This window comes from Cavia porcellus, unplaced genomic scaffold (assembly GCF_034190915.1).
Source record: "Cavia porcellus strain 051 isolate PalLab524CR breed Dunkin Hartley unplaced genomic scaffold, mCavPor4.1 scaffold_1, whole genome shotgun sequence".
Classification (NCBI taxonomy): Eukaryota; Metazoa; Chordata; class Mammalia; order Rodentia; family Caviidae; genus Cavia; species Cavia porcellus.
Window position 1 is genome coordinate 194,084,004 of NW_026947484.1, and position 64,666 is coordinate 194,148,669.

At 43.0% G+C, this 64,666-nt stretch overlaps 1 protein-coding gene, 2 non-coding genes and 1 pseudogene across 4 annotated transcripts; 2 read left to right on the top strand and 2 right to left on the bottom strand.

Annotated features, from left to right (window-relative positions):
• The first annotated feature begins 11,824 nt into the window (after positions 1–11,824).
• Dcaf12 (DDB1 and CUL4 associated factor 12) lies at positions 11,825–50,423 on the top strand. Of its 2 annotated transcripts, XM_063226411.1 has the most exons (9): positions 11,828–12,137; positions 13,160–13,414; positions 30,094–30,300; positions 31,795–31,855; positions 38,513–38,706; positions 40,143–40,208; positions 43,869–44,031; positions 47,212–47,390; positions 48,257–50,423. In XM_063226411.1, exons 1-9 carry the CDS (start codon positions 12,060–12,062, stop codon positions 48,413–48,415), a joined length of 1,362 nt encoding a protein of 453 aa, XP_063082481.1. In that variant the 5' UTR covers positions 11,828–12,059; the 3' UTR covers positions 48,416–50,423. The 2 variants fall into 2 exon arrangements, with proteins under 2 accessions (XP_063082485.1, XP_063082481.1); XM_063226415.1 differs by lacking the exon at positions 13,160–13,414 and having other exon boundaries at positions 11,825–12,137.
• On the bottom strand, positions 20,855–20,956 carry LOC111757129 (small nucleolar RNA U13). The gene has a single exon (XR_002791508.1). It is a non-coding gene; the product is annotated as a small nucleolar RNA U13 (small nucleolar RNA).
• Positions 50,424–51,905: 1,482 nt separating the features above from the next.
• Positions 51,906–52,024, bottom strand: LOC111757086 (5S ribosomal RNA). The gene has a single exon (XR_002791471.1). It is a non-coding gene; the product is annotated as a 5S ribosomal RNA (ribosomal RNA).
• Positions 52,025–55,439: 3,415 nt separating this feature from the next.
• LOC111757118 (small nucleolar RNA SNORA2/SNORA34 family) lies at positions 55,440–55,568 on the top strand (annotated as a pseudogene).
• The last annotated feature ends 9,098 nt before the right edge of the window (positions 55,569–64,666 follow it).

Consider the following 64,666-nt stretch of genomic DNA (forward strand, 5'->3'; position numbering starts at 1 on the left):
CTGTTTTCCTCAGATTGGCTTCATTCTGAGATAGCACTCAGAATGCCACCCCCTGTGGCTAGTAAACTGACCCCCGGCCCCTCCAGTCTTCCAGTCGCCTAGTGTAGTGACCACAGGGGACAAAAGTTTTCCCAGTAAGTCCAGCTTTGGCCAGAATGAGGTCGCAGATCCAGTCATAGAGTAACGGCTGGGTCAGACCACGCAAACTGTACCAGCTGAAATTAATAAAAACAAGATTATTTTTACCAAAAGAGGGTTCTATGAATTCTGGAAAGGCCAAAACAATAGTTGTCTACTCTACACGTAAGGGAATATGGAAGGGTTAGAAATTTTGGTGGAACTAGTCTTTGGGATTCTCACATTGAAGACCTCCTCAAAATGCCCTTTCATGGCATGATGAAGAGGTCCCTAAGAACAATTCAGCTCCTGCACTGTCAAAATTTGTACAAAGACAGCAACACCCTCTTCTCCACTGTGACCAAGGTGTATCTGTGCTGGCCAGCTGCCCACTGTTTGTGCTCTGGAATGAGCCGAGGCAGGAAAGTTTCCTGGTTTAGGGTTGATTCCCTGAGGGTGGATTACCAGTAAGACCAAAAAGACATAAATTCTTGGGTGTATCTGGAGCCACAAACCTGGAACCAGATCTGTAGGAGCAAGTTTATACATGGGTAGAGGGGTGAATGTGCCTTTATGTACGACAACAAGAAAAAGAGGGTTAAAAGAGGAAGAAGAATAAAGGAAAAGCAGGAGACAGTTTGGCCTTTTCTCTTTGCTTTTTATTTGTTTGTTGAGACAGAGTCTTTCAATGGAGTACAGGCTGGCTTTGAACTCACTGTGTAGCCCATGCTGGTCTCAAACTCAAGGAGATCCTCCTGCTTCAACCTTCAGAGTGTTAGGATTACAGGCACGCACACCTGGCTCTCTCTCTTTTCTCTCTCTCTCCCTTCATTCCTTCCTTCTGCCCTCCCTTTTTCCCTCCTCCTTTTCTTTAGTTTCTTTTTTCCTGTTTAGTACTGAGGCTGAAACACAGGGCCCTGAGGATGCTAGGCAAGCACTATACCCTGAGCTTCTCATTCCTTTCCTGCTAGTCCATTTTCATTAGTCCAGATATTCACAAGGTAAAATTCCATTTCTTTCCTGGTAAAAACCTGGCAGACTGTGTGAGACCCTGGAGGGTCTTCCTCAAGGCCCTCCTAAGACTCATTTCTGCTGTGGCAGAGGAAGAGAGAGTCATACACAGTGAAGCTCACTCGCCTCTACATCCCCATAGGATGAGGCAAAGAGTAACCACTTCCTACTAAGGCAATGATCCGAGACTTGCCAGGGTGATCTCTGTTCACTTCCTTTTGGCCAACATGTGGTCAAAATCAAAACAAAACAAAACCCAGCCCCGCAATGTTAAAAAAAAGTCACAAGGAATGTAAACATTTGTCAGCCTGCCCAGGGGGAGCCAAAGGGAAGTTTTTGTGGGTAGGGTCCCAGGTTTAAGAATGCACATGTGCAACACATCATCGACAGCAGCAGGCAACCTGGAGGAGAGCAGAGCACCAGAGCACACGCCTAATAGGCCAGGCATTGAGTTCAGTGGCTCAAGCACTTCCCTGGTAAGTACAAGGTCCTGAGTTCAATCCTCATACTCATATACACACACTCACACACACACAAAAGAAAAAGAATGCAAGAGTACGAGAGATGCTTGTGTTCTTATTGTATGGCTGTCAAAAAGGTTGGTATCTCATATTACATTCTTACATGGTGTCATGGCCAGAGCGTGCATGTTAACCTGTTTTAAGTCATGGTTACGTAGCTGTGTCCCATGACACGTGTTCAGGTGTCCTTAGATGCTCCTGAGCTTTGAATCAGTCTGACTGGTTCCCCACAACATTATATATTACAAACTTTTACTAATAAAAAGAGGTGACAAGGTTAGGGGCATACACATAAACACAAAAAGAAACAAAGAAAAGAAAAATAGCCTGGGCATGGTGTGCATGCCTGTAATTCTTTCACTTGGGAAGCTGAGACAGGAGCATGCCACAAGTTCAAGACCAGATGGGGTACATAGCAAGACCCTGTCTCAAAAAAAAAAAGAAAAGAAAAAAGAAAAAGAAAGAAAAAAAGGAGAGAGAAAAATAAAAGGGAGAAAGATGCATAAATAACACCAAGAAATTCTCATATGTTAATAAGAATAATTTATGATTTTATTTAAAATACACATATAGATGAATACACATACAGAAGGAAAATCACAACATTTATTATATGTATTATATTTCTTTTGGGGCAATAGTTTTAAAAATATTTCCTGGTGCCATGGCTCAAGCGAGCGGCAGGCAACCCAGGGAGAGAACCAGCCAGCGTCTCCCAGGATCCTGCCATGTTGGAACTTGGGGCACTGGGCAAGAAAGCAACCTGCTAGCCTCCCTGGTAAGCAGCCAAAAGCCTACGGCATGGGCTGAGAATCAAACATCCCACCCCCGTTAGCAAATGGGAGCCAGAGTGCTGAGCATCTCTTGGGAGGTTCACTGTATACAATATAGCAAATATGGGGGATTTCCTTCTACCATCTTTTTGAAGGAAAATATTGTTATCACTGTTTTGCTTTGTTCTGATTACTTGTATTGCTCTATCCACTATTCTGTTTTGATAGGTTTTATGATGTTCTGTATTTGGTTTAATTTTGCTACACCTGATTGAATGGACAACTATTGTGAAGATAACGGGATACACTGTGGTACCTATTACTGTTATCCCGGTATCCTGCTGTGAAGTTCTGTACCAATTTCACTGCATTGTCTAGATTGGCTTTGCTCTGTCTGGTTCTGTTGTATTTTACTACCTTCAAAATAATAAAAAAAATTTCCTGAAATTTGTTATTTATGCTACCTGAGCAAAAACTTGTCTAACAGTAAGAAGTATTCCATTTTGTAAGCCACTTTATTTTTCTATTATTAGTAAAGGAACACATTTGTTTTTATGCCAAGATTGTCTCACATTTGAGTCAAAAGATACAGTTGACAAAAGATCCCTCATCAGAATTGGTAATATTCTTTTTTAAAATTCTGATATTTATATTTAACACTCAACCAATTGGGAAAAGTGAAAAGGAGGCAGAATCACACAATTATATTTAACACATGTATTTATGTTTAATATATAGTGCATATTTAAAAATTTTTTTTATTTTTTTTCCCCCGGTACCAGGGATCAAACTCACGGCCACGCACTTCCAAGGCAGGCTCTTATGCTGCTGAGCTAAACCCCCAGCCCCTTATAGTGCATATTTATTGTTTGTTTGTTTGTTGTCTTTTTGAGACAGGATTTTGCTATTCGGTTCAAGCTGGGCTTGTGTTCACTTTGTAGTTTAGGCCACTCTCGAACTCACAGCAATCCTCCTACCTCAGCCTCCTGAGTGCTGAAATTACAGGCATGTACCACCACACCTGGATTATGGTATATATTTAATTATTTTTTTCTAATTTTTATGAAATCACTTGAGTTTATAAGTAGAAAAGTAGTAGGAAAGTTTTATCTCTTCTTTTGGTTTGTCTTCTTATACAGGTTACAAAAGTGGGATTTTCTTTTTTGAAACAAGGTCTCACTATCTAGTTCAGGCTGACCTCGAACTTGTGGTGATTCTCTTGCCTCAGGCTTCTGACCACCGTGATTATGGGCATGTGGCACCATACCCAGCAAAAGTGGATTGTTTAACAGGCAGGGGAAAGAGAAAACAAAGAAACTTAATAGTACAAACTCTGAGCTATAAGTGTAGTTCAGTGATAAAGCACTTGCCTAGCAAGTGTGAGGCCCTGAGTTGAATCCCCAGCACAACAGAAAAATAAATTTACAATCATGGTGCCTCACACCGCTATAATTCCAGCACTGTGGGAGGCCGGGTCAGGAGGATCACAGGCTGAGAGCCCAGTCTGAACAATTTAGCAACTTGGTAAGATGCTGTTTCAAAAATAAAAAATAGAACCAGACATGGTAGCAACATGCCTGTCATCCCAGTACTCAGGAGGCTGGGGCAGCAGAATCACTGTCAGGTCAAGACCAGTCTGGACTACATGATGAGCTCAATACCAGCCTGAGCTACATGACAAGACTCTGTCTCAAAAATATTACAAGCTCTGTCATAAATTCTGAATGATTAGAAATTGTCTGTAGAGGGCCAGGAATTTAGCTCAGTGATATAAATGCTGCCTGGCAAGCACGAGATTGTGAGTTTGATCCCTGGTACCAAAAGAGAAAGAAAGAAAGAAAGAAAGAAATTGTCTGTACTTACAAATTCTACCAGTGTGTGTCTCAAATTATGCACAAATAGAATTTCTGCTCTCCAAGTAATTAATATCCTGGATAAAAACATTTCAGGCTCTTAATAAAGAGAATACATGAGCATACTATGAAAATGCTAAACTAAAGCCACCTGCAACTTCAGCTGGATCCAGATACTTAAAATGCACAGCTTGGGCCAGGGATTTAACTCAGCAGCATAAGCACCTGACTGGTAAGTGTGAGGTCATGAGTTTGATCTCCAGTATCCCCGCCACCCCTCAAAAATGGAATTTTAAAATGGCACAGGTGAAAATTATGCAGCCTGGAGTTCTTGGATTCCAGTACTGGCTCACTTGCAGTATGCGCACCATATGCTGTTTTCTGGCCTTAGTTCTCTATAAAACAGTGCAGCGAAGAGATGAGGTGTTTTCATAATATTTCCACCTTTAATGTGCCATGCTCCAAAATCTCAGAACAACTTCTCAGCAGTAGTTATTGTTCCGTGCCTTGGAGACTTCTAACATGGCTCTGTCCTCAGAGAGTAGTTGTTGAGCCCTTTCCATCTGTGCCACTCACGTTCCTCTATCCTTCATTCTCTTTTCTTGCCGTGTTTTTGTTATGTTTGTATAAATTAAAACCCCAAACGCTTTTTCCTATCGCAGATGGTTTCCTCTTGAGTGCTCACTTGCCCTGTGTTTCAAGGGTAGTTAGTTTTGCCTCAGAAAGGGTAGAATCCTACAAGGAATTATGGTAGCATCTGCTTTGTTTGTTCCAGGAAACCAACACAAGTAAACAAGAGGGATCGCTGCTACTAAGCAAATATAATACAATTCAATTTGCTCAAACCATTTTAGAGAAGGTCTTATGGTTTATTTTTCCTGGCAAGATCAAGCCAAAGATAACAGCTTTGGTCCTTGTCTCCATCCAATCTGTTGATGGCTCTCTAGCAGACACTGTTACAATCAGCTGTGACAAGACTGAACTAGAGGGGCAGAAGTGGATAAAACCATTTTTTGCAGTTTTAATTGAAAGCCACAGGCCAGATGTGGTGACCTATGTTTCAGCTACTTGGGAGGCAGAAGAGGATTATTTGAGTGCAGCAATTCACAACTACCCTAAGAACCATAATGAGATGGTTAAAAAAAGATCTACAAATACTTTTTAGAATCATCTTTAATGCCTGCAATCCCAGCCCTTGGGAGACTGAGACAGTAGGATCCAGTTCAAGGCCAGCCTTGGCTAAAATATGGGTTCAAGAGCAAGTGCAGAGCAAGACCCTGTCTCAAAAAAAAAAAAAAAGTCTTTAAAAGGTACTTAATAACTGACAGTGTGGTACATGCCTGTCAAAAAAGGTACTTAGCAGACACAGATACAAGTGCTTATAAGAGAATCAGAATGCTGGGCATGATGATGTATACCTGCAAGCTCAGCATTCAGGAAGCTGAGGTAAGAGGATGAATTTCAGGTCAGCCTGGGCTACATAATGAACTCAAGGCCAGACTGGATTTTATAGTGAGACTCTGTCCAAAGCACAAAGAAACAAACGAGCTGGAGTATGTAAATTATTGTTATTTTTGAACATTGGATATTGGTAATTTTTTATGTCTTTCTCTTCATTCCTTATCTTTTATAGTTTTTGCCTTTTAAATTTTTACTGTGAATACACACTATCTAGTAAATATTTTTTTAAAAACTATTTTAAATAAATAAATAGAGGCACCCAAGATTCTGGAAGATTATTGCAGTATTGGTCCTGTCATACAGGCAACTTTTCTGAATAGTTTATTGGGGTTTGTTTTTTTTGGTTCTTGAGACAGGGTCTTGGGATTTGGTTCTTGCTATATAGCCTTGCCAGCCTGGCCTTGATCTCATTCCATGGCCCAGGATGGCCTGAAACTCCTAGCAATCCTCTTGTTTCAGCCTCTCAAGTATTACAGGTATAAGGTGTCACGGCCAGCTATGGTTTTGGTTTTTTCCTGGATTCATATAAAGACATTTCTTTTATTATTTTATTTTTCTTACTTATTTAGAAACAAGGCCTTACTATGTAGTTCAGGATAATTTTGAATTCACTGTATAGCCCAGGGTGGGCTCAAACTCACAGTAATCTTCTAGCCTCAGCCTCCTGAGTATAGAGATTACAGGTATACGCCACCATGCCAGTCTGGTTTTGGTTTTTTGAGACAACGTAAGTGCTCAGGCTGGCCTTGAACTCACTAGCCCAAGCCGGTCTCTACTTCATGGTGATCCTCCTGCCTCAGTCTCCCAAGTGCTGGGATTATAGGCAGTCTCCACCACGCATGAAACAATGGTTTAATGTTAACCTTATTTGTTGTGTGTATGGTACTGGGGGTTGAACCCAGACTTACAGAGTCTTCACCCTGAAATACACCCCCAGTACTTTTAAAACACGTGTCATTTTTTAAACAGGCAGTACCTGGGCTGGGGATTTAGCTCAGTGGCATAAGTATCTGCTTTGCAAGTAGGCGGTCATGAGTTCGATCCCCGGTACCCATAAAAAAAAAAAAACAGCTTTACTGGCTTACTGGTCGTTTGGGGCTAGGGATTTAGCTCAGCGGCATAAGCGCCTGCCTTGCAAGCAGGCAGTGGTGAGTTCGATCCCCGGTACCGATGAAAAGGAAAAAGACAAAAACAAACAAACAAACAAAAAAAACCAGGCAGTACCCAAACTTGTGATCTTCCTGCTTTGGCTTCCCAGAGTGCTGGGATTACAAATGTGCCATTCTGCCCAGGTGAATCTTCCTGTTAACATATTTAAAACAGGTTGTGGTGGCTCTCCACTATCATCCTAGCACTCCCTGAGCCAAGAGGATCACTGTGAGTTCGAGGCCAGCCTGGGCTACATAAGCAAGACTGTCTCAAAAAATAAAAAATAAATACTGACAGAACTTTGTAAAACGTACATTGATCTCAATCCCCAGCCATTCTACATTTAGGGAATTGTTGGGATCCTTGAGGCTGGAAATCCACCACAACTGTGGGAGCCAACCAGCCAGATCAGAGAATAAAGACCGTCTGGGGCAAGCTGCAGAAACAAGGGACTCTGGGCCCCAAAATTTAGACGCTTTGGTTGCCGTACATGTGTGTTACTTCCTTGGCAATGGGTGTCCTATGACCTTGAGTTGTTAAATGTAAACATAAAAGGTGGGGGCAGGTCCTTACCTGCAGAAACAAGGGACTCTGGGCCCCAAAATTTAGACGCTTTGGTTGCCGTACATGTGTGTTACTTCCTTGGCAATGGGTGTCCTATGACCTTGAGTTGTTAAATGTAAACATAAAAGGTGGGGGCAGGTCCTTACCTTCCACCAGGAGAATAAGACCTTCCTAGGGGCTGGGGATTTAGCTCAACGGCAAAAGCGCCTGCCTTGCAAGCAGGCAGTCGTGAGTTCGATCCCTCGTACCGATAAAAAATGAAAAAGACTAAAAAAAAAAAAAAGACCTTCCTCCACCTGACGCCAGCTTTCATCTCTTCATTTTTCTCACCCTCTCACCACCGCCCCCCCCCCGAAACACCTGTAGCTGCACAGGTTGCGACGGGGAATGTGTAAAATAAAGTAGGTACCTTCCCAGACACAGGGATTTGGGGATTTTCTTTTTCTTTTTTTTTTTTTTTTTTTTGTCTTTTTCCTTTTTATCGGTACCAGGGATCGAACTCACGATTTGGGGATTTTATTCAATGATTTAGTTGATTAGACACTAAAGATACAATGGGAACATAAATAGCCATGTATCTATTTTCAAAGGATTTACATTCTAGAAGGGAAGGTAAGTGTTAATTAAATAATCATACAAATTTAGTGTAAAATTCTAATCATGAAAGGTGCCACTAAGGAGAAAAATACAGTTCTATGAAAACAAATATTATAGGAGAATTAGAGAGGTTAGGGATCACTTTTCTGAGTACACAGTATTCACCTTGAGCTAAAGGATAACAGGATATTGCAAGAGCACAGGGTCAGAAAGACAGTACCATGCTAAAGCAATGGTATGGCAGGAAGGAGCGTTTGGGTCAGGATGGACTGAAAGACAGCTATGGGAGCCAAAGCTGACAAGGAAGAAAAATTATATAAGCCATGGATGAAATCAAAGTAGGAAGCAGACAACCCAGGCTCATAAAGGCCAGGCCTAAGAATTTGTGTATTTGTGTATGTGTGTGTGCATGTGTTACTAGGGATTGAACCTAAAGCCTCATATATATCAGGCAGGCAATTTACCATGGGATTATCTTCCCAGTTCCCTACATTTATTAAAAAATTATTGCTTTGTGTTTGAGTTTTTTAACTAACACTATAAAATTCATAGTATTCATGAATGGCACTGCTATGTAATATTCCATTGTGCAAATATACCACAATTGATCTTTCTTCCTATTGATTAACATGACTATTTTCAATTTGGAGCTATTATGAATAAACTTTCTGTAACTATTCTTGTCCAGGTCTTTTGTGGATGTAAACCCTTATTTCTTTTAGATGATAATGCAGAAGTGGAAATGCTATTATCAAAGGGTGTACATATTTAAGGTCAGAGGTGTTGCTCAGTGGAAGAGTTCAATAGTTGAGCCAGGTGTGGTGGCACATGCCTGTAAGCCCAGCATTTGGGAGGCTAAGGCAGGAGGATGGTTGCAAGTTTGAGAGTAGCCTGGGCTACAAAGTGAGCTCAAGGCCAGCCTCTGCTGCATAGAAAGACCCCATCTCAAAGAGACAAAAAAAAAAAAAAAAAAATGGGGCTGGGGATTTGGCTCAGTGGCACAGGCACCTGCCTGGCAAGCGTGAGTTCGATTCCCGGTACCAAAAAAAAAAAAAGCCAAGAGTTCAATAGTAGACCATCAGATCTATCCCCAATATTGAAAAAAAAAAAAAAAAGTACACGTTTAGCTTTAATAGGTAAATGTCAAGATTTTTCTAAGTTTGTTGTACTAAATTGCATGCCATTAGCAAAGTATGAGAGTTCTAGTCTTTTTTGTCTGCTCACCAATTTTTTTTTTGTCTTTTTCCTTTTTATTGGTACCGGGGATCAAACTCATGACTGCCGGCTTGCAAGGCAGGTGCTTATGCTGCTGAGCTCAATCCCCAGCCCCCTTCTCACCAACTCTTAATATTATCAGTCTTTTAAAAACAATCCTGGGGCTGGGGATTTAGTTCAGTGGCATAAGCACCTGCCTGGTGAGCTGGTCATGAGTTCAATTCCCAGCACCAAAATAAATAAATAAATAAAAACAATCCTGGTGCCACCGATGGTAGCACTCACCTGTAATCCAGCTAACCAGAAGACTTAGGCAAGAGCATCACAAGTGGGAGCCCAGCCTGAGCTCAATCTCCAGTATCTTAAAAAAAAAAAAAATCACAAATCTGAGTCTAATTTGGGCAATTTAGGGACGTTGGTGGTGAGTTCCATCCCCAGTCCCCCCCTCCAAAAAAAAGAAATGGTGAGCTCTGCTGTGAGGTATTTGGGGATGATTACTAGTATGTCAGGATGAAATAAAACCAAATTTGAGAATGGGCCTCTAAATTAGGTATGATAGTACATGCCTGGAATCCAAGCTAAGGCTGGAGGATTGAAAACTGCTTTTTTTTTTTGTTTTTGTGTTCGTTTTTTGGTACCAAGAATTGAACTTGGGATCTCAAGCTTGCCAGACAGATGCTGGCCACTGAGCTGTATCTCTAGCCCAAAAGTTTCAGGCCAGCTTGAGTAACATGGTAAGGAGATGGGGGAAGCCTACAAGTGTCCAGTGTGGTCTTCTGATATGGCAGAAGAGAGCAGGAGTCAAGATCAGCCCATTCTAAACCTAGAGATTCTCAAAGGATCTCAGGCTCTTCTTCCCCAATGAGTTTGTGGGTCATCCAAACCATTGTGAGGCAAGACAATCAGAACAGACTCAAAAAAAGAAATTTACTTACTCCTAACCCATTCACTGTACATGTCTCTGAAGAGACAGGCCTGTTACTACTGCCCACTTACGTTCAGGTTTGTTTGCTTGCTGCTGACCAAGTCAAAGAAGGCCACGCATTTTGGTAAAAAGAAAAAACAAATTATTTTAAGTTAGTTCTGTAGCCAAGCATGCTAGTGCTTGCCTGTAATCCTAGCACTCAGAAGGCTGAGGCAGGAGGGTCAACATGAATTCAAGGGCAGCCTGGGCTACATAGTGAGTTCAAGGCCAGCATGTACATAGTGAGATCCTGTCTCAAAAAACAACAAAAAATAAAAACCAACACAGAAGCTAGCTCTGAGATGAAAGGAACCACTTGCCTCAAATCAGCATCTCTTGGTATACAATGTATTGGGGTCTTTTATAGCAAGGAATGGTGGGGATAGGCAGCACAATGAAACAATAGATCTATTCACCCTTGTTTCATTCCTTCTTAGATCCTGGACCTCTCCATCCCTTGCCCAAGGGAATGAAATTGGACTGTCCTCCTGTTGCCAGATCTGCATATTCTGTCCATAAATCTGGGCTGAGGAGACCTGGCGACAGCCATTTCTACCTTAAATCTGGGGAAGTGTGGAGAAACCACTTGCCTCTAAAGGAAAAAAACCCAAAACCTAAAAGTTCCATTTTGCCTTACTAATTTACATAACCAAGAAAGATGGGGCTGCCTTTCTCAAGGTGTCATTAGGGGTTAATGGCAGCTAAACCGGAATGGTGGAGGACCCTGTCTTAAGGTGGTCTTTGGTGACTGGAAAACAAATTCAAATATCCACGTAAGCACAATTTCAGATGGGCCAGCGGAACTCCCTGGAGGTATGAGGCTTGAGGCCCGAAGCCTGAAGGAACCAGCAGGTAACTGGGGACCACAGTCCCAAGCAAGCGCACCCGGCTTCCTTTGACTATGGGTAACCAGGTGAAGCTTAGAGATAAAGCACTTCGCTAGGATGCATTAAGTGTCACGGTAAGGGGAAAAAAGACTGAGGGACCGTCCTGGTTCCTAGCGACAGGAACAAGGAAGGGGCGACGGAGTGTGGGCAAAGACAGGGCAGAACGGAGCCTAAGTGCTTCCCTGGGGTCCGGGTCGGCTTGTTTCTTGTGTCTGCCCAGTTCTCCGTATGGGAAAAGTCTGACTATGCTGCTGTGGTTTCTGAGCCAGATCCCATCTTGGTAACGGTCAGGCGGCTACCCTAGGTCCCAGGACACAGTTTGTGATAGGTCCGGGAAGAAGTAAGGCGCTGGATGCTTCACGGGAGGTACCAGTCTAAGGTAAGAACGAGCACAATACTAGAGGGACTTCTCCCAGCAGGGCCGGCGGCAGGGAGCATCCGGGTCCAGGGTCCGCAGCCACTCGCCAGAATTCCTTTTTTGCTCCAGATCGTTCAACATCAGCGGCCGTCAAAGGATCGTTGGAAGAAGGGAGGTTGGGCGGTTGAGCAACAGTCACGAATTCTCTTTGGAGCCCGATATCCCGCCCCTGTGGCTCCCTTCTTCGTCTCCAGGGCGACGCGCTACGGAGTGCGACTGCGCAACGCTGACGTCACGCGGACCGAGTGGGCAGCGGTGTTTTGGTTCACGCCGCTCGCCGTCCTTCCCGGAGTCAGTAGTAGGAAAGCTTGTTCCTGTCTCCTCTTATCCTTTTTCGTCCCCTTCCTGGTTCTCTCTCCCTCCTTCCCCTCTGCTTCTCTTTTTCCTACTGCTGTCCCAGATACGGGCCATTTTCCGGGCCGGGCGCATTGAAGCGCGCGGCCCCGGGCCCAGTATATGACCCGCTGTCCTACTACCCCTCGCTTCCCGCGCCCCATGAGGCTGCGGGGTCGCGGCGGCGCTGCCCACTATGGCCCGGAAAGCAGTTAGCAGGAAGCGGAAAGCGCCTGCCTCGCCAGGAACTGGGAGCGACGGTCAGGGTCAGCAGGTGAGAGCTGAGAGGCCAGGTCCTGGTGCTGACGCCGAGCCACTAGGTGGGGGTTAGGGTTCGCCGATCCGGGAAGGAATCAGGGTCCAGTGTCTTCAGGGGCGGGATGAAAGCGGGAGTCGGGCCTATGGAGTAATTTTAGTTCCTCAAGAGTTCATTGCAGAGCAGATAGGCTGGAGGGTGGAAACTCAGAAGGGGAACTCAGAAATGGGACCTTCCCCCGGAAGCCTTCAGCCAGGGATACGACTGGAGGAAAAGCCAGAATCTTGGCTCTGGAGAAAAGGCAAGCCGGAGTCGAGGGGAATGGGAGGCAGGAGTTACTTGGAGGGAGCGGGAAGTCTGCCTCCCAAAGGCACTGGGAAGCCGGGCAGAATAAGACACAGCGATGATGGCGCCTGAGGTAAATTACCCAACGCCATCAGCTGGATCTTCTGGCATCTGGACACCAAGAAGAAACAACAATCAGTGTCATTCCTACCACCTCCTTTGGAGGGAAAGGCCTTGACTTGATTCAGACTCTGATTTCCTGTGCCTCCTGTTGGTGTATCAGTTTTTGAATTCTACAACTGGCAAAATAACAGAGGAACAGTGCATCACAGTACTAATAGGTACATCCGTGGAGGAGCTGAGACCCCTGTTTGGCACCCAGGGCCACAGCCTGTAAGCTCTGCAGGCAATACAGGCTGAGGGAAAGAGGCAGCCTAAGTGGGTATGGAACCCACAAGCCTCTCATTCACCCCCTTCCCAATCAAGGTATAAATATGTGAATCCATCACTCCTAAGAGATCTGGTAAGCCTTTAGTCCTATTCTTTTCTGTTTCTGTTCCCAGTGTGGGTTTCACTAGGAGTAACATCATTTCAATGCTGGAAGAGTTCAACAGGACTTCCTGAATTGCGATTTTTATTGTGTTGTTTTTTTGTTGTATGTAAATCCTGCAGGATGAATTCTTGCTTTTTTCCCCATAATACACTATAGTCTCTCACTCAGCCAAAGCTCTGATTTCTAATATTGCTTTTAACAGTTTGCCTGGGATCATTCACTTCACAAAAAGAAAAGACTCCCCACAGTGAAGAGATCCTTAGTGTATTACCTGAAGAATCGGGAAGTCAGACTACAGAATGAGACCAACTACTGTCGAGTGTTGCATGGTTACGCAGCACAGCAGCTTCCCAGTCTCCTGAAGGAAAGAGAGTTTCAGCTTGGGACCCTTAATAAAGTATTTGCATCGCAGTGGTTGAATCATAGGCAAGTGGTGTGTGGAACAAAGTGCAACACAGTAAGTGTCTAGGGGGTTTAGAACTTTGTCCTATGTAGCTTTACGTACTGCGGTCTAGAACCTCTCTCTGCACGATTTCTCCGTCTTGTTTCAATTTCTTTCTTTGTTTTTTTAAGGTAGGGTCTCACTGTGTAGGTCAGGTTAGCCGTTGACATAGTCCTCTCTACGTAGTCCACGCTGCCTTAAATTTGTGGTGATCTTCCTGCTTCAGCCTCTTGAGTGCTGGAATTACTGGTATGTACCACCATGTCTGGCAGCATCTTGTTTCTTTTGGGAGAGAATTTCCCCTCCTTCCCGTTGATGGCCTCTTTTCTCTTTTGGTGCCTCTTTTTTCAATTCTGCATCTTCTGATGGCTTCAAAAGAGTATGTTGCTTTCATCCTCTTAATTTTCTCTGTGTGCTAGGGCTGCTTCTGTTTGTTGGAATTTTCTTTTTCTTTTTTTTGATACAGGGTCTCACTGTGCATCCTGGTTGGCCTCAAATTTGTGGCAATCCTCCTACCTCAGCCTCCTGAGTGCTGAGATTACAGGCATGTGTCACTATGTACAGCCTGGAATTTTCTTAACTTCATCATTGTATATTGTTTTTTAAAGACAGTTTTGTTTTAGCTTGGCATAACTGATGCCATGTTAAACTCTGCATTTAACTAGTGCCCTGTATTTGATCCAGGAAAATGGAAAATTATGGAAAATCCCATAAGAAAAGCAGAATGAGCTGTATCTACAGGAGAAAAATTAACCTGCTCAACAAAAGAAGCAGGATGCAGGTGTCAACCGAAAATTAAATTGTTTCCAACAGGAAAGCTAAATTGTTTCCAATAAGATGTCTTTCTGATTCTTTCTTTTAAAATCTCTGTAACTTTCAAGTTGGGGCCACTTGTTTGGACCCTGAAGAGGGATAGTCTGTATTGTAGTGGTTCTGAGCTCAGTTAATTAAATTCCAAATGTATCAGTTTAGCTGCTTGGATTCCTATATCATTGTTCAGGAACCCACCTCAATTTTAAAGAAAAAAGATTAGGTAGTAATGATCCAATTTAGTGGCACAGCTCTCACAAGGTCCTAAGTTCAATTTCCAGTAAACCACCACCTCCACCATGTAATGGTCCTAAGGGCATCATCATTCAGCACTCATGATAGTGAAAATGTCAGTTCCATCTGCCAGCCTACACACATGAGCTGTTTACTATTTGACTAAAGATGAAATAAGCCTTTCTGTCTTTTTTTTTTTTTTTTTTTTGGTGACACCAAAGATTGAATCCAAGACCTTGCACTGGGCTGCATCCCCAGCCCTTTTTATTTTTTTTATTTTGAGACAGGATCTCAGTAAGTTGCTCAGACTGGCCTTGAATTTGTGATCTTCCTACCTCAGCCTCCCAAGTAGTTGGGATTACAGGTGTGAGTCACCATGCTTGTCTTGTAATTTTTTTTTCCCACTTGTAATTTGCTTTGAATTGTAATTTTTTTTAGTGTAATAGAATCCAAAGATGTATGGGACATGTACCATTACCTATAAAGAAGGCAGAAAATGTGTGTCTAGTGGTATATAGTTGGTATATGTTAGGTGCAAACATTTACTCTTTGGAAAGTAGCCTTCTGAAAAGGATGCGAGCAAAATTTAGTGTGGTACAAGAGTAGGGAGTAATTTTAAGAGAGTGACAGTTAAAAATAATGAAGTGAAAATTTATTTTTGTTTTTGTTTTGGTGGTACCGGGGATGGAACTCGCAACCTTGCACTTGCCAGGCAAATGCTTATGATCCCCAGCCCCCTGTGAAGTGAAAATTTAATCAACATGCTGTCTAACATAATTGTAGCCAAAGATATAAATGAGTTAAATAGTACAAATGGTTGGAACAGAAGGGTACAAAGAAGATGTCAGAGGAATGATAAGTGACAAGACCAGAAGGTGGGAAGTGATTAGGTTTAGGTGCTGCATTTTTAACTTACCCTGGTCTGAATCACAACTGCGATCAACTGAAAGAAGGTTGCTTTAAGATCAAGAGAAATCTTAACACTACTTGATGCATTATGATGCATTTGGTACTTGACACACAAGCTAGAAGTTGTTGGTGTTGATTTCCTTGTGACTTGCAACCCTTTCCAGCCAAAACACTTAATTTGGTACATGTAGTTTTGGGTACTTGCGGCCCCTCTGAGAAATAATTAACAAGTTACTGAGGAACCATTGTACTAGGAGAAATGTCTGTTAATAAAGGACATAGGAAAAAATTCAGTTTTGAGGAAGGAAGTACCATGGTGTTTGTGGCCAAGTTTTCATTTCCTTTTTTTTTGTTTGTTTTATTGGGGGGTTTTGTTTTGTTTTCATTTTTGGTGGTACTGAGGACTGAACTCAGAGCCTCTGCACCAAGCTACATCACTGGCCTTTTTTTATTGTTTTTAGAGACGAGACCTCACTATGTAGGTCTTGTTCAGACTGGCCTCCAACTCACAGCTGCACTCCTGCCTTCGCTTCCTGAGTGCTAGAATTATAGGCATGCACTGTTACACCCAGTTTTAGCTTTGCAAAATTGTACAGCTTGAACTTGGGTCCTCTTACCTCAGCCTCCCAGAGTGTTGGGGTTACAGGCGTATGCCACCACTCCCAGCTTTCATTTCTTGTGTTGAAGGTGGCTTGGCTTATATTGAAGCTTTTCAAAGCTAAGTAGTTGTAAGCCTTCACAAAACTTCCTTTTCCCAGTCACTCAGCCTATCTACTCATTGTTTAAGAGAACTGTCGTTGTTGCTAGAGTAGAAAGAAGTGTCTTCTGTTTGGGAGGGTTCATTCTGTTTCCCATATTTGCCCCATGGTGTTTAGCCTAGCAAACATTGCTGAATTATAATCTGAATTAATCATCAGAGTTTCCTGCTATTTGAGTTTATTAAGGTAAACATGTCATAAGTCAGCGTCTTTGTGTGTGTGTGTGTGTGTGGTACTAGAGATTGAATCAAAGGCCTGGTGTATGCCAGGCAAGGGTTCTTTCAGTAAATTATATCCCCAGCGCCTCACTCCATTCTTTTTAAGATGTCATCTCACTGTGTTGCCCAAGCTGGCCTCAAATTCACAGTTCTGTCTGAGCTTCCTGAGTACCAGGGTTATAGGTATATGCCACTGTAACCTACTGACTTACTCATAATACCCACCTCTGTATTCCTGCATCCTGGTGACATAAAATGTTTGGAGGTTAGGGGAAAAGTTGTTTTCTTTTTGTAGTTAGTTCTCTTTGCTTAGCTGGGGAAGCAAAGCAAGGAAGCTTTTCTCTGAGCTTTGTGATATTTGGCAAATGTTCCCTTGTCTGTGCCTTAGGATTAAATGGGAATAGTGGTATTTTGTGTGTCTAGTAAAAAGTATGGACCGTTTGTGAAGAATGATGAGATTCTACTATGACAAGCTTCTGAAAGAGTTAGAAGGGCACAGATTGTGGAAGCCTTGAAAGTGTAGCTGACTTTTACACTGTGAGGGATCAGGGGACAGTAACTCAAGGGTTTTTATTGCTCAATGAGCAAAAGAACATTTGTAGGAGGCTAGTGTCATGGACACGAGAGGTAATGAAGATCTGAATCTGGAAAGTTGCAGGGAGGGGATGAGTAGGAGACAGATGTAAGACATCTTAGAGGCGGATTCTGGATGTGATTGAAATGTTCAGATTTTCCATTCTCACAAGTTGAGGTTAAAAAAGAAATGTTCAGATTTATATGTCACCACAGGATGAAGAGTTCGTCAAAACTGATTCTCAGGGCTGGGGATTTAGTTCAGCGGTATAAGTGCCTGCCTTGCAAGTAGGCAGTCGTGAGTTCGATCCCCGGTACCAATAAAAAGGAAAAAAAGACAAAAAAAACCCCCACTGATTCTCATGTGCCGGGCATGGTAGCACCTGCCTGTAATCCCAGCACTTCGAAGGCTGAGGCAGGAGGATCACAGTGAGTTTGAAGCCAGTCTGGTCTACATAGCAAGTTCAAGGCCAATTTGAGCTACATAGTGAGTCCCTGTCTCAAAAAATACTAAGAGTATTAGAACCTAGAAGACTGGGGTTTGTGTCAGGAGTGGGGTAATCTGAGAGGAATAGGGCTGTTTGCTCTGGAGGACACTATGAGGAGGTGAAGAGAAATTCACCATTTGTGTATTTAATCTTGTCTAGAAGGAGGTTAAAACTCTTAATTGATAGTGACGTAGCCTAGTTAAGAGGATGCTTGGTGTTTTGCATTTTAGAAAATGTGCCTTTGTTTGTTTGTTTAGTTGATTGGTTTTTTTGAGGCAGAATTTCACAGTGTAGTTCAGGCTGGCCTAGAACTCACTGTGTAGCCCAGGATGGCCTCAGCCTCCCAGGTGTTAGGGTTACAGGCATGCACCAACACACCTGGGTTAATGTTCCTGTTTTGGTCTCTGCTTAGATATGATTATAGAGTGGCTTGGTGTGGGGGTTGGAGTGTACCTCAGTGGTAGAGCACTCGCCTAGCCTGCATAAATCTGGGTTCAGTTTCCTCATCGCAGAAAGCAAAAGAAGAGACAGGAGAGTGGCCTTGTCTGAGGGTGATGTTTAGTGAACCTATGTATTTTTACAAGGACACCAAGGCCTACCTGATAGTATAAGACCCAACTGCCTGGTATCACGGGTGCTTTTGTCTTTTTCACTGACTCTCAAAATGACGGTCAGAAGAACACTGCTGAATTCACAGATAGACTTAGGGGATCATAGTGAAGCAGATAAATCAGTTGGCTACCATTTGCCATGAGATAGGAGGAAAAATTTTGAGGAAGCCTAAATTCAGAGGTCGGGTAGAACGGTGAAGTGCCAAGATTGAGAAAATTGGCTACCTTATATCCCTGAGTTTACATATTCAGATTCCTGAAATCCTAAGTGCAGAAAATGAAACTTACTCGATATGCAGGGAAGCAAAATGTGATTATGTGTAGGAGTTTTACTCAGTTCCCCTTATCTTGGTATTTTATTGTACCAAACGGATATAGCTTCTTAGAAAATGATTTTAAGCTAGGCATGGTACTGCTACCTATAGTCTCAACATGTCGAGAGGCTAAGCAGGAAGATTGCAGTTTCAAGCCCAGCCTGGGCAGCTTTAGTGACTTCATAAGATTCTTGTCTCAAAAATTTAAAACAAAAAAACAACTAAGGGGCGGTGGCACATACCTGTAATCTTAGCACCGAGAAGGCTGAGGCAGGAAGATTGCCATGAGTTTCATAAGTGTGAAAACAGCCTTGGCCACATAGTGAGTTCAAGGCTAGGTTGGAATACTTAGTGATATCCAGTACAAAAAAAAACAAAAAACAAAAAGCAAGAAACTTGCAGAATTCTTGAGCCAAGCCAAATGTACATTTTTTTCATTTCTCCACATGTAATGACAGGTTAGCAGCATTTTTAACTGAATGATCCATCTATATTTTTTTTAGACTAGAAACCTTCTAGCTAGCCATTTTTTATTTATTTATTTATTTATTTATTTTTGTCTTTTTCCTTTTTACTGGTACCGGAGATCGAACTCACAACTGCCTGCTTGCAAGGCAGGCGCTTATGCCGCTGAGCTAAATCCCCAGCCCCTAGCTAGCCATTTTAAAAGCTGACACCTGGTTGGGTGTGGTAGCACATAACTGTAATCCTAGCCACTTGGGAGGCTGAGGTGGGAAGATCACAAGTTTGAGGCCAAATTGGGGAATAAGAGATTGTCTGAAAGTGAAAAGGGTGATGTAAGTGCTTGTCTACCATACTCCAGGATCTGAGTTTGATCCCCAACAATCAAATTTTAAAAAAAAATTAAAATTAAAAAATAAATAGAACCCTGGGTACGATGGTGCATGTGTGCAATTCCAGCATTCGGGAGGCTAAGCAAGAGGATCACTGTGAGTTCAAGCCTGGCCGGGGCTATGTAGTGAGTCTAGGCCAGCCTGAATACATAGTGAGACACTGTCTCAAAAAAATAAAATAAATGGGAGCCCAGGATATAGCTCAGTGGCACAGCACCTGCATGGCAAGTGCAAAGTCCTAAGTTTGGTTCCTGTACCAAAAATAAATAGGAAGAATATGGTGGCATATGCCTGTAATCTTAGCAATGTGGAGGCTGAAATCAGTAGGATTGCAAAAGTAAAGTCCAGCTTGAGAAATGTAGTGACTTAGCAAGACCCTGTCTCCAAAAAGGGGGAACCTGGAGATGTAGGTCCATGTACAGGGGCTGACTGAATCCCCAGTATTGCACATACACATACCCCAAAAAAAGGCCAGGCATGGTGTCTAACGCTGAGGCAAGGGGATTGCCATGAGTTCAGGCTCAGCCTGTACTACAGTAATGGCAAGACCCTACTTCAATAAAAAAGGCAACTTGTCTCAACAAGAACGCTGTCTGAGTGGTGGTGCTGCAGGCCTATAGTCCCAGTCCTTGGGAGGTTGGTCAGGGGGATTGGTTAAAGTTCAGGATAAGCCTGGTCTATATAGTGAGACTCTGCAAAAAAAAAAAAGCAAAAATCAAGGATGTTGATTTTAGGGGAGGTTTAGTTTCTTTGCTGTTTGTGACTTTGCCTCATTGCAGGATATATCACATACCTGACTTCTGCTCTGTAAATGTCTGATGTGTTCACCCGCCCTGTCCCATACTCCCAAATTCTGCAACAATCAGACACGTGAATACATACACTCAAGTACCTGTCTATGAATTTGAAATATACACTCCTCTAGTTGACAACCACTGCAGAATTTGAAGTGATTTCATGGATCAGGTTTTAAGTGATTTAGTCCTTTATTTCAGGTACAATCGGTTTGAGGTTTTCAACACTGGACAGTGAATAGAAGATGAACATATTGACCTATTCTTGTGCTTTTTCTTCATATCTATGTCTTTGATAGATATTGCAGTCACAGAAATAGGGTTATTCTATAAGCTTGTATATGAGCAGTTTTCTCTTGGAATAGGATCTGTAGGTGGATCTGGTTAAAGAACTGTGGGTATAGGTCATTGGCAGAGCACGTGATTAGCACGTGCAAGCAAGGTACTTGGTTCAATTGCAAGCACCACCAAAAAAAAAAAAAGCAACAGCAGTTAGATGTAGTGGCACACGCTAGTAATCCCAGCACTCAGAAGATTGAGTCAGGAGATCATTATGAGTTCAAGGCCAATTTGGGCTGCTTAGTGTGTTCAAGTCCAGCCTGAAAAGCATAGTGAAACCCTGTCTCAAAAAGATTAAAAAAAAACAACAACAACAAAAAACGGAATCCTGGAATACATAGTGAGACCCTTTCTCAAAACCAAAAGGAAAAAAAAAAAATTTAAGGGCTGGAGATGTAACTTAGTGCAAAGGCTATGGTTCCATTCCTAGCACTGGGGGAAGATGAGAGGTTAGGCAAATAGGAGTTTTTCTTGTATATAAGTGTTTCTTTCCTGCTTGTACCTTAAGGATGAGTTTATTCATACTTTCTTCTTTTTTTTTTTTTTTTTTTCATATCAGATGGGTAATGTGCCGAGGTCGTAACAAGGTTCAAAAGAGGCACATGTCATGCATGGAGCATGAACACCCAATCATCACACTTATGAACCTGAGGATCTATTCACACTTTCTTTATATCTTGTTCTAGGAGATAAAAGAAACTGACCTCAAATTGAGAAGCTATGTTCAATCCAGTAAACTGCATTTGGCTTCTTAAGCCGATGATTCTTCTTCTTTTTTTTTTTTTTTCTTTTTTTTTTCTTTTTGAGACAGGGTCTCACAAGTAGTTCAGACTAGCCTTGAATTCACTTTGTAGCCCAGGCTGGTTTTGAACTTGCAATGGTCCTCCTGCCTCAGCTTCCTGAGTGCTGGGATTACATAAGTGCATCACTATGCCTGGCTAACTGATGATTCCTCTTGAATGGATTAATTTGCCTTTGGATCTGTAGAAGCCACCAGTCAGTTGTTAGATGAAAATGTTAGGTGAAGATATTCAGTATTTTTTGTATGGTTTTTGTATAGTTGGGGTTTGAAACAAGGACCTTAAGATACTAGGCAAGTGCTATATTACTGAGCCACATCCCCAGCCCAAGGCAGGCTTTTCCTTTTGTTTTTTAATGGAGATTTATTGACCCTTCGCCACTGAGCTATAGCCATTCTATTTTTTGTTTTGATATAGAATCTTGCTAAGTTGCCAAGTTGGCTGCAAACTTGCGATCCTCCTGTGTCAGGCTCTCAAGTAGGTGGGATACGGGCAAATACTACCACGTTCAGTTATAGGACAGTTTTTTTTTAATACCAGGTATCAAACTCATGACCTCATACTTACGGGTGAGCACTTGAGCCGCTGAGCTAAATCACCTGCTTATAGGATAGTTTTTTAACTGAGAAGAATTGGAACAGTATGTCTGTGTTTGATTAGTAGGAGAGTTTTGTGGTTTGTATCTGCACTTATTAAATCTGTAAAAGTAATTGCATTTCTTCTCCTCGGCATAGCAAGGAGTTACAGTAATATAAAATCAAGTCTCAGACAGACCCAGAAGATATATAAAGGTAATACAGTCCCAATCACTGGTCTAATGATCACAAGTTCCCTTTTTTCTTTATGGTTTTTTGAGACAAGCATCTCTGTGAAATTGAGGCTTGCCTCAAACTGATGGCAGTTCCTTGGCCTCCTGAGTGCTAGTGTTATAGGCATGTGGTACCATGTTTGGTGTCCTGTGCTTTTGTGTGGCACTGGGGTTTGAACTCGGTCTTTTGCATTGAGCTATATCCCAGCCCTTTTTTTTTTTTTTTTGGAGACAGGATCTTGCTCCATAAGTAAATTGCCTGGGCTGGGCTGGGCTCAGACTTCATATCCTATTACCTGCCAAAGTGCTGTAATTACAGGCATCTGCCACCACACCTGGCTCTAGTTCTCCTTTACTAGTTAGGAAAACAGACCAGAGAAAGAAAGGGACATGCCTATCTGAAATAGCAGTTTTCTCTTCCTCCAACCTCTCTCTTCCTCCAACTTCTCCTTTTTTGCAATACTGAGAATTGGACCAAGGCCCTTGTGCATTTTAGACAAGCACTCAACACTAAACTATATCCCCAGACTGTTTATGTATGTTTATTTTGGGACAGGGGCTTGCTTGGTTGTCCAGGCTGGTCTTAAACATGCAGTCTGCCTTTCTCAACTTCCTGAGGCTCATAATTTGCATTACACAAGTACTTCTGAGATTGTTTACAGTGAAATACTCCCAATTGGTAGAGAACTAGTGGCAGAAGACTGCTCATGATGTCTAGACCCTGCATAAAGTTTTTTTGAAATTTTGAGAATATCTTAAATATTCTTGTTCATTTTGTACTATAGTATATATCCTTGTGTTTGTTTTGCTGTGAATAAGAAATGTACTTGTTTTTTTGCTGGGCGTGTAATCCCAGCACTCCAGAGGCTGAGGTGGGATGATTGTTGTGAGTTTGAGACAAGCCTGGGGTACAAAATGAGCTCAAGGCCAGCCTGAACTGCATAGCAAGACCCCGTCTCAAAAAAGACAAAAAAAAAAAAAAAGAAGAAGAAATGTACTTGTTTTTAAAAAAAATCCAAATGCCAGTAGTGCCCAAAAAATTTAACAAGTTTAAAATTGTTATAAAATTGAATTGCTTAAAAAAAAAAAATTGAATTGCTGAAACTTGTTCACTGAAACTTTATGTTATTGTTTTGTTTTTTGGTTTTATTTTTGAGACGGTCTCACTACTCCCAGACTGGCCTTGAACTCAGTGATCCTCATGGCTCAGCCTTCTGAGTGCTGGAGGTACAGGCGTGCACCACTTTGCCTGACTACACTGAAACATTTGACTTACCTTAATGTTTCGCATTCATGCTTCTCTGTATTAGTATTAAAACTTCATACACACACACCAAAATGGAACGATCAATACTTGATCTGTCCCTAATCATGTGCTTAGGTAACTTTTTTAACCCCATGGTGGAGTGGGGAGATAGCTAACATTCAGAACTACCAATAACAGGCATAAAATAAAAAATTTTTTTGAGAATGAAATATTTTTCATCATAATGAATTAAGCATGTTCTTCACATATAGGGCCTGCTAGTTGGATATCTTGTGGCACAATTGTTACACATGTTAAGTGGAGACCTTACTTGCCTCCTGCAAAGCATTGATAGCTGTGCTCTGCAAGCATGGATCTGTTTTGAAGTCCTGAGCAGTTCCTTGCACCAGACACTGGAAAGAGAGTTTGCAAATCAAAAGTTCAGTGGACTTTGGATCATGTCTGATTTCAGAGAGCCACAGTCTCAGGCCTGTATCAACCAGCTTTCTCCACCTCTCCAGTAGAGGGCGCACTCTTATTAGTAGCTTTTGTAAGCAGTTTCAGTGGATTTGTGGGTGTCTGCTTTGTAAAACCTATAGTGTGAAGACCTCCTTACTTGCCCCCTTTTTTTGGCTGAGCTTGGTGAGCAAGAGCTGGTGCTGGTATTAGAGAGACATGACCTATTCATCATTTTTTTTAATGCACCTTTTTGTTTTGTTTTTGTTGTAGGCAGGTTCCTGCTGTTTTTTAGGTTAGCCTTGAACTCAAGGTCCTCTTGCCTCATTCTCTCCTGAGGAGCTGGGTTGTAGGCTTGTGTCACCACACCCACCTCATGATTTTCTTAATAAAAATAATGTCATTGAAGGGCCTTAAAGTGTAGCTTTGTGGCAGAGCACATGCTTAGCACTCATTAAGTTTAGTCCTCAATATTGCTGTCTCTTATACACACACACATACAATCAAGTCTGTTAAGATATGGAATTTTTCATTTCCTGATTAAAACTCCAGAAAGATGAGGTGTGCAGGGTGTGGTGGCACACTCCTGTAATCTCAGCATCTGGGAGGCTGAGGCAGGAGGATTGCTGTGTTTAAAGCCAGCTTAGGGTACAAAGTGAGTTCAAGGCCAGCCTGAACTGTATAGTGAAACCCTGACTCGGGTCGGGGGTTTAGCTCAGCTGTGTAAGTACCTGCTTGGCAAACGTGAGGTTGTGAGTTTGGTCCCCAAACTCACGACCAAAAAAAAAAAAAAGAAAAGAAAAGAAAAAGAATCCCTGTCTCAAGAAGACCAAAAAAACCCCACAAAACAAACAAATGTGCAAAAAGCATGACACCGCCAGGCACAGTGGTGCATCCCTAAAATGCCAGATACTTAGGAGGCTGAGGCAAGAGAATCACAAGTTTGGGGCTGGGGATTTAGCTCAGCGGCATGAACGCCTGCCTTGCAAGCAGGCAGTCATGAGTTCGATCCCCGGTACCGATAAAAAAGAAAAAGACAAAAAAAAAAAAAAAGGAGACTCACAAGTTCAAGTTTAGGCTCGGGGCATAACTCAGTGGTAACATGCTCATGGGTCCAACCCCCAGTATCACACAGCAGCAAAACCAAAAACTCACAGTGCTGCATCATAAATTTACATAGTTTACCTGGGATGTGATACATGGACACATGTAAAGCTACACACAACATAAACGCCTCACCAGTAGTTCCACTATGAGTGCTAGGATGCAGAAACCGTCCACAGGTAGGGTACTCACTGTATTTCCTAGGGAGAACATCATTTGGTGAATAGGAAACAGGGTGGTCTCTCCTACAAGAGTTAGAAAATTCAAGCAATGTTAAAAGACTTGAACTGGACCCGTTTGTTTAGTTCTGTTTGGTTTCCAGGCAGGGTCTTGCTAGGTAGTTCAGACTGGCCTAGGATCTACTGTTAGTCCAGGCTGCCTCCAACTCATGGAAGTACTCTGGTCTCAGCCTCCCAGGTGCTGAGATTACAGGTGTATTCCATCAAACCTGGTTTATGTCATGATTTACTTTATGAGGCTTGGGCCGGTTTATCTGATACAGGGCAGAGAATAGGGAAGGAGAAACTAAATGTCATTGGAAGTTGCATGGCGAGAGCTAGCTAAGCAAGTTTCTCCTGGGTATTTTTTTCCCTTTTGGGTTATGTCTAGGCTTTGCTAATTAATCATCCCATTAATCAGCTTTCTTATGGCGAACTGGAATTACTTGCTTAATAACCTGATGCCTTGTAAATTTAAGATCTCCCTGGGGTCCTGTAGCCTTGATGATAGATAAACATGGATTGCTAAGAGCAGAGCTTGGCCAGAAGGTAACTTCACAGCCATCTACCTGGGGAAAATAATATAGTCTGGTTCCTTTGGTTGAGTCCTGCTTTCTTTGGGTCCCTGTTGCCCCACTTTACGAAGGCCCAAATTACTTGAATCATCAAAGAAATAAAAGAGTTGTATGAGGTTAGCATTATTTCTTTTACAGATATTCAGTATCTCTATCTTTATCTCTGCACCATCTATTTATCTATATTCCTTCCTGGGGATTGAACCCAGGACCTTTGCCCTGAGCTATATCCCCATCCCTTTTCTTAGTTGGTATTTTGATACAGGTGCTCATTAAGCCAATAATTGCCCAGGTTGGACTTAAATTTACAATCCTTCCTTAGTCCACGGTGGAATTACAGGCACGTACACTGCACCTGTCATGCTTTTTCATTTTTGCTATGTATTATTTGAACGTTTCTGTGGTGTTTCTTGGTTTGGCTCTGACCTCTGTTCCTTCTCACTTTCTTGTTTGGGATAGAGAATGGATTCCTCTGGTTTGATTTCATTGTATTTCCTGTGCCTGCTTTCAGCAGACTTAGACTCCCTACCTGCATTTTTACTGTCTGACTGTAATATAGTTTATCTTGGTGTCTAGGTGACCTTCGTGGGTTTGCTTTCCTTCTCCATTAGTCTCTATTCTAAACTACCCAGAGTTGTTTTTGAGACAGGGTTTTGCTGTGTGGTCCAGGCTGGCCTTGAACTTGGCATTCCGTCTGCCTCAGTCTCCTGAGTGCAGGATGGCAGGAGTACCCAGCAACCCTGAGTTTTACAAACTTCGTGAGGTTCTCCTTTTAAGCCACCTTGGATCTTTTAAGTATGCCATTTATGTGTGTCTACATGTGTACTTGAATATGAATGCAGAGGTGGACTTACAAGTCTTAACATCTCTCTGAGCAACAGCTGTTGCTTATATCCTGATACAAGTTACGGGAGGCCTCAGGCTTAGCTTTCCAGTGTGCCATTGTTCCCAGTAGGTTAATAAGAAGCGACCCCACATTGGGTTGTGCGATAGGAGCTATATAAAGTCATTGGTTTGCTGTCCAGAGCACAGAAGAATGACTGTGTGGCAGTCAGTCCCCATCCCAGTGCCTTCCCTTGAAGAAATGGGAAAGCTCTGTCCTTTAAATGGGGCTTGGTCTTCCCTCTGCAGGAGTGAGAGTACGGATGAACTCTGGTTTCCTGAACCCTCTGCAGGCCCTCCTTTCTTAGGTTTTCCATGTCCTTGCGTGAAATGTTTTTCATTCTGGAATGGTGGTGCACATCTATAATTCCAGTACTATGGAAGGCTGCCTCAGCAGGATTGCAAGTTCAAGTCCAGCCTGAGCAACTAGCAAGACCCTGTCTCAAAAAATTATAGGGCTTGGGATGTAGTTTATTGCAGAGGACTGGGTATAATTCCCAGTAGCGCTAAAAGTTTTTCATCCAGTTTATCACAAAACTTAAACCTTAGCATAATAATATACTACTGTTAGCAATCATAAGGTAAAGCAATTCTTGCATGCCAGACCTTTATTTTGTTAAATCTGTATAGCAACTGTATAAGTCATTTTTATTTTTGTGTGCTGAATTTTTCTATCCTAGGCAAGGATTCTTCCACTGTACTACACCACTAGCTCACAAATTATTTATTTGGCTTTTTGAGACAAAGTCTCACTGTGTAGTTCAGGCTGGCCTTGAGCTCACTTTGTAGCCCAGGCTGGTCTTGAATTTGTAATGATCTTCCTGCCTCAGCCTCCAACTGCTGGGATTACTTGTGCACTATCACACTCAGCTAGCCTGTAAAATTTTATATCCTTTTTTTTTTTTTTTTTTTTTTTGAGACCAGATCTTGCTACATAGGCTCAGGCTGGCCTCAAATTTGCAGCAAGCCTCCTGCCTCAGCCTGGATGCTGGGATCACAGTTGAGTACCACCACTTCGGGCAGAACTCTCAGGACTTTAAACAGCCTTCAGATTCCATAGAAGAAACTCCCTATCTTTCCATGTTGTAGGTCTCTGTTTACTCTGAGTCAAGAGTCTTTCTAGATCAGTGCTCAAGTATCAGTGTGCCTAGGAAACTTAAGTGTGCTGAAGCTAGATTCAAATTGAGTAGATTTGGGGCAGGCTTGAGATTTTGTATTTCTTAATTTCTCTCTCTCTCTCTTTTTTTTTTTTTTAAGTAAGGTTTCCCTAGACGAGCCCCAACACCGGACTCAAGGTACCTTCTCACCTCAGCTGGAACTACTGGCACGTGTCATTGCAATCAGATTCCTGTGTTTTGAGGGGCTGGGGATTTAGCCTAGCAGCTAAAGCGCTTGCCTAGTGAGCGTGAGGTTGTGAGTTTGATCCCTTGTACAAAAAAAAAAAATCATGTGTTTTGTTTTGTTAAGCAAAAAGGGTCTCACCAGGCCTGGTGGTACATGCCTGTAATCCCAGCACTTGGGAAGCTGAGGAAGAGAATCATTGTGAGTTCAAGGCTTATGTGGGCTACAAAGTAAGTTTAAGGCCAGCCTGAATTGTATAGCAAAAACCTGTCTCAAAAATACGAAAGAAGAAAACAGCAGGAAGAGTCTCAATTGGTGGTTGTTAAACTTAGAACATCATCAGATCTGTCTGGAAATTCTTGAAAAGTGTGTATACACACACACACACACACACACACACACAATTTGTTTACTGTGTAGCCCAGGCTGACCTTAAACTTACAGTGATCATCCTGCCTCAGCCTCCCAGGTACTGGAATTGCAGTCATGTGCTAACATGCCTGGCTTAAACTCAGAAATTTTTAATGGGAAGGTTTTATGACAGGCCTGGGAATTTGTTTGGCTTCATAGGTGTTTTTGTCTCTTTGTTTTAAAGAAAATTCCCTACTTTCCTTTTTTTTGGTTTGGTTTTTGTATTTTCTTTCATCATGTTCTTAAACCCAGAGCGTTGTGCATGCTAGGCAAGCACTTTATCACAGAGCTACACCCACATCCCCAGGTTATTTTAATCATCAGTCTAGGACTCACTGGTCTAGATGCTAATATATTATGGATGCGTCTTCTCATACAACACACAGACTCGTGAGTTGGCCATTAGTGTAGCTTCAGAACATGTTTTGATTAGAGTAAGTGTTTAAAAGGGTAGAGCTGCTTGAGCCCGGCAGGTTTGAGGTCAGCCTAGCCAACACTGAGATCCCATCTCTGTAGAGGGAGCGGGGAGGGTTTTATACATCTTAAGGTATACATTTAAAAAAAAAACTTACTTTATAGCACTGAGGATTGAAGCCAGGGCCTTCACACTGAGCTGCATCTCTAGCCCTTTTTAATTTTTATTTTGAAACAGGTTTGGATGAGTCACTTTAAGTTGCCCACTCTAGGCTTGAACTTGTCATCATTCTAGCTCAGCCTCCCAGAGTACTGGACTGACTACAGGTGTGCACCACCACACCTGACTTTTACAGACTGTGAAGGGACTGTGAAGGCAGCAATTATTTTTCCCTGGTTAACAGTTAAATTCTTTGTTTGTGTGGTGATGGGCATCAAACCCAGGGTCTCATACATACTAGGCACGTGCTCTACCACTGAGCTACAGTCCGCCTCCCATAGTTACAGGCTTAGCATCTGGAACCAGACTGCTGAATGAATAAGATCTGAGCCACTGAATATCATGATACCATGAAGAGTTGAACAGTGAACTCTAATGGGAAGAGTAGTCTCTAAAACTGATCTTTTTCGAAAAATAATCTGTGGGTTGAATCCTGGAAGGGAAAAGGCATTAGGTTGGTAAAGGATAGAAGAGAACTTTATAGAGAGAAGAAAGCCTGAGCAAAGGCAGGAAAACATAGAACAGACCAGAACAGTGACATATATACTTCTGAAATCTTTTCAGAAACCTAATAATAGTAAAAGACATATTTAATCCTGGCTGAGAGGCCTTCTGGGAATTGTGTTTTGTGTGCAAGTTTTTGTGCATGTTGAGGAATAAATATAAAATATGCCCATGCTGATGGAAAATTTTGTGTTGGTCTGGCTCTGTGTATCCATAGCTATTGCAAGACCTGTTTGTAGTTTTATGTGCCTCTCAGGCAGAATTTAGTCATTTTTAGTCTATGTGCATGTAGGATGGTAGTAATATGTCTAATACTGTGTTTACTTATTTTCATGTTTCATTTGACTGATAGTCCTGACCATGCCTTTACTAATTTCCAGGCAACATGTTTGTTGCTGTTTCTGGTTTTTTGTAGTCTTGGGGATTGAACTCACGACCTGACACTTGCCAGGCAGGCGTTTATGTCACTGAGCCCCTTGGGCTGGGGATTTAGCTCAACGGCATAAGTGCCTACCTGGCAAGCATGAGGTCGTGAGTTCAATCCCCAGTACCACAAAAAAAATAATAATAATAATAAATAAATAAATCCCCGTCCCTTTAATTAAATGTTTGATGGAGGACTAAAAGTATAGCTCTGTAGGAGAGCACTTGCGTGGCATGCATGAGACCCTGAGTTTATCTCTAGCACTGCAGGAAATAAAAATAAGGGGAAAAGCGTATTTGATTGATCATCAAACAAATGGGTATTTATACCCATCATCTTCTGCATTAAATAGAAATTATGTTCAACTTCTACATCCTTTTCTCTTACAGCTCTTTGTAGTAGATGTCGAGACAAGCCAGATCACCAAGATCCCCATTTTGAAGGACCGAGAGCCTGGAGGTGTGACCCAGCAGGGTTGTGGCATCCATGCAATTGAGCTGAATCCCTCTAGAACACTGCTGGCCACAGGAGGAGACAACCCCAACAGTCTCGCCATCTATCGACTGCCTACACTAGATCCTGTGTGTGTGGGAGATGTAAGTTTAAGTTTTCTCAATAGTTGTAGTTAGAGGTAACCTTCTTTTAAACAGGGACTAGTAAGTAACATATCTACTTGGGTGGAGTGGTTTCCTTTGCATATCTGTTAATTCTAGGACCATTAGGTGAGGTATAAGGTGATGATAACAGAAGAGGAACTGGGGCTGGTCCGATGGCAGTGGGTTATCAGAACTTATTAACATTAGTGTCACTAAAGTTGGTATACCACCCCCCCCCACTGCTAAATTTGACTGGCTTTAAAAAAATAATAAAAAAAAAAAGAAGAGGAACTGGGCTCCACAGGGTATAACAAGTGTGTCGACAGAAGAGCGTGTGCTTCATAAAGGCACACCCCTCAGGAGCCAGGGACAGTGGGCTGCTATTGGGATCCAGTGTCTACAGATCTCCCCGTGTGGTCAAAGAGCAGGTTTATTAAATCAACCATTCAGCACCCATGGAGTCTTCTTTAGTCAGGCGTTGTTTTGGATCCTAGTGAGCACAGAGCAAATGAGTCAGATCAGGCCGTTACTCTCATGAAACCTTAATTTTGATGAAGTGTGACGTATAAACCATAAGAGCCAATAGCTGTTTTCCAGTAATATGTCGGAACGTGATGTGTGCTGCAGAGAAGAGTAACTGAAGGGTACAGGAACAGAACCAGGGAGATGGTGTTAGATCAGAGGTTAGTCAGAGAAGGCCTGATGAAAGGAATGGTACTTGAGCAGGGGCACTTAAGGAAATAAGATACAAGCCTTATAAGTGTTCCAGACAAAAACAGGAGCCTTCGATATCCCAAGTAGAAAGCAAGACCTCTGTATGCATGAGACATGTTTGTTACCTGCAGTAGTATCTGTGTCTTTCCAGCCTTGACCCTCAAGAAAGGCCAGGTAGGGGGCTGGGGATTTAGCTCAGCGGCATAAGCGCCTGCCTTGCAAGCAGGCAGTCGTGAGTTCGATCCCTGGTACCGATAAAAAGGAAAAAGACAAAAAAAAAAAAAAAAAAGAAAGGCCAGGTACTGTGACATATGCCTGTAATTGTAGTTTCTCAGGGAATAAAGGCAAGGAGGACCTAAAACTCAAGTCCAGCCTAGGCAATTTAAGAAAACTCTTTCAGAACAAAACAAAGCACAGGTTGAAATTACACCTGTAACCCCAGCACGCTGAGAGGCTGAGGGAAGATCATGAGTTCAAGCCCAACCTGCACAGTTTAGCAACTTACTGAGATCCTGTCTCAAAGAGAAATTTTAAAAGGCCCAAGAATGGAGCTCAGTATGAAAGTCCTGGGTTTCAATATCCATTACTACACAAAAAAAGGTTAAGATTCTGAGCTGAAATCAAGCCCTATGGGTTGAGATCACCAGTGACCACAGTTGCAATTTTTTCAAAGATATTTTTAGTGAGACCTAGATGTTTTTCAAGAGAGTTCATTACAGTCCTATTTCAATGATTTATTTTTTTGTTTCCCTCCCTGTACCTGTCATTCTTCCCTCCAAGGATGGACACAAGGACTGGATCTTTTCCATTGCATGGATCAGCGATACTATGGCAGTGTCTGGTAAAGTTACCTTTTTTAGGGAGCTTTCCGTGTGGTAGGGACATAGAGCTGGCATTTGAGAAGCAGTAGTAGTATTTTAGGAAAATGCCTGATAAACAAACACCAAGAATCCAGAGCTCTTGTTTCCAGTGTTTGCTCTTCCTCTCTCACTGTGTAGGTGGATAAATCATTTCCCCTGTACTGTTAACTTTCTTATTTGTAAAGTGGAGATGCTGGCATATTCATCTATTATTCATACTCTGTCTTGTTTCAGAAAGTATGTATAATAGTCCGTTGTGGCTAGACACATTTTTTGTGGGGCTTCACTGAGACTATGGTGGTAAGTGTGTTCTGGAAATGTTGATTTGATCTCCAGAGTATGAGAAGCAGTAATTATCTGTATAACTTCGTAGCATTGAGTGTCTTACTGATAAAGCTGTATAGGACTTGGAGATTTCCTTTCTAGTGATTAGAACAGTGGTGGGGTGGGGAGGGGGGAAAAACATGTAGGAAAATCAACCTATAGAATCACAGGTGCTTTCTGACTACTATCAGCAGCCTAGAAAGTTGACTCAGAATGCCAGTCAGTTTTGCTTGATATCCATAGATAAAAACAATCCCCTCATTTCAGATTCCCAAGAAAGAGAAATCAGTGGTTACCAAACTGAGAACATATATTATTTCATAAATCCTAAGAATAATACTAGCAGATTTGCACTGTAAGCCTCATGTCATAAATGAGCGCTTTTGTTTGTTTTTTGAAAGAGTGTTTTACTATGTAGTTCAGGCTGCCCTTGAACTCACTGTGTATTCCAGACTGGCCTTCAACTCAGTACTCCTGCCTCAGCCTCCCATGGGGCTGACATTACAGGCATGAGTTACCATCCAAGTAAATTTCCTGTCATTTGATCTCTCGGTGGAATGAAAGTTCCTTTTAAGATAGAAGCTGAATTGTGTCACACTTATGTGAGACCCTCATATGAGAATAATTTAAATAAATTTGGCTCATGGGAATCAGGACTTATGTTTGTTTTGAGAATCTCTCATCTCTTCTTTCAGACACTCAAGGAGTATTTGGTGTTCTTGGGCTGATCGTGTCCACATCTGCATTTCCAGAGCAGTATACAGGAGTTTGAAACATTAGCTATGCCTCAAGCTTGCAATCCTTTTGCCTCAGCCTCCTAAAGCACAGGAATAACAGGCATGTGGCACAACACCAAGTTCACTGTGGTTCTTTGAGACAGGATCTCATGATGACAGTGATGGCAAACCTTCTAGTGATTATAAACAGCTGTTTATAGCACACATGCCGTAGATCTGCTGCCACTGTGCTGTGTATTCCAGGCTAGCCTCAGACTCACAGTCCTCTTGCCTTAGCGTTCTGAGTCCTAGTACTATTATAGGCCTGAGCTACCATACCCAGCTAATATTAGCTGCTTTTTTTTTTTTTTTTTTAATTGGTACTGGGGGATCGAACTAACGACCACGCGCTTGCAAGGCTGGTGCTTATGCCACTGAGCTAAATTCCCAGCCCCATGTTAGCTGCTTATTTAAGGGGAGAAAAGTATTGGAAAGCAAACCCAGGACCTTTGCACTGAGCTACATCCTCAGCTCTTTTTTAAAAATATTTTTATTTTGATAGAGGAAAATGATGGTGGACCTGTGGCACGTGCGCCACAGAGGCCAGTTGTCACCATTGAAAGCTCTCAAAAGGTTCACCATCACTGGTACAGAGTTACCCAGAGTGGACTTGGATTTGTGATCATGCTGCTAGGATTACAGATAGTGCTGCCATGCCCTGCTTATTTTGGCACTCTTGATATTCAGGCTGAATATGAGTATTATCCCATGAACATTGTACGTCAGTGTTGATGTGTTCAGAATTGTTATCTCCCTCCCAAGTCTTGGTCCGCCTGACCATTGAGATGTGTTGGCTCATGCTCCCATCTTCAGCTAACTCCACAGCCAGAGAACTAAGACATCTTAGAGGCAGAAGGTGTAGCTCAGTGGTAGAGCACTTGCTTAGTATGTGTGAGGCCTTAGATTCAGTTCCTAGCACAGCCAAAAAAGAAAACAAACAAAAAATTCCCACTTATTTTAGGCTCTTCAGTATCCTTAGATTGCCAAACCATACTGATGACTATTTTTTAAAATATTCATCAGCTTCCTTTCTACCTTCTCAAGTGTTTATCATCTACTCTTGAATTGTATCTTATCCTTTTTTGCTTTCTGTTTCTGCTCTTACCTACACCTATCCAGAGTTGATGTGGCTGTCAAATTAGTACTTTAAATAATTTTCTCGGGGCTGGGGATTTTTTTTTTTTTTTTGACATTTCAAAAGTGTATCTGATTTATTACACTTGACATTTTGGTCTTGAGGTACATCCAGTTGCCTAAAAATGACTTGTTTACCCTTCTTTATGGAAGAGTAGTACTCCATTGTATATAAATACCAAATTTTCTTTATCTATGCATATATTGATGTGCATATGGACTGTTTTCAAGATTTAGCTGATACAAATTGTACTGCTATCATGTATCACTGTGGTCCGATGCTTCCAATTCTTTCAGAAAGATACCTAGAAGGGGCTGGGGATTTAGCTCAGCGGCATAAGCACCTACCTTGCAAGCAGGCAGTCATGAGTTCGATCCCTGGTACTGATAAAAACAAAAAAGACAAAATAATAATAATAATAATAATTTTCTCCACGGCCGGGGATTTAGCTCAGTGGTATGAATGCCAGTCTGGCAAGTGCAAATTTATGAGTTTGATCCCCAGTACCTACCAAAAAAAATTAACAAAAGAATAATTTTCTCCAGCTGGGTGTGTTGGCACAGTCCTATAATCCCAGCATTTGAGAGGCTAAGGCAGGATCAGCACAAGTTTGAGACCATTCTGGGCTTGAACTCTTGGTGATCCTCCTGCTTCAGGGTCCTGAGTGCTGTGACAGGTTTTCTCCAACTGCCCAGTTTGTTTGTTTGTTTGTTTGTTCACTTAGACAAGGACTTGATATGTAGCCCAGACTGGCCTTGAACTCAATGGGATCCTGCTGCCTTAGCCTCCCCAGTATTGAATTACAGATGTGCACCATCATGCTCAGCTTTTTTTTTTGTCTTTTTCCTTTTTATCAGTACCAGGGATTGAACTCATGACTGCCTGCTTGCAAGGCAGGCGCTTATGCCGCTGAGCTAAATCCCCAGCCCCAACTCAACTATTTTTTGAGACAAGTTGTTGCTGTGTTGCTCCTGCCATCTTGGAATTTGTGATTTTTGTTTTTTCCTCAGCTTCCTAAACAGCTGGTCATACAAGAATGTACCACTACAGCTGACAGTGTGTACCCAAGCTACCAAGGAGGCTGAGGCAGAAGAGTCGCAACTTCAAAGCCAGCCTGGGCAATTTAACAAGACCTTATCTTAAAGAAATTAAAAATAAGTCGGGCTGGGGATTTAGCTCAGCGGCATAAGCGCCTGCCTTGCACGACTCATGTCGTGAGTTCGATCCCTCGTATCGATAAAAACAAAAAAGACCCCCCCAAAAAAAATAATAAGATAAGTACTGGCTATGTACAGCAGTGGTATTTCATTTGCTTGGATGGTCCCAGTCCTAGGCTCAATCGTCACTAGAGCTTTCATCCCCCCAAAACAAATTGAGATCACATAGAAGGGTGGATATATGGATAAATACGTGATAAGGAAAGTATAATAAAATGTTAATAGTAGAAGAGTAGGTGAATATCACTGTAAAATTCTATATCAGTATGCTTAAATTTTGTTGTTGTTGTTTTGTTTTTGGAACCATGGATCGAACTCATGACCTCATGCTTGCCAGGCAGGTGCTTATGCCACTGAGCTAAATCCCCAGCTTGTCTTACTTTTTTTTTTTTTTTTTTTTTTTTTTTTTTTTAAGTGCATGTGCTAGGTAAGTTCACTACCACTGAGCTACATTTCTACCCTGATCTTTTTCATAATAACTCTTTGAAAGGAAAAATGATATTCCATTGGACACAAACAAACCTTCTGTTAGCCTGGATGGATAGCTCAGTGGTAGAACACTTTCATGGCATGCACAAGGCCCTAGGTTTGATTCCTTAATACTATAAAAAGCGTTATAACCATCTAAAAACAGTTACCTAATTATTTCATGCTGAAGCTTTAATATTTGAGTGATTTTCTTCAGTACTAGGGATTGAACCCATGGTCTCAAACACTGTACTACTGAGTGGTATCCCCACCTCTGTTGAGTGACTTTCTAGTATTTATAGTATAAAATGCTAACCTTGTTGCAGAAATAAAAGAACTCTGACTGGGCAGGGTGGCACACACTTGTAAATCCAGCACTCAGGAGGCTGAGGCAGGAGGATAGCAGGGTTGCCGTGAGTTTGAGGACAGCTTGGGCCACAAAGTGAGTTTAAGTCTAGTCTGAACTGCATGGTGAAACCCTGTCTCAAAAAGACCAAAAAAAACCTACCTTTTGAGCTTTTTCTCTGATAGCTTCCATGACTGTACCTCATAAGCCAGCATGTAATTCTCCAGGTGTACATTTGTCCTCTGTCTAGCCTTTTCAGGATTTTTTATCAGTAGTGAATCCTCTGCTTTAAATCCCTGCCACAAGCACTATGCAAATAAGTTGGATAACATTTCCTGTATTAGACGGTTCTTGGAATGAGTCGTTCCCAAGATTGCAGCACGGAGAGGACAACTTTTGGTCTTAAAGCAGAGCTGGCAAATCATTTTGTTAGAAAAGATAATTGTTTTGTTTTTGAGACCAATTCTGTAGTCCAAGCCATTTTTGAACTCCCTGTGTTTTGGCTAGCTGTGAACTCACCATCCTGCCTCAGCCTCTTAAATGATGGGATTATAGGAGTACACCACCACATCTACTTTGGAAAAGGGATTTTTGGGTTTTGTTTTGTTTTGTTTTGTTTTTGGTACCAGAAATCACACTTACAACTTTGCACTCGCCGGGTAGGCACTAGGAATAGATGCCAGGGTCTTGTTTATGCCCCTGAGCTATATCTCTGGCCCTAGGAATTTTTTTGTTTTGTTTTGTTTTTTGGTACCTGAGATTGAACTCACAACCTTATGCTTGCCAAGCAGGTACTTAAGCACTGAGCTAAATCCCCAGCCCAGGAATTTTTTTTAAATAGAACTCTTGGAGCCACTTTAGATACTGTTTCTTTCTTTCTTTATTTTGAGATAGAGTGCCACTGTGTAGTTTAGGCTGGTCTTGAGTTCACCATGTAGCCCAGCCTAGCCTTGAACTCACAGTGATTTTCCTGCCTCAGCCTCCCAAGTGCTGGGATTATAGTTATGCACCACCATGCCTGGCTGGAAAAGGAATTTTAAAATTTTTGCCCAGTGTGGTAATCCCAGCTACTTGATAGACTGAGGCAGGAAAATTTTCAAGTCTGGGGCCAGCTGGCCAACTTAGGGCCCTGTCTTACATGGGAATTCAGTTCAGTGGTAGAGCAGTTGCACAGCATGAAGAAGACTCTGGCATCTCTCCCTGGTGCTAAAAGTTAAAAAACTGTTTTCAGTACTGAGATTCAAGCTAGGACTTTGATAACACTTCAGTTACAGCCCCAGCCTTTTTTTTTTTTTTTTTTTTTTTTTTGGAGGTGTGGTCCTAAGTTGCCCAGACTGAATTTGAGGTCTGAGCCTTCTGCTACCACTTTCCAGACTGTGGGGTTATAGAAATGAGACGCCATGCCTGACTGAAGCAGTCTTTCAGAATAAGGTGATAGTAATCTCTGTGTCCATGGGAAAACTTTAAGAAAGCCATGGATTTTCTTGAGCGAGCAATGTAGTAATTTAGTGAGGGCCAGGAATGTAGCCCAGAGGTAGAGTACTTGGCTAAATCCATGAGGGCCTGGTTAGATCCCCAGCACCATGAAACAGGGAATAGGACAAAACAAGGGAGAAGATGTGGGAGGGCAGTGGGAATGAGATGCAGTGGGGGAGGGATGTGTCTCAGGTACAGTTGGATTTATTTGTACGTGCCTGTAATCCCAGAACTTTAGGAAGCTGAGGCAGGAGGTTTGCAAGTCAGTCGCACCTGAGAGGACTTTCTAATTTAGCCAGATCCTATCTCAAGATAAAGACTGGAGATACAGCTCAGTACAAAAGCCCTAAGTTCAGTTCAGTGCAACACACATACAAAGTATTCTGATCTAGAGCAGAGGATTCCAAACCCTATTTGCCTACTACAAGTGACATGAATGTATGCCAGGTGACTTAAATATTAATCCTGGAAAATAACAGGGCTTTATCATACTGTGTAAAGTTTTTTTCTTAAAAAAAAAAATCCCACTAATTATTTTAAACTGCTGAAAGGTTATATTGTAACTCCTAGACCTTAGATGAATCATTTTATTTTATTTATTTATTTATTTTTTGCCAAGACCTTTAGATCCAAAGATGAATCATTTTAAATAACTATTAAAATTACTCCAGCCAACTGGGGTTGTAACTCACTGGTACAGCACCTGCCTGGCATTTGTAAAGCCTCCATTTGTACACCAGCACCACCCCAAAAAATGTAAAAATGCCTACTTCTCTGTCATCTGGCCAAGATACAGTACAGATAAGGATGATGCCAAGACCTAGTTACAGTCCTTGTGGAAGTGTTTCATGGAGGTTTGAATATATTTGACATCTATGATCTCTCTGCTCCTACAGGCTCACGCGATGGTTCTATGGGACTCTGGGAGGTGACTGATGATGTGTTGACCAAGAGTGATACCAGGCACAGTGCATCACAGGTCCCTGTATATGCTCACATCGCTCACAAGGCCTTAAAGGACATCCCAAAGGAGGACACAAACCCTGATAACTGCAAGGTCCGGGCTTTGGCCTTCAACAATAAGAACAAGGTATGAAGTCACAAGGGGATCTGTGAAGTCTGCTCTCTTAGCTTGTGTCGTGGGAGGTGCATTCCCCTTCCCCTCCCCACATCAGTGCCTGATGTAGAGCTGGGTTCTGTGTCTGCAGAGCACCCGTTAGAGGCTGAGTGATGCTAGTAAGAAGTGAGACTGAGACCCACCTTTGAGTAAGCTCTATAGTATTTCTCTAGGTGGGCTGTTTCATGGTCAGCATCTCAAGAGTTTCCCTAGGGCCACCTTGATTTAACTATACCTCAATTGCATGTGCCTTTGCAGGGGCTCCATTTTAGTATTTTTCATACTCTAAAAGCAATCACTTTTGTCTTCACAGTTCAGCTCCTATTCTTTTTCACTACTTCCCTTCACACCGTCACATAGTCTTACCTAATCATTGTGTCAGATCTACTGACTCCAGTGCTTTGAGTGTTAAGAATGTAGATCTAGGGGGCTGGGGATTTAGCTCAGCGGCATAAGCGCCTGCCTTGCAAGCAGGCAGTCATGAGTTCGATCCCAGGTACCAAAACAAACAAACAAACAAACAAAAACAAACAAACAAAAATGTAGATCTAGGGCCAGGGATATAGCTCAGTGGCATAGTGCCTGTCTGTAAGATCCTGTGTTCAATTGCTGGTACCTCCCAAAACAATAAATAAAATAAAGTACCTTAAGGAAAAACAAACAAAAAATCGTTTCTTAAGGGGTTGGGGATTTAGCTCAGAGGCGTAAGTGCCTGCCTGGAAAGTGTGAGATTGTTAGATCCCTGATACCAAAAAATAAAAAAATTTAAAAAAGAATGTAGATCTAAGAACCAGGCCTGGTGGTACACTCCTGTAATCCCAGCATTCATGAACTTGAGGCAGGAGGATCATTGGTAGTTCAAGACCAACCTGAGCTACAAAGTGAGCTCAAGACCAGCCTGAACAGCATAATGAGACCTTGTCTCACAAAGACCAAAAAAAAAAAAAAAAAAAAAAAAAATTTAAATACAGAGCTAAAAGAAGAGAAAAGCTTCTGTAAAAATCTGAACCGTGTCACAGCTGAAGGGTAGTTTTCTTAACCTCCCATCTCCCATCCATATTTCTGACTGAAGGTTAAATTTCTGTCTTCTAGATTAGACCCTTTACTTACAGCTCTCACATTGAGACTTAGATACCTGGTCCTTACTAGTGTCTCTGCTTTAACAATCCAACAGGATATTGGGAATGATGGCATAGTGAGGACTTTTTGAACACGGGTACCTAAGTTATTGCTAGAGCATGGGTTTCCTTCTTGCAGTTTGGTATGCTGTGATCCATAGGCTGATACTTACGGGCAGTCCTGTGGAAATCACCATGATATAGGAATAAAGGAGAGGACTCTGATCTTCGGGATCTTCCCTTGCTTTCTGTTACACCTTAATTGCTAACCTGTTTTCATCGCTCTTGTAGGAATTGGGAGCAGTGTCTCTGGATGGCTACTTTCATCTCTGGAAGGCTGAAAACACATTGTGTAAGGTAGGATGAACATGGTTTAGTACTTTAACCTGACAGTTCACCTTAGGGCTAGAATACCAAGGGCTGGCATACAGCTTAGTGGTGGAGTTCTTGCCTAGCATGTAGAAGGCCCTGGGTTTGGTCTTCAGCATTCCAAAATCATGATTCTTCCTGAGCCTTTCATTGTGGTCTAAAATACCCAGGCCCCAGAAGTCCAGGAGTGTGCTGGCATAGTACATGAAATGCAGTCTGGCGTGCCTCTCTTGAAGGAGAATCCTTTTAAAGAGATAGAAGAGCTAAGTACTGTGGCACATGCCTATAATCTCATCACCTGGAGGCTAAGACAGCAAAATGTCACAATTGCTGGGATTACAGACCTGCATCACCCACCGACCCTGGCCAAATAAAATTTTGTAAAAGGTTTATGAGGGCCATGGTTACAACTCAGTGACACAAGTGTCTGCCGGGCAAGCGCAAGGTCCTGAGTTTGATTCCCAGTACAAAAAATAATAATAATAAATAACAGAACCAAACTAAAATAAATAACATAGGGATTTAACTCAGCTGTATAAGCACCTGCCTGGCAAGTGCGAGGTCGAGAGTTTGATTCCCAGTACCAAAAAATATAATAAATAACATAAACCAGGTGCAGTAGCATATGCCTGTCATCCCAGCACTTGGGAGGCTGAGGCAAGAGTATTGTAACAAGGTCGAGAATTGCCAGGGCTACAAAGTAAGTTCAAGGCCACCCTGAACTGCATAGCGATACCCTGTCTTGAAAATAAATAATAATAATAAAATAAATAACATAAAAATGAAATAAAATGGTTAGTGAACTCAGGAGGCTGAGGCAGAAGGATAGTTCCAAGTTTAAAACCAGCTTGAGCCACAAAGTGAGCTTAAGGCCAGCCTGAACTGCATAGTGAAACTCTGTCTCAAAAAAACACACAAAAGAAAATGCTTCAAGCTGGATATGGTGGCACACGCCTATAATTCCAGCACTCAGGAGGCTGAGGTAAGAGGATCACCATAACTTCAAGTCTGGCCTGGGCTACATAGTTTAAGATCAGCCTTAACTATATAGCAAAACCCTGTATCAAAAATCATAAAAATAGAGGGAGTGGAGATGGCTATATAGGCCCTGAATTCAATCCCTTGTACCACACCAAAAAAAAAAGATGGGAAGAAGTTTTTCTGAGAGGCTGCCTTAACATCTAACCCAAAATGTTTTTAAATGTTTGTTCATAGATTATTGACTGCTTGTTATATTGTTAAGCAGGAAAATTTAAGTGTTAGGAACCACTAGGGACTGGAGATAAGCCATGTCTGAAATAATCACATGAGATAGATAATTGATTTAATTTACAAAAGTTACAAGTAGCTTTTTTTAGAGTTAAGCCTGCATATGAGTCACTTACCCTTATCTCCCCTCAGAGGCCCACTTGCTACTTGTCAAGCCTCCTCTCCAAGGGAGCGCTGTAATGACATTGTTAACTAGTTTGGGGTGCTCCCATCTTGGTTTCCAGGTTCTTGTCTGAAACAGTGAATTGAACAAGACAAACAAAAGTTGTGACATTTTCTTTGAAAGAATAAAAATGAAGGATAAAGGAGAAACAGGCTCTGCAGAATGAACTTGAGCCAAATAAAAAAAGGAAAAAAATACATCCTGAGAGCACAGGGAGGCCACCATGAGGGAAGCCGTGAACTTCATAGCACCCGGGCCTTTTCTCCTTTCCACACGTTACAGGAACGTGGCGAGAAGTTCTATATATGGGGTCCTCAGAAGCAGTGCTGGGTAGGTTCTGGGGTCCCATCACACCTTTCTGCCCAGCTGGTCTAAGCTGTGCCCTGATTCCTGTGTCAATAGCAGGAGTCTGAGGCAAGAGTGCCAGAAAACTGGCCTGGGTTGCATAGTGAATTCAAGGCCAGCCTGGATTAGTGGTATGAGACCTTAACTCAGAAAAAAAAAAGAAAAGAAGGAAAAAGAAAAAGAGAAAAAAGGTAGAGCCAGACACTATGGTGCACTCCTGTAACCCTAACCCTACTATTTGGGAGGCTGAAGCAGGAAGATTGCTGTGAGTTTGAGGCCAGCCGAGGCTACATAAGAGAGTTCAAAGCCAGCCTGAATTACAGCAAGACCTCATCTCAAAAAAAAATTTTAGAAATGAGCCCCAGACTCAAATTATTTGTGCCAAAAAGAATGCTGTCACAGGGGCTGGGGATTTAGCTCAGCGGCATAAGCGCCTGCCTTGCAAGCAGGCAGTCCTGAGTTCAATCCCTGGTACCGATAAAAAGGAAAAAGACCAAAAAAAAAAAAAAAAAAACAAGAATGTTGTCAGATAACAAGCAAAAGAACTAGACAAGGTAGAGTTTAAAGCTTGCTTCTGCAGAAGGCGCAAGTGTATGCAGATATGGCAGCAGATGCACCGAACAGGTGGGGAATGAAGGCTGTTTAAGCCTTTTCTCGTGGGAAGCAACTATCCTTTAAACTCACTGGCCAAGTTCACAGACTCACAGTCTATCGCAGTGGACTAGTTTAAGCTGTGCTTGGGGAGGATCTGAAGGGTTGCGGAGTGCAAAGGGAGAGAGCTTGGGGGGAACAGAAAGTCCTTGCCTAGGGGTAAGCTGTCTTGGTCTGTAGCTGTGTTTCCAGTGTGTTCTAACTTCAATGTATTGGAGAGGGACTGCATGGGGTGGAGCAGAGTTTGAAGTTGGAAGCACTCCTGTTCATATCCTTCGATAGAAAAGACAGGGCCAAAGATTCTCACAAGAGGCAGCAGGCCTGGGGCAACGCTGGTTGTTTTTCTGTCATACAGCGTGGTGTTGCCTGTGCAGTAGGCATCCACCAACAGTTTGCTGAGTGACAGGGATCCGGGATGAAGGCTGACTGAGGTTACCTGGGTAACCCAGGCCTACGAGTGTTCTTTTCATTATACGGAGCTGCCATTCGACCTGGGGGTGGACTACAGTAGCTACCACTCAGCCCCATATCTTTGTCTGGAGAACAGTGAGAAGGGCATTGGCTCTTCCTGAAGACAGAATAGGGTGGAACTTTGGCTTTAGTGTCCTGTGGTTATTCCTGGAAACAACCCATAGGTCTGTACCTCCTGGCTTTCCTCATTATTTAATTCCAAATTTACTTTTTTCCCTAACCAGAAGTTCCTTTTTAAAAAATTAGTTAATAAGCTGGGCGTGGTGGCTCACGCCTGTAATCCCAGCACTCGGGGGGCTGAGGCAGGAGGATCGTTGCAAGTTTGAGACCAGCCTGGGCTACAAAGTAAGCTCAAGGTCATCCTGAACTGCATAGAGACCCTGTCTCAAAAAGACAAGAAAAAAAAAATTAGTTAATATATTTATTTAGCTCTAGTGGGGATTGAACCCAGGGCCTCTAAACTAAGTCACATCCTTTTTATTCTGAGACAGAATTGCTAACTCACTGAGTTGCCCAAGCTTTGCTTGCCCTCAGTCCTCCTGCCTCAGCCTCCTAGAGTGTGGGGATCACAAGCACGTGCCTCCGCACCTAGCAGGTTATTTCTTTAATCAGGTCTGTCATTTGCTCTGACCTTGTGTGGCTACATGTGAGGGAAATTCATAGAGGAGGGAGTCCAAGCAAAAAACACCTGCTTCGTGCACTCTTGCACTCTGGTGATGCCATGGCTACAACTCTCCTCACTCTTTCAGCTTCTTTCCACCAAACTGCCATATTGGCGGGAGAACGTGTGTCTGGCCTATGGTAGTGAATGGTCAGTGTACGCAGTGGGCTCCCAAGCTCATGTCTCCTTCCTGGATCCACGGCAGCCGTCAAACAATGTCAAGTCTGTGTGCTCCAGGGAACGAGGCAGTGGTAAGTCCTGGTGTGTCGTTTGTGGGCTGGCAGATGCACTGTAAATGGATCTTGACATTCAGTTTCTTGACCTTTGGTGTCTAAACAAGTATAATATGGATATGTAACGTGGAAATATTTGTTAACTTGGAGAGGAGCCTAAATACCTGTATATGATGTTTCGGATACCACCAGAGCTTTCACTGAAAACCACCAGTCAAGACATTGTTTCTGTGTCTTTTTTCAGAGAGTTGTACTTTCTGTCCTGTGCTAATTTTTTGCTAGGGTCCTGCCTGAATTAAAATTCTGTTTACATGAAGGAATGGCATGATGGATTTAAGGAATTTACAAGAGGACATGAGTCCTATTGGGGTGATATTTTCATTATTATGCATCTTATACCCTCAGATTGAGGCTAGAGGTGTGGCTCGGGGTAGAGCACTTTTCTAGCACACAGAAGGACCTACTTCAAGTCCCAGCACTGAAAACAACCCTCGAATTTTTGTTTTTTCTTTTACAGTACTGTGATTTTAGCTCAGGTCCTTCACATTAAGCTATATTGTCACTCCTTTTTATTTTTCAAGACAATCCCACTAAATTGTGTAGGCTAACTCCAGCTAGGGCTCCTACTGTCTCAGCCTCTCAGAGTGCTAGGGTAATAGGTGTGCACCTCAATATCTAGCTTCACATTGTATACTTAAATATGTGCAGTGTGTTATATGACAATTGTACTTCAATAAAACTGAAGAAAAAGTCGACTGAATTTAGTTCTTCTGACCACTGAACTATAAACATCCGTTAAGCGGGATTGGACTCATGACCTTGTGTTTGCCAGGCAGGTGCTTATGCCACTGAGCTAAATCCCTGACCCCTATAGTACATCTGAAGGTTTCAAAATAACCTTTTTCTAAGTCAGGTATTCAATAGAGTCTCACTATGTAGCTCAGACTGCCCTTAATCTGTGTAGTCCAGGCTGACCTCATATCCTCCTATCTCAGCCTCCCAAATGCTAGGATTTATAGCTTGGGCCAACACTTGAAAGGCTGAGGCCGAAGGATTACTGTTGAGTTCCTAGGCCAACCTGAACTACATAGTGAGACCCTGTCTCAAAAACAACAAAACCACAAAATACTTTTTTCTGACATCTCATTTCATCCTACGGAGAATCCCTTGAGAAACATGTAGGAAAAGATAGTATTAGTCCTCAATACTAAGGAGATCACTTACCCCCAAGATCAAGTGACCCTAGGCAGCATCTTAGCTGATCTTATACCATCTGTAATCAATCACAACACCTGGGAAGCTAAGACAGAAGGATCACCATGAGTTTGAGTCCAGCCTAGGCTACATAGTGAATTGAAGGCCAATTTGAACTGTTTAGGAAGACACTGTCTCAACCCACAAACCCCAAAATGCTGAGGCAGGAGGATCATCACAAGTTCAAGACCAACCTGGGCTAGAAAGTGAGCTGAAGACCAGCCTGGATCTCAGAAAGACAAGAAAAATGTAGAAAAACCTGGGAAGCAAACAGGAGAGTGCAAGCTCCAGGCCAGCCTGAAGAGTTTAGCAGGACCTTACCTCAAAATAATTACAAAGATGTAAGTGTATAGATCTCCCTGCCTGAGCCTGCTGAGTAACAGAGTTACAAGTGTTACCAGTTTGATGAGGCACAGCCAGGAATGAAACTCTAGCTCATCCAGTTTAAGGAAGTATTTTCTTCTAATCTCACTTTTTTGCCCCCTTTCCTTTTTTTTTTTTTTTTTTTTTTTTTTTTTGGTATAGTACTGGGAATTTAACAGCAGCAGTGAACTAAATCCCCCCGTTCTTTGGCTTTATTTTTCCTTTTGAGACTCACTCTGGACTCAAACTTGGAATCCTCTTGCCTCAGCTTCCCAAGTAATTGGGGTTACAAACATGTGTCACCATGCTTGCATATTTATTTTTTCAGATAGGGTCTCACTGTGTAGTTCAGACTGGCCTTGAACTATGTAATCCAGGCTGATCTCGAACTCATATCCTCCTGTCTCAACCTCCCAAATGCTGGGATTTATAGCTTGGGCCACCATACCCAGCTTTTATTTTACACTTTTTTTGTCTTTTTAGAGGGTTTAACTGTGTTGTTCAGGCTGACCTTGTAGCCATGCTCACTTTGTAGCCCATGCTGACTCCAAATTTGCAGCATTCCTCCTGCCTCAGTTTTATTTTTATTTTAAATTATATTAGGATACATTTTAGAACAGAGAATGATGAGTAATAGTGAAAGTAGTAGAGAAAAGAATAAATAAGCATGGCTAGAATGATGTATGTAATGAAAAGTTTTAAGAAATTTTGGGCACAAGGTCCTGATTTTGATTCCTAGTACCAAAAAAAAGAAAAGAGATTTTAGTCATTGTTAATGTTAGCTTTAAACCTACTGAGGGAATACTGGTTCTACAAATATTCTCAAGCTCCTTGTATGTGCCAAGAGCTATTCATTTAATTAGTGCAACAGGTGTATTTTCCTAGTAACTTTTATTTGCTTGTTTTGTCTTTTTGAGACAGGGTCTCACTACAGTTCAAGCTGGCCTTGAGCTCACTTTATAGCCCAGGCTGGTCTCGAACTTGCAACAATCCACCTGCCTCAGCCTCCCGAGTCCTGAGATTATAGGTGTGCGCCACCATGCCCAGCTTTTTTTTTTTTTTCTTTTTTTTTTTGTAACATGTCTTAAGTTCACCCATTGAGTGAAAATATTTGTGAGGTGCTTAAGTGCTAGGCTTTTTTGCCATCATCATAAAGGATACTTTAATACCAGATAAAGACTGACAGTGCCATGGTAGTGCTTTTAGGTCGAATACGGGGGAGTCTTTATTGATGTACTTATTTGCAAATACCCAGGTCATCCTGAGTTGCAGAATAGATTGGTAGCTTGGAATGGACAAGAGCCTACAGTTAGGGCAGATAGGTCCACAGTGACTCCGGACACAAGGAAGTTCTGGACACACACGCTGTTCGGCCAGAAGCATCCTTGTCTTTGTTAGGCAACTAGGTTGGTGGAGGCTCATCAGAGGGTTCCGTTACGGAATATGAGCTGTGCTTAGCCAGTGGAGTAGCGCTGTTTGATAGCTGGTGTGTGATGCAAGCTCAGTGTTGGAGAAATTCAGTTTAGCAGATGTCCAAGCATGTACTCTCTCCCCTCATTGCCCTTCATTTTCCTTTTTTAGGAATCCGATCCGTGAGCTTCTATGAGCACATCATCACTGTGGGCACAGGGCAGGGCTCCCTGCTCTTCTATGACATCCGAGCTCAGAGGTTTCTGGAAGAAAGACTCTCAGCTTGTTATGGGTCCAAGCCCAGGCTAGCAGGGGAAAATCTGAAACTAACCACTGGCAAAGGTTGGCTGGTGAGTAAGCTCTCTATTGAGATAGTTGCTGGGCAGTAGCAGAAAGATGTCCTCTAACATCCCCTTGATGTGCAACCCTCAGTATTTTACTAGTAAGAGGCACTCCATGGTGCCACAAAAGACACTTTCACCTAATTTTGTTTTTGTGTCTTCTGCATATTGCCAGTGGGAAGAGGCCCCAAAAAAATATACTGGATCCCTCCTCTTCCCCCCGCAAAAGTGGTACTATAATAAGAAGGGTGCAAGGAATTTCCTGCCCTAGATGCCAACGAATAATATCATTTGGTTCCAGCTGTTTGAAGAAGACCTGCATTTGGGGCTGGGGATTTAGCTCAGCGGCATAAGCACCTGCTTTGCAAGCAGGCAGTCATGACTTCGTTTCTGATTTTTTTTTTTTTTCTTTTTACTAGTGCCAGGAATCGAACTCACGACTGCCTGCTTGCAAGGCAGGTGCTTATGCCACTGAGCTAAATCCCCAGCCTGTAGTCGTGACTTCGATCCCTGGTACCGATTAAAAAAAAAAAAAAAAAAAAAAGACTTGTACTTTGTGTAGCTGTGTGTGTGTGTGTGACACTGGGGATCAAACTCACAACCTTGTGCTTACCAGGCAAGCGGTTGAGCCATTGAGCTAAGTCCCCGGCTGTGTAGCATTTCTTCAACCTGTTCAGCTCCTGTCTAACATTTAGTTCCTCTCTCATGATTAGTTGGGAAGGTGAGGCCCTGTTGATTTGAGAACCAATCTCCTTTCATCAGGGTGTAGGTATAGGACTCTCCTAAGGAGACCAGAAAACATTCCTGTTCCTTCCTGTCCATGTTCCTGCCCCACAGCTTAGAGGTCGTCTAACGCTTTCTTTGTCTTCCCACAGAATCATGATGAAACATGGAGGAACTACTTTTCAGACATTGATTTCTTCCCCAACGCTGTTTACACCCACTGCTACGACTCGTCAGGAACGAAACTCTTTGTGGCAGGAGGTCCCCTCCCTTCAGGGCTCCATGGGAACTACGCTGGGCTCTGGAGTTAATGACAACTAACTTTCTCCCAAAATGCAGATTTACACTAACATCCGCCCTCGGTTTCCTTGTTCTTCTGATTTCTCCCCCCCCCCCCGCCCCTCCCCCCAGCTGCGTGAGGTTTTTCTGTTTTAGTGGGAACACCAAGTTTGCCAGTGGTTTAGGTACTCAATAGGAAGATGCTGTGTACAGACATCCAGAGGGTGTTTTCATTGTTTGTTTTCTTCTTCTTCTTCTTCTTCTTCTTCTTCTTCTTCTTCTTCTTCTTCTTCTTCTTCATCTCCTCCTCCTCCTCCTCCTCCACCCATCTGGGTACTCAGTGTTTTATTAGTGTTTTTTTTTCCTTTCTAACTTCTCAACCAAATGTTGTTGCAAATCTTGTTTGTATTTTTTAAGTGATGCATCCTCTTCCCTCTTTGGCTTCATTCAGTTGAAATGACATAGTCATTCTCACCTTACTTCACTCTCAAGAGGTGGGGCCTCCTTTATAATTAATGGAAGCTATCAGACTTTCTGTGAAAGTCTGGGAGCTGTGTGTGTGCGCGCGCGCGCGTGTGCGTGTGAACTTGTGTGCCTATAGGTTCTGTGTCACTGAAATTACCTGGAGTGAGGAGTACTTGTAATTAAAATATTTATAAAAGAAGCAACTTTATTCAGAGTCCAGCTTTGGGACTGGTCTATATCTTGTTTTCTAAAGTCTAACAACATGATAGTAGAAAGTAAAGCCAGAAAAAAAAATCACTACTGGGAATACCCTTTGAGTTTGAGGTTTCCGTGCCAGGACTCTGAAGTGACCTATGCTACCTTCCTTCGCACCTACCTGTCCCCCGGGTGAGTACACTTAGGTGTGTATGTCACTTCTGCCTGGCAGCCTCCCATCTGCTTAGTGGCCATTTCCCTAAAACATTAATGCAGCTCCTGAGGCTGTAGAAAGATTTGGCAAAGAGAATTGCATCCCAGTCTCCTTCTCCCTACCCTCAAATAAGATCTAGTCTGGCATTTCAGAGGCCAAGGATGGGGTCTCAAGTCTGTTAAGATTCCCATATGTAGGCCTCTTGGCTTTTAGGAGAAACTTGTCTACATTCTTCCAGTCTTCCCATTGGGTTTTGCTGCTGTCTTCTAAATTGGGTTTGGTCTAAGGGGGGGTGTCATCTGTGTGCAGTGAATGCCTCATGTTTGGAGGATTTGTTTCCTCAATGCAGTGGCACTTAGGACTGGAGTCACCTTTCCTACTCCCGTGGCTCAGCCCCAGTGTGGTGAGAAGGTGGCCTGTAGCCAGCATCATTGTGCGTGTAGTACCACAGATACAATTAGTTACATGTCTGTACCTCCCTCGAACCATTTAGTCTTTTAAACTTGCAGGTAACCATCTGTGATGTCCAGTTGTTCCCTGCTTTTTATTCATCATACTGAAGACAACTGTGTTCCTACCCACAGAATCCTCCCCTAAGCAAATACACTGCTTCTCTGGCAATGTCCAATCCTGGGGAATAGAAAAGTCGTATTTGTTCCTGTACCCCAGTGTCTTAGTTGCTCTCACAGTTATCCTGCCCCTCTCCTCCAGGTGCACACAGCCATCTCTGAGCCTCCAGGGGAGGTTGGAAAGAGAAGAGTCCTGTCTTCAGAACAGTGAGAACTGTTGGGTGGGGGAGGGATAAGCAGTCTTTCCTGCCTTGGTGGTGCACAACGTAAACCACTGATTCTGAAATTCTTACCGTCTAACCTAGAGAAATAGGTGCTATACACAAGGAATTAAGCAAAATACTGGATGCTGGAAATTTTTGTCTTAATTTGTTTTCTATTATTAAACTACAGGCTGTAGATTTCTTAGTTCTCACAGAACTTCTATCATTTTAAACTGACTTGTATATTTAAAAAAAAATCTTAAGTAGGATGTTTTGTACTGTTGCCAGACCCTCTTCTGTGATGGGTAATGCGTTTGATCATTTGAGATTTTCTGTTTTTAAGAATGTAGCAATTGAATTTTTGCCAAGAAAAAATAAATATTACTCCAATGCAGAGTGGTTTGAGTCTGTGTAGTCTAGAGGCTGCCCGGGAAATGGTTGGAAGGTGAGCTGGGATTACTTGGGCCAAGAGAACCTCAGTAGCTAGTTCCCTAGGATTAGGGAGGGCTACAGGTGCTTAGGCCTCTTTCTCCTAATCCCCAGCTCTGGCCTACCATCAGTAACTGTGGGAGTCACTTCAGCATGACTGTGTTCCCGGGAAGCACTGTGCCTGAAAGAAAACACTGAGCATGGGGTGGGCAGGTGGTTGGCCTTGCTCTGCTTAGTTTTTTGTTGGTTGGTTGGTTTGGGGTTTTTTTGTACCAGGGATTGAACTCATGACTTTGGGCTTGCCAGCCAGGCACTCACGTTGCTGAGCTAAACCCCCAGGCCTTGTTGCTGTTCTTTGGAGCCAGGGTCTTGCCCTGTAATCCAGGTAGCCTTCAGTTCACTGTGTAGCCAACTCCTCTAGCTGCAGACTCGTAGGTGCTGGGATTACAGGGGTGCCCTCCACACTAGCTTTCTGACTATCAATTTGAGCAAGGTAGCAGCTCCTTTTACATAAGTTAGGGTTAGTAAGGGGCTGGGGATTTAGCTCAGCAGCATAAGTGCCTGCCTTGCAAGCAGGCAGTCGTGAGTTCGATCCCCAGTACAGATAAAAAAGACAAAAAAAAAAAAAAAACAGGCAGATAAGTTAGGGTTAGTTAACAGGTCCTTTCTCCATCAGTGAGTGGCATCTCAAAATGACTGTGAAAGTGGCTACACAGTGCCCTGGAAGGAGGATGCCATTTTTATCGCTGGAGCCCCCTGCTCTTGGTAAAGGGTGGACATAGAGATCATGCTAAGTAACGTTCCCAGGGCCTGTTTGGGGCTATAGCTGCAAGAGTGGCCAACTGCTGGTGCACATAGCCATCTCTGAGCCCAGACCGCTGAGCCTGTGCCCGTTCTGCCGCATCTCAGTGGTTCTTTTCCAGGGCAAGCTGGCCACTGTTCCATTTTGCACCTGCCTTAGAGGCTGGTAGTTTTAGACCATAACTCACATGAGCACCCCTGTAATCACAGGCTGGGGGGCCAGAAGAAGAGCGAACAAACTGAAGCAGTTTGAAAGGGCTTCCTAGAGAAGTTATATTTGGACAGGGAATGGAACTATCCGGAACCTGGCCAAGAGTCCCAGTTGTCTCAAGAATGTCACAAGAAAAATGAAAAAGAGAAATACCTTATTCCCACAATGGTTGGGAAGTCAGTGTCCTGGATCCCACTTTCTCCACTCCCCAAACAGCCACTATTTATTTGGTCTGTACAGTGATAGGTGAGGCTAGCAAAGTACTACAGTTAATCCAGAGACTGACTCCAGAGAGTGTAGAAAACCTTATGTTTGAAGTGTCTGGACCCCAGTATAATCCTGTGATGATTTAAAAAGGTGTAGGTGATCTTATGCTTAGAAGCATCTTGTCCTTGAGTGTAACCCACAGATAATTTTTTTTTTTTTTTTTTTTAAAGCCTACAGCACTCGGTATTCCCAGGCGGTCTCCCATCCAAGTACTAACCAGCCCCGTCCCTGCTTAGCTTCCGAGATCAGACGAGATCGGGCGCATTCAGGGTGGTATGGCTGCAGACAACCCACAGATGATTTAAGAAGGTGTATATGATCTTATGCTTGGAAGAATCAATGGGAAATCCCAGATGGGTGGTGTAAACAATCTCAATCCTTCCTTTCGTCCCATAGGGAAATACACCAAACTAGTCACTGAATTTGTAGTCCCTAATGTGTAACATACCAACCATATTCTAAGGAGTAATGGAGCTTGCACAATATTCCATTGTTTTGGATAATGCAGATTGATTTTGTTTGGTTTTGTTTTTGTTTTTTGGGGGGTTTTTTGGTACCAGGGATCAAACTCACGACCTTGTGCTTGCCTGACAGGTGCTTATGCTGCTAAGCTAAGTCCCAGCCCTGGGAAATGCAGATTGCACCAGAAATGGGAGTCTGCATTTTGGTAATTACTTGGGACTCGTGCTCCCTGGATAGGCCCAGAGAAAGGTGACTAGGGCAAGTTGGGTGGGCTGGTCTGGCCATCTTGTATAGAATCTTGACTTTGCTCCGATTTTCTAGCCACATTTTCCAGCCAAATAAGTGTCACAGAAGGGCTTTCTGGTATCCCCCCTCCCAGCAGTCCCTTCTCCTGGCTGGGCCATGAAGACCCTCCTTGTTTGCTCTCAGACTACATACTCACACTTCATTCCAAATAGTCTGCTGTCTCCTCCCCTCAAAAAATTTGGGTCCTTTTGAAGAAAGCTTTGGTACAGAAGTAAATTCCTAGCCATTTAAGTCGCTTTAATATTCTGTTTCCCTGAGAGTAACTTTTAAACTTTTTTTTGAGATAGTCTCTAAACTCAGGACTAACAGACCCTCCCACCTCAGGCTTCAGCACATACACTTCTTGCTGCACTCTTTGGTAATCACTGAATTGTTGGGCACAGTGACACACTTTTTTTTTTTTTTTTAACCAGGGATCAAATTCACAACCTCATGCTTTCCAGGCAGGTGCTTGTGCTGCTGAGCTAATCTCTTGGCCTAATGGCATACATTTATAATCTCAGCACTCAGGCAGAAGAATTGCAAGTTAAAGACCAGCCTAGGAAATTTAGTGATTTAGTGAACCCTGTCTCAAACAAAAATCTCAGCATGAAGCCCCTGGGTTCAATCTCCACCTAGTGAGCTTCTGGAGCAGATCTCAAATCCACTTCTCTCTGACCCAGCTACCACTAGATAATTCCTAGTGCAAGTATCCAGAAATATTAAACCAGGGTGTCAAAATGTATGGTTTAACCTTAAGGATCAGTCTAGGCTCCAAAAGGTGTTTTTGATGCTTTTGGTTTTGTGTGTGTGTATAAAGAGGGGGAGTGTTTTATTTTTTGTTTTTTGAGACAGTCTTGTTACGTAGTTCCAAGTGGGTTTAAACTCACCATGTAGTTCAGCCTGGCCTTAAACTTGCAGCAATTGTCCTGCCTCAGCCTCGCAAGTTCTGGAATTACAGGCATACACAACCATGCCAGGCTTCTTTTGTAGAGATTTTTATCATCCTTTTCTTTTTTCTTTTTTTTTTTTTTTTTTTTTTTTTTTTTTGGTCTTTTTCATTTTTTATCGGTACCAGGGATCAAACTCACGACAGCCTGCTTGCAAGGCAGGCGCTTATGCCGCTGAGCTAAATTCCCAGCCCTTATCATCCTTTTCAATTGGCTGGTATCTAGAAGACAATAAGGAGTACATACAAGTTTATTTACAGTTCACATCAAACTAGTTTGGTAGTGTGTTGGAAGCTTGGGAGGGCAGAAACAGGCTTCTGATTCTGAAACCAATGAGGACAATAATACTAGGTTTGATTTTTCTTCTGTTTCTTCCTCCTTTTGCCCCTTTTATTTCCCTCTCCTCTCCCCTCATCCTTCTGTCCTCCTCCTTTTCTTCCTTTCACTCAAATTTGTGATCCTCCTACTTCCCAAGTTCTGGGATTACAGCCCTGCAAGAGGACCTTGGTTAAACTTAGGTTTCTTAACTTGGTCTTTGGCCCTTAATCTCAGCTCCTCCAAAGAACAATGTAGAGTTTATGGATGTGAGAAACAGCTAAATGTGGTGGTGCATGTGCGTGCCTGTAGCCCCAGCACTTGGGAGACTGAGTCAGGAGGATCACTGTGAATTTGAGACCAGGCTGGACTATATAGTGAGACCCTGTCTCAAAAAATCGAAACCAACTGTCTTGGCTTCCCAGCTACCGGGAGGTGGGTGTGCAGCTTCACGCTGCTGTGCACTCCGGCGTGGTACTCTGACTCATCACAAGCCAATGCAACAGCCAAGTGGTCTTATCCCAGAACTCTGAATCATGGGTCAAAATAAGCTGCCTCCTCCTGAAATGATTTTCTTGAGTATTCTGTCACAACAGTGTAAATCTTAATTAACAGAATTCTCTATCCCCTCCTGAAAAGGGAGCTGGTAGGATAAGGAGAAGTTGGGGATATTGAATATGGTGGTGGTGAGACAGAGTCACAGATTCTCATACCTCAGTGAGTCTTAAGCTAGGGCCAGACCTGCTGGAAAGCATATATTATTTGTAATATCTGTAAACCATTTTTGATACTGTTTTCTGACCTGAAACATGAAGGAAATGTTCCATGATTTTGTTAATGTTGGCAAAGAAAAGTTGTTGAGTCATAGCGAGTTGAGAATAGTAGTAGTTGAGAATCAAAGCGAGGATATTTGATGTTTAAAAAGCCTTTCCCACATGTAGACAATGGACTATTATTCCTTCCTTAAAAAGGAAGGAAATTCTGACACATGTTACAACGCTAATAGACCTTGAAGACATTGCCAGGTGAAACAAAAGTTACAAAAGACAAATATGGTATAGTTCCTCTTACATGAGGCACCTAGAATAATCAAATTAACTGAGACAAAAAAACAATGGTGGCTTCCAGGAGCTTGGCAAGTGGGAGCAGGGAGTTGCTGTTGAATATCTACAGTTTTTGTTTGGGTTGATGAGAAAGTTTGGAGAACAGGAGTAATTTGTTGTTCTGCTTGTTGAACTGTGCTTACTTGGACCTGATCTAGACCCTGTGGATCTTGGCTTCATAGGTGTTTCAGTTCTACGATAAGGAATCACCTAACCAGGTCTAAGGAAAGAATTCAACTGTGAATCTGCCAGGACCTGGATTTTTCTTTGTTGACTTTTTCCAGCCATCAGACCCCTTTTTCATGCTGTGCATCACAGCCAGGGCCCCACTGTGTCACTGGGGTCTTGCAGGCCCACCTGGGTTCTTCTGAGTGGGGCAGGCCTTACTGGCTCTCACAGGCCCAGGTCAGGTCCTCCAGCTGGGGAGAGGGCTCACCAAAGCTCCTGCTGGCCTGCCCAGGTTGTTTATAAAATCTGTGCAAGTAGGGCTGGGGATTTAGTCAGCGGCATAAGCACTTGCCTTGCAAGCAGGCAGTCCTGAGTTCGATCCCTGGTACCAATAAAAAGGAAAAAAAAAATCTGTGCAAGTGGCCCTGAATCAAAGCGAGCAGTTTTCTAAAGCTGTTGGTTTCAAGTAGGAGCCTAAAGTACTATCTTTCTATGGCCTGTTGTCCAATTCGGAATTTTAGAAATATAATGGTCAGACTGTAACCCCAGCACTCAGGAGGATCACTGAGTGCAAGACCAACCTGGACTACAAAGTGAGCTTAGCTCAAGGCCAGCCTGCACTGCATGGTGAGACCCTGTCTCAAAAAAGAAAGAAATGCAGCTGTCAGTTCATTAGAAACACTTGCCAACAGGCCTGGAGAAGCCAGGCCTAGTGAACCTGCCAACTCAGCCTGGAGAAGAAGAAGCCACAACCCTGGCATTCTGCAGCCATCTGGGAAGCATCAATGAACAGGCACCCTGTACTCCTCTGCCACCCCAGGAACCTCAGATTGAAGGAACCCGGGTGCCTAGCCCAACACGTAGCCAATGCACGAAACACCTGGGACTCGGCAACCAACTGATTGGGAGGAACACAGGAAGATGTAGAGATTAAGAATCAGGGTGCAGTCCCAGACCTCCAGCCAAAAGACATAGGCACAAAAGAAATAGAAGTCACACACCTGAAATTTCTGACATGAAATTGAAAAGAACTGGAAAGACAACCTAGTACTTATATTGTTTAGTTAATTTTGCATGCATATAGCTTCCCCAGAACAAGTCCAAAAGCCATAGGCATAGAGGAAATTAGAAGCCATACACCTGGGGCTGGGGATTTAGCTCAGCGGCATAAGCGCCTGCCTTGCAAGCAGGCAGTCGTGAGTTTGATCCCTGGTACTGATAAAAAGGAAAAAGACAAAAAAAAAAAAAAAAAAAAAAGAAGAAGCCACACACCTGAAATTTCTGAGATTATGGCGCCTGAAGAAAAGAAATAACTTAGTGCTTGTGCTGTTTGATTGACTCATGCCTGTGTCTGGTGGTCTGAGCATGTATTCAGAGGATGACAATGTACATTGCAGTAACGATGGTTGGAAAAAAAAAAAAACGTGAACTCTATCACCAAAGATTAAGGTGTGAACTAAAGTAAAATGGGGCTTTTTTTTTTTTTAAGCTCTTTTATGATTGACTTCTCCAAGACTTAGGTGTGAGCTGTCCTCTCAAACTCCCTCTGGGTTGGAACTCACATCTAAACCTTCCTGGTGATTATTGTATAATTGCTGAAGTCAGGATTTTTAAAGGATAATAATACTCATTAACTGAGCTCATAGTCACGTGTTCACTGTGCTCCTTGTTAACTGTACTTGGATCTGTAATTAACACCCTAGTGCTATGGACAGGAAGAAAACAAACCATCAGAGACTTCCCACAGTGTTACATGCTTATAATTCCAGCACTTGCAAGGCCAGGGCAGGAGAATTGCAAGTTTGAGTTCTGCCTGAGCAGTTTACCCTGACTCTGTCATCAAATAAAAAAATTTAAAAAGGCTGGGGATGTAGTTCAGTGCAAAGGGCCTGGGTTCAAAATACCTAGCATAAGAGAGAGACACCTATGACTTGGAGCTTCTAGCCTGGGCAGAGGACTGGAAAAAATGAGGAAGCCTTGTTTTCCAGTGTTAAGATTTGGGTCTCACATCCCCCAAAAACTTGTATAAAATGCTTGGTCCCTAGCTGGTGGGGACATTGGATGGAACCTTTTAGGAAGTGGGGCCTAGTGCTAAGAATGTGAACACGGTGCCCCCACCAGGATGTTCTGCTTTGCCACAAGCTCAAAAGCAACAGAGCTGGCTGACCACTGAAACCTTAAACTATCAGCCAAAACAAACCTTCCCTCCTCTTATCTGTTTTCTTTTGTGTTTTGTTTTGTACCAGGGATCAAACTCACAACCTCTCACTTGCCAGGCAGGTGCTTATGCCACTGAACTAAGTCCCAGCAATCCTTCTCTCCTCTTTACACCAGCCCCTTGGTCTCCTTAGGCTGTTTGTTATGCTAACAGTACACAGTTATTACCATGCTTTGGATTAATTTGGTTTGTTGTTGTTTTTCTAATGAGTAGAGTATTTAAAGATAACTAAAGCAGAGATTGGGAATGTAGCTTAGTGGTAGAGTATGTTCTTGACATGCTGGAGGCCATGGGTTAATATCCTAGCACCACAAAAAAATAAAGAGGTTGAATGTGGTGATACATATCTGTCATCCCAGCACTGGGAGGCTGAAGCAGAAGAATTACAGTTTTGAGCCCAGGCTGGGCAACTTCGTGACTTACCAAGACCCTGTCTCAAAATTTTAAAAAATAGGGCTAAAATGTAGTTCAGGTGAGGGCCTGACTTCAATCCCCAGTATGTAAATAATAAGCTGCCAGGCATGGTGGTGGATGCCTGTAATCCATTTGGGAGGCTGAGGCAGGAGGAATCCTCACCATGATTTTGAGACCAGCCTGGGCTACATAGTTCAAGTTCAGCTTTGACTACATAGCAAGACCATATCTCCAAAAAATAAATACATAAGAGTTGAGATGTAGCTTACTACAAGGACTGGAGTCAAATCCCAGTACAAAACAAAACAAAAAAAAAATCAAGCCTAGTGGCACGCATCTGAAATTTCAGCAGCTAATTGGGAATGGAAGAAGATGGCAAATTCTGAGGCCAGTCTGGGCAACTTACTAAAACCTATTTCAGAAAATAAAAAAGGGGCTGGGGATTTAGCTCAGTGGCATAAGCACCTGCCTGGCAAGCATGAGGTCTTGAGTTCAATCCGCGATACCAAAAAAAAAAAAAGGCTGGCAGTGGCAGGCTGCTTGCCTAGCATAGCATAGGCAGCTCCCAGTCCCTATCCTATCCGCCCCCCCCAAAAAAAAGTTGGGTTGGGATACAGTTCAGTAGTACAGCAAATGTCTAGGTCAGTGGTGGTGAATCCACAGCACACATACTACAGTGGGCACACAGCCCTCTCTGTCCACATGCAATCCAAGTCACCAGCACACCACAGCAGCCACGCATCAGTGCATGTAGGGGCCATGTCCACGCTTGGAAATGACTAGCCACGCTGGGTGGTGATGTCAGGAACTTTGACTCGTTAGCCAAGACTTCTCTGAGCTCTCCCGTGGCCAGTCGGTACCCACTCATGCTTAATCGCAGTGTTGTCACCTTGCAATAAATTTGGGTTGCAGTTAGGACAGTCATCTCTAAAAGGTTCACCATCACTGGTCTAGAATGTCCAAAATCTCAGCATTAACGAAAACAAGAGGAAGCAAAAAACATCAATGTGTTGATAATTTCTGAAGCTGGTGAGTGGCACATGGGAGTTCATCATGTCTTCATCCTCATCGGTAATTGTGTTATGTCAGAAATTTCCCATTAAAAAATACTTCCCTTTTTTTGCAGGGAGGGACACTAGGGATTGAACCCAAAGCTTTTTGCACTGAAATATTCCTAGATTTTTTTTTAAATGAATATACAAAACCAAACATGGTGGTGCACACCTAAAATTCCAGCATTCGGAGGCCAAAGGAGGACTGCCATGAGTTTGAGGCCAGCCTGAGTTACATAATGAGTTCAAGGCCACTCGAACTACATAGAAAGACCCTGTCTCAAAAAAAAGAAACAAAAAGACCTAACCAGAAGCAAAATATGCTCTCAATTTCTGTCAAACTCTTGTAGACTGTCAACTCTTCAGAATGTCTTCCGTGGTCACGTCTCTCAGGAAGCTCTGTCTTGCAGAGACTTTATAAGCATGGGCAAGGGACTGGGGATTTAGCTCAGCGGCATAAGCGCCTGCCTTGCAAGCAGGCAGTTGTGAGTTCAATCCCTGGTACCGATAAAAACGATAAAGACAAAAATAAATAAATAAATAAATAAATAAATAAATAAGCATGGACAGACCAGATTGTCTCACAGATCTATCATACAGTAGGGGGAGCCAGAGTTTAGTTTCCAAACTGGAGGTTTGTAGCTCTGCATAAATTACATATGAGTTGTAAAATAGCTATGTACAAAACGTGTTTTTTTTTTTTTATTAAGGGGTATGGACAGCTATGTAGTGCCAATCTTTATGTTTTGTTTTTTGTCTTTGACATAGAGTTTCACCATGCAATTCAGGCTGACCTTAAATTCACCTTGTAGCCAAGGCTGAGCTCAACTCAAAGTTATCCTCCTGCCTCAGCCTCCCAAGTGCTGGGGTTAAGTGCGTATCAGTCCTTAAATGAATTTTGTTTGCTTTAATATTTTCACCACAGTAATCCTTTCATAACAGTAGTCCTCATTTCCCTACATACATATGTGGCTTGGTTTACATGCACACACACATATCAATAGGCACACAATTTCTCAAAAGTGTTTGTGTGTTGTTTAAAGTCAGATGGGAGCCAGGTGTTAATGCATGCCTGTACCACTGATGTCATGGGCTGGTTCAGAGGTCCTTGAGGCTGAAGTAAGGAATTCAACCAGCTCCTTCAGCAGAAATATGGAGGTTGGCTGACTCCCATCATGGAAAAAGAATTTTCAGGACACATTAGGAAAAGGGGCATGAGAAGAATTCATTAGAGGAAGAAACAGGATGTACTCAAGAGAGGTGCACACATCGACAAGCCAGAGTACGGCATATTTAAAGACTTTTCAATATAGGTGATCTCAGCTGTGTATGCTCACTGTCTGCCAGGTGACAGCACAAGTCATTTTTTTTTGGTCTTTTTCTTTTTTTTATCAGTACCAGGGATCGAACTCGCAACTGCCTGCTTGCAAGGCAGGCACTTATGCCGTTGAGCTAAATCCCCAGCCCCAACCCTAAGACATTCGTAGGGCTCCCTACAACCTAAGTCATCTGTTGAGATTGCACAGTTCCACCTTATGACTCCAGCATCCAGGAGCAAAGCGATTGGCTGAATATTTTAAAATACGGAGCAACCTTGCTACATGGCTCTCCAGCAGCCAGCCAGTCCTTTACCAAAGGCTCCAGCAGGAGCCTTTGACCCCTAGTTGTCCCCTGAACTGTATGAAAACAGGGAGGCAGGAAGCCAGCCAAGTTGCCCACGCTGCAGGAAAAGCCACACGCAGCTTTCCCTAGGCCCAGGGGTCTGAGCAACCTGGAGGGAAAAGCAGAGAGCAGGCTCAGGGGCATGTTGCTGGGGAGCAGCTCTTGAGAACAGGAAACTGAGGCACACAGCTGACAGTGCTAGTGAGGCCTTCAATAGTAACCACTGGGACTTGCAGTAGACACCATCCCTGACAAGTGGCCACTCTGCTGACCAGGGCAAGGGGGTGTTTTGAGCATTAGCTTTGCCAGCAGATAAATTCCCAGTAGCTAAAGGTCCCTGGGGTCCATCTGTGTTTGCAGGTAGGTGCTGATGGTGTTTTCCCTTGGGGGGTCTCCTCCTGGGTCTCCTGGATGTCTGTGGCCGACTGTGCTACCGCTGAGGACCAGTTTTCAGTAGGGGCTGTTCCTTCTCAGGGCCTGTCTAGGCCTGTGAGAACTGGTTTCACTTGCTTCTGAGTGTCTCTATTCCACCCCAGCTCCTTGGCTTCAGGAAAGGGCTGCTGACGTGACAGGGGCTAAGAACCTGGGAGAGAACCAAAGAGATCGGTAAGGTCCAGAGGTGCCTGGAGATGGGACTGTGTTCTGAGGAAGGAAAAGGTCCTCCAGGTGTCCCTGAATTCCCCCCCTGCCCGGTCTTCTCACAGGTCCTGACTCTGCCTCTTGCTTGCTTTTTCTTTTCTTTTCGTTTTGTTTTCTTTGTTTTGTTTTTCCGGTACTAGGGTTGAACCTAAAAGTCTTCCTAAACCAAGCTACATTGCCAGTTCTCAAAAAAAAAAATTTTTTTTTTTGAGACAGGACCTTCCTATGCAGTTCAGCCTGGCCTGGAACTTGGAATAATCCTCCTGCCTCAGCCTCCTGAGTGCTGGGATTACATGTGTGCACCTTGACGCCTGGCTGTCTTCAATTTTTAAAATTTTGGCACAGGGTCTCACTAAATCAGCCGGTAAATTCCCCAGGCTGGGTTGGATTGTTTTTTGTTTTTAATTTTTTGGTGCTGGGGATTAAACTCACAACTTCATGTTTGTCAAGTAGGCACTTAGTTTCTGCCTTTTTTTTTTTTTTTAAAGAGAAAGTCTCACTGTGTAGTTGAGGGTGGCCTTGAATTCTCAGTGATTCTCCTGTTGTTGGGATAATAGGCGGGTATAAACTATCATGTCCCAAAGGGCTCAAACTTTTTTTTTCCCCTTTTGGTTTTTTGATGCTATGTACCTTGCATGACCTTAAACTCACTATGTACCCCAGCTGGCCTCGAACTCACGTGATTCTTCTGCCTCAGCCTCCTGAGTGCTGGGATTACAGCTATGACCCAATATATCAGACAAAGGGACTCAAACTTTTTTTTTTTTTTTGGTACTGGAGATCGAACTCATGACCTTGTGCTTGCCAGGCAGGCACTTATACCACTGTGCTAAATCCCCAGCCCTGGACTCAAACTTTCAATCTTTCCTCAGCCTCTCAGAGTGCTGGAGCTGAAAACAGGATTTATTTTACATTCAGCTCTCTTGATGGAAAATGTCAGAAAAAAGCTGAGTGTGGTGGCTCACACCTGTAATCCCAGCACTCGGGAGGCTGAAGCAGGAGGATCCTTGCAAGTTCAAGACCAGCCTGGACTACAAAGTGAACTCAGTGTCAGCCTGAACTGCATAGCAAGGCCCTGTCTCAAAAAAGATGGGGAAAAAAGAAACGAAAAAAAAGTCATAAAAATCTTTCTCTTTTTTTTTTTTCTTAGTCTATTTCTATTCATTGTCTTACTTCTCCCTGTGTTTCTGCTTCTCCTCATTAAAACTAAGCAAAGTAGTGCAAACCAGCACTTGGGAGCTTAAGGCAGAAGATGAAAAGTTTAGGTTCTTCATGGGAACCTGAATGAGTCTCTGTCTCAATTATGAAATTAAAACAATAAAAGAGCTGGATATAGTTCTCAGCACAAAGTCCCTGGGTTCAAGCTTTGGTACAACGAAATGAAAAAGGAAATATATATGTGTGTGTGTGTGTGTGTGTGTGTGTGTGTGTGTGTGTGTGTGTGTGTATTATACACACACACACACACACAAAATAAGCAAAGAAAAGAAAAAGATATTTTCCCTGGGCCCCACTCAGCGGGGTTGAATCAGCAAGTTCCTAAACAAAAGTATCTGGCAGGCTCACAAATGAAGCAGCCAGAACCGATCTGCACCTGGAGCTGCCAGTTGGAGGGAAAGTGTCACATGCTGAAGAGTGCTGTTGGCTCCAGAAAAGTTTTCCCAGACAAGTGAGGCCAGGGCTGACAATTAGTTTTCACTTTATCCTTTGGACTGAATATACTTTGGATAGGCCATCTGGCTGCCACTTGTACCAGCCAGGTGTCTTATATCTTTAATTTCAGGAGAAGTTGTTTATAAACTAGAAAGAGAAGTGAAGATTTCCTTATAATTAGAGTCTTAGTACTAGGATTTATAGGGCTGCCAGCCTGGTGATGCACACCTGTAATCTCTGCACTTGAGAAGCTGAGGCAGAAAGTCTGAGTTTGGGGCAAGCTTCGGCTACATGGTGAGTTCAAGGCCAGCCTGAACTGATAGAGTTATTTCCAAAAGATGAAAAATATTAACAAAAGATGAGAAATATAAAATAAAAAGCGGCCTTTATTCTGAGAACACGGAGAGAGATGACCGGCAACCCCACCGCTGGCGTCCGGTGATCTCTCCGGCGGACACGCGGCGTGGGGGCCTGTAAATAACCTCGGTTTGGGGTGGAACCTAAGGCGGGCATTAGGGATACACAGGTAGCCCATTGGTCCTAGGTTTGGCGCCATATGTAAATTCCCAGGGGCGGGAAGATGGCGTCACAGGTAACTTCCTAGGGGCAGGGCAAGATGGGGCTTCCTGCTTCCGGTTGTGGCTTTCCTGGCTACAGTGTCCTGTCTGGGCCAAACCTTTCATGAACTACATAGCAAGACCACCTCAAACAACAAACAACAACAACAACAAAACACACACACACACACACACACACAAGGTTTACAGGGCAAATTTCAAAGATTATTTGAAATAATACAACTTTGTTGAGCTGGGTGTGGTTGCTCACGCCTATAATCCCAGCACTCAGGAGGCTGAGGCAGAAGGATAGTTATGAGTTTGAGACCAGCCTAGGCTACAAAGAAAGTTCAAGGCCAGCCTGAACTGCATTGAGACAACAACAACAAAATAAATAGTAATACCACTTTGTTTTAGAAAATGAAGATCCAGAGAGAGAGGATCTTAGCTAAGGTCACATGGTAAATTAATAGCAGAGCTCAGTGGGATGTGGTGGCACACACCTGTCATCCCAGCACTCAGGAGGCTGGAGGTAGGAGGATTATTGTAAATTTGAGACCATCCTGGGCTACAAAGCAGGCTCAAAGCCAGCCTGAACTGCATAGTGAGACCCTGACCCAAAAGTACAGACAAAAAAAAAAAAGCAGAGCTAACAGCTGAAAGGTACATAAAGGCACATAAGGGCTCTGCTTTGTTTCTTTGTGTGTGTGTGTGTGTGGTGGGGAGCTGGCGATTGAACCCAGGAACACTACTCAGTCCCACTCTCTCGGAGGTGCTGGGAATCAACCCTGGCATGCAGGAGTGCTCTTGCACCGAGCTGCATCCAGCTCTTTTTATTTTGTTTGTGGTACTGGAGTTTAACACAGTCTTTGCACTGTGCAGTGAGGTATGGCTCTATCCTTCTTGAATATTTTTTGAGACAGGGTTTTACTGAAGTATTAAATTGCCCAGGCTTTGTTGAGATCCTCCTGACAGCCTTCTAGAGTGATGCTGGGAGTAAGCTGTGTACTATCACACCCAACTTTTTTTTTTTTTTTTTTTTTAAGACAGAGTCTCACCAAATTGCTCAGGTTGGTCTCAAACTTTTGTTTGTTTTTTTTTTTTTTTTTTTATCGGTACTGGGGATCGAACTCATGACTGCCTGCTTCCAAGGCAGGTGCTTATGCAGCTGAGCTAAATCCCCAGCCCCTTGTTTTTGTTTTTTGAGACAGGGTCTCGCTATGCAGTTCAGGCTGGCCTTGAGCTCACAATGATCCTCCTGCCTTAGCCTCCCGAGTGCTGGGATTACAGGGGTGAGCCACCACACCTGGCTCTGTCTGAAACTTTTGATCTCTCTGCTTCAGATTCCCAAATAGCTGGGATTGATATAGGGGAATGAAACTCCTAGCTGAGCCAAGCATGGTGGCTCACTCCTGTAATCCCAGCACTCGGGAGGCTGAGGCAAGTGGATC

What these genes read in the sequence shown, in the direction of transcription:
- Dcaf12 (XM_063226411.1), top strand. Translation starts at nt 12,060, where the DNA reads ATGGCCCGGAAAGCAGTTAGCAGGAAGCGGAAAGCGCCTGCCTCGCCA. An exon ending in CGATACTATGGCAGTGTCTG is followed by an intron (nt 31,856 to 38,512) that starts GTAAAGTTACCT and finishes CTGCTCCTACAG; the next exon opens with GCTCACGCGATGGTTCTATG. An exon ending in CCTTCAACAATAAGAACAAG is followed by an intron (nt 38,707 to 40,142) that starts GTATGAAGTCAC and finishes TCGCTCTTGTAG; the next exon opens with GAATTGGGAGCAGTGTCTCT.